Consider the following 70,162-nt stretch of genomic DNA (forward strand, 5'->3'; position numbering starts at 1 on the left):
TGAAGTGTTGTTGTCAGCCTCTTGTAGGCTTAATTCATCACATCCTGCTGCTGTATGCATGAAGCAGGAGCGATTGAAGCCACAACCTTCATCCTGGAGGAAGACACGGAGGCATGTGGAAATCAAGAAGCTTCTTGGGATACAGAGAGAATGGGAGCTGGGGGTGGGTGGTATCTCAACGGGGCTGTTCTGCCTCCAGAAGACTCTGCCTTGGCTCTAGAGTGCTGCCAGCCAGCACAGGCCATTTGAGGCCAAACCAGGGAGAGTGATGCTGCCTAGCCTGAAGCACAGTGCTCTTGGCAGCATGCCCTAAGCAAGGCTTCCACACGGTGGCGCTGTGGTACTCACGGTTTCCCCTTGGAGAAGCTGGCAGGACCAACGCTTCCTAAACCCTGCAGGGCTGGACTGCAGAGGACAGGGCTGCAGGACAGTCACAGTTCAGTGACTGGGACACTAGAAGATATCAGAGTATGAAGGAGACACCTTGAGAAAACAAAAGAAGCAAACAAAACTATGGGTGACTAACCACACCTATAAGGGTGCCCTGGAGGACAAATTTGTTTTAATTCTGATTTTTTTTTTTTTTTTTTTTTTTTTTTTTTTTTTTTTTTTTTTTTTTTTTTGGTTTTTTGAGACAGGGTTTCTCTGTGCAGCCCTGGCTGTCCTGGAACTCACTCTGTAGACCAGACTGGCCTCGAACTCAGAAATCCTCCTGCTTCTGCCTCCCAAGTGCTGGGATTAAAGGTGTGCACCACCACTGCCCGGCTTAATTCTGATTTTTGGGACAGGACTCACTATGTAGTTTTTGTTGGCATGGAACTCTCTATGTTGACAAGATGGGCCTGAAACTCCCAGAGATCCCTTTGCCTCTGCCTTTAGAGTGAAGGAATCAAAGGGCCTCTCCTGACCTAGTGTCCTTGAGGGTCACCTCTGATGTTTCTAGCTCTACTGCAGAATAATCTAAGTCAGCGTCATGCCAGCTGTGACTCGGGTACTGTTTCCAGCTGTTGCACAATGTCCCCTTTAGTACCATGCATGATGGAGGTGGCCTGGGCTCCAGGCTTATTCCAAGTCCTGGTTGCTTGCCTGTTGCTCGGGGTCAGGGCTGGTGGCTGGGACTCTGCAGGGGAAGGCAAAGCTGCAGCTGTGAGAAAAGAGGGCAGGCTTCTTCCTCTTTGCCAGACCTCGCCTAGTGTGCTCCTCCTTACTGGCTCAGGATGCAGCTGTGGGCAGAGAAGCTGGGCTGAAGAACTGGAGCCACTTCCAACCAGGCCTTTTCTCTTTCCCCACCTTAGGGAGTGACTCAAGCCAGTTCAGCAAGCTTCACGACATCAGTCCTCTTCTGTAGCAATGCTGCTGTCACAGAAAGGTTGGATCTTCAGAGTGAAGACCAATGAGTAGCGGTCTGTGGTCCTCACCTCAGGCCTACTGTCCAGGCACATGACCTATTTTAATGTTTCGTTTGAGACAAGGTTTTGCTATGTACTCCTGGGTGTTTTTGAACCTCCAGTAATCCTTCTGCCTCCCAAGTGAGACATACTGATTATGAATCCTACTGTTATGAACCACAATGCAAATGTTTTTGGAGATGGAGGTTTGCCAAAGGGTGGAAATCCACAGGCTGAGAGCCACTGCTGTAGGAAGAGTCAAGGAAGCCAGAGGGCCTGTTTCCATGAAGCTCCCTCATAGGCTGCTGTGGGGCTGGCTGGCAGCTGAGCAGGTGCCCCACCCCTGTTTCTGTGGGCCTTGCTCTCCATGGGGCTTCCTCAGAGGGTGGTGCTTGGTGCCTAGACAGTAGGAACTGTCAATCACTTAAAGCTGGGCAGGGTAACTGAGACGTCACTGTTTCTACCTCAGTCCTGTGGCCTACCATGATTCCACGTGAGAGCGAGGATACAACCTCCTGGTGGCCAGATTTTAGACCATGTTTAATCTACTGCAGTGCCTTAGATCAAGGGCTTCTGGGCACATTTGTTTCAAACTCTGTGCAGCTGGTGGTGGTCTCATGCATTTTGGCTGTCCCTTTGTTTCCAAACTGCAAGGCTAGATGATACCATGCACTGGTGCTCTGAGATATTTCAACATCGTCTTTTCCTGAGGGGTTTTTGCATCCAATTATTTCCTGGTGATTTGAACCATCTCGAAAGACTAGGTTAGCGATGATAGCGTCTCTGAGAGAAATGAAGAAGCAAGCAAGTGACAGGCTTTTGGAAGATGTTGTGATGGGGCTTCTGCAGAAGAGCCAGCAAACCAGCCTTGTTTATGCAGCCCAGAGGAAGGAGCGAGACAGGGTTGCCCGTTGTTCCTTTCTTCCTTGCTGAAGTACATCTGTTGCATGCTATTTTTTATTTCGGGTTGATGGATTGCTCGTATGATGCAAATGGGCTGAGCATCTCCTACTTGCCCATCAGCTTTGCTCTGGCGCAGGTTTACATTCCGTCTGGGATGCCAGATTGAATTAAATGCTTTTTTTAAAGCCTGTAGTCCGACAGAGATCTTTATCCAGTCAGCATTTCCCCCGTATTTTAAAAATAAGCATTCACAGTGCGAAGATGCCATTGGCGGCTTTTTTTTTTTTTTTTTTTTTTTTTTTTTTTTTTTTTTTTTTTTTTTTTTTTTGAGAGAAGAATCCAATTTGGCTTGGTGGCTGATGTTCTAATTGGCTGTGGAGCTGACGGTGCAGAGACCGAAGCCTGCCAAAGGCTGATGTTCCGAGTCTGTGGGTCTCCCCTTCCCATTCACCCACCACCTCTTTGTGGACAAGAGGGTTCATTTGGCAACTGCAGTGTAATCAGTACCACCCAGTTGTCCCTTCACACCGCCACTCCCATGGGAACTGTATGTCTTCTTAGGTTTGAGAATTCTTGAGCTGGCAAGATGGCTCTGTGGATAAAGGTGCCTGCTGCTAAATTTGATGCTCTGAGTTCAGTACCCGGGACTCAGCTGGTAGGAGGGGAGAACCGACTGACTCCCTCAAGCTGTCCTGATGCCCACATGTCTGCTGCGGTGTGCATGCCCATGCACACAAAATAAATAATAAATAAAATGTAAAAAAAAAAAACCAAACCCCAAACCCACAAAAACTCCATGGAAGTTGGTGAGAAAAAAGCCATAAATTCAATGAGAGAAACCAGACAAGAATGAAAACACAGCACCACAGGAAAGGAAAAGGAGGTGTCAGCCAATGTTCACTTGAAGGAAACCCGTGTTGGAGGATGGTAAAGATTCAGCTCCCATGACAGTCAGACTTCATCATCAATACAATCTTATTTAAACTCATCATTGAAATGTAAGTGTCTACGAAGGTGTTTCTAGAAAGGGTTAAGGAAGATGGAAGCCCTACCCAGAATGTGATAGCAGTAACCCATGGGCTGGGTTCCTAACTGAAGAAAAAAGGAGAAAGTGAGCCGAGAACCAGCCTTTGGTTCTAGCTTATTCCTATCTGGGGATGCAATGTGACCCCAGGCCTCCTACTCTAGAGGCCACACCTTCACCACCATGACTGACTGTACCTCTACACTGTGAGTCAAAACCAAATCCCTTTGAAGCTAGAAAGATGGCGGTTAAGAGAACTGGCTGCTCTTCCAGAGGCCCGAAGTTCAATTCTCAGTACTCATGGCTCATGATGTCCAGCTCCAGTTGCAGGGGATGCGATGCCCTCTTCTGGCTTTGAGGCCACACCAGGCTCAGTGGTGTACGGATGCCTGTGCAGGCCAAACACCCCCACACAACAATCCAACCCAAACAAAAGAACTTCTTAAACTTACATTGCTTTTGTCACAGCAACAAGACTGACTGACTGACAGTTGCCATTCTTGAGTGGATTGCCTCCATCTAGAGGACATTTTTCCAGGGCCCCACCATGGTCTTCCTGTGTGGCTGTTCCCAGCCTTGATCTTTCTCTGTAGAGTGAGGACAGTCTTCTCTACTGCGTGTGGCTGTGGTGGGAATGGAATCCGTGTGGAGCAGGTATTAGCCATCAGATACTGTACAACAGCTTCCCACCTTTAACAGCCTGTCCCCGGGTTTCTGTAATCAGGACCTTGTGGCTTGCCTGGGTGGTTTTAGCTCAGGGCCTCTCCTCAAACTCTGTTGGGGTGGAGCTGTGGCCTTGACCATGCATTATGTTTAAAAAAACGCCTCTTCACATTCTAGGGAACTGGAATCTCACACCTTGCGGTCACTCACTTGAGTGGCATCCCACTGTGTACTCAGCCTGCTTGGTTAACCTGCCTTTAAGAGAACAACGTTAACAACATAACTTGCCTTGGATTTCCCGTGTAACCAACCTTTACAACCCAAAGGAATGCACAGCTGTGAGTTTAAGTACTCTCACATGCCCCTGTGCTGCTAGTGTGTTAATCACCTGCTGGAAACAGATGTGAATATAGGAAGAAAGTAGTCTTATAAAAATATCCATAAGTGTTGACTGCAATGTACAGATATTGTTTGAAAAACAGTGCTGTTTGTAGAAGTGTTTGTTTTCTGGGTCAGTTGGAGCCAGTGATTTAATCCCTTGTAAAACTCTGTTATAGGTTTTTGAAATATGCCTCATTCCTTCCTGTATAGAACAGCTTTCTGCATCGTTCAATAAAAGAGAGAGCAGAGCCCTTTCTTAAAGACACGCGAGCTGGGCGGTGGTGGTGCATGCCTTTAATCCCAGCACTTGGGAGGCAGAGGCGGGCAGATTTCTAAATTTGAGGCCAGCCTGGTCTACAGAGTGAGTTCCAGGACAGCCAGGGCTACACAGAGAAACTCTCTCTCTCTCTCTCTCTCTCTCTCTCTCTCTCTCTCTCTCTCAAAAAAAAAAAAAGACACACATACAAGGCAGAGACAGACACAGAGCTGGATCTACAAGGCAGCCTTCAAGCAGGCTCAAATTCAGACTCATACCACAGAGAGAGGGTGGAAAACACAGGGAGCATGAAGCTGAGAGTTGCTCTCATTCTTGATTAAATGACACCAAGGGGGCAGTTAATCTATTTTCTTAATGTGACACCATTTATTATCAGTGACTTGGAGTTAACTACTAACGCAGATGTTACAGTTACATGGTTTGCTTAGGGTAGGATCCATGTTTAAGGTCACCTGTGGCTGTAGGAAGGTCTCAGTTTTGCACCACATGGTTTCTTGTATGTGTGGTTTTGCTGTGGGGCATTCACCAGAGGAGACTGCTATAAGCATGGGTATAAGCCAATGAGAAGTCTTTATTAGCTGGCCACGGACTACAATTGGTGTTCAAGATTCTAATGTAGCATTGAGTCTTTCTCAGGATGAGCTGTTGACCACAAAAACCATATTCTGGGTTGACATACTTGAGTTAACAAGAACAGTTAGCCAGAATCGGAACCACAGAAGCTAAAAAGCAAGGTCAGTACATTTAGAGACGTTCCCATAACTTTGATTTATGGATTTTGATGGATTAGGCTTTTGTCTTCATTTTGTCTGATGGTACTATCGACATGCTGAGTTTTACAGCCTGAATGGTGCTCCCATCATGGAGTCAGTTGTTTTTATTTTATTTTGTTTTATTTTTTAAAATATTTTATTTATTTATTTTATGTATGAGTACACTGTCACTGACTTCAGATACACCAGAAGAGGGCATCAGATCCCATTACAGATGGTTGTGAGCCACCATGTGGTTGCTGGCAATCGAACTCGGGACCTCTGGAAGAGCAGTCAGTGCTCTTAATCACTGAGCCATCTCTCCAGCCCCCTATCCTCCTCCTTTCAACTGGGATCATAGACCTGTAACATTATACCTGGCTTATGTGGGTTTTTTTTTTTTTTTTTTTTTTTTTTGAGATATCATCTGATATGTTCTAGGTTAGCTTCAAACTCAAGCTTCAACTGTATAGTTGAGCTTGGCCTCGACCTTCGGATCGTCCCGCTTCTGCCTCCTACGGTGCTGGGATTACATATGTGTGCCATCATGCTGGACCACCAAGATTCCAGGACTTTACATGTTTTAGGCAAGCATCCTACCACCCGAGCTACATCTCCAGGCCACACATTTACTTTTTGGCCAGCTAACCAGCTAACCAGCTAACCAGGTCGACTTCAGGGACTTTTATCAGACAGAAGGAATTTGGTGCTGTCCAAGGCACTAGAGACCAGCCCAGGGCAGGTGTCTCTCCCACAGGAGGAATTTTATCTGTGATTTCCTATCATTTGAGAGAAGATGCTTCCAAGGATGGCCCTGCTGTGCTGTCTCAGTGAGTTCAGACTCCACATGGGAGCGCGTCAACCACTGGCTTCCTTAGCCTGGACATCCTATTTTATTGTTTTGGTGTTTGTTTCTGGACAGGACCTCACGGTATAGCTTGTTGGTGTAGAACTCCTTATGTAGATCAGGTTGGCCTTGAACTCACAGAAACTCACCTGCTTCTCCTTATGCCTCCCAAGGGCTGGGATTACAGATGCCTTTTATAGGAGCTGGAGAAATGATGGCTCCGTGGTTAAGAGTACTCACTGCTCTTCAACTCCCAGCACCCACATGGCAGCTCACACCTGTCTGATGCCCTTTTCTGGAGTGTAGATGCACAAAGTACATAAATAAATAAGTCCTTAAGAAAAGATATCTTTTGTATCCCAGGGTCATCTTGAACTGATCCTCCTGCCTCTGCATCCCACCTCCCAGGGTTACAAGTGTACCTACTTACTCTGCCTCTGGGCACGCTTGTGCCTGATGCATTATGCATGGTGCCCCTTTCCCTCTAGCAACTCCTTCTAGGACACCCCCACTCTGGCCACCACACGGAGGACCAGTACAGCAGAGCACAGCCTCTCGCAAGGGCTCCCATGTCTACTCCTTCCCAGCAACCCCAAAATTCAAGAGCAGAGATTGTTTAAAAATAAATGTATTCTTATTTCAGTAGCATATAATCACATTTGAAAAATAAACACAGATTTGATCGAAAGAGGAATAAAGAACCTTGTCCCACAGCCCCAGCAGAGCCACTGTGGTTTCCCATCGTTACAGCTACAAGCAGCTGCTGCCCCTTCTCACCCGCTGCCACGTCGTATGCAGTGTCGTGTGTGAGCACGCTCATCGGCCCTTCCCTACACCCCTTAAGAGATGATCATGAGAAGTTACATAACTCCTCCTCATGTCTCTCTCACTTATTTCAGCCAGTTCCTTCACCATAATTATTCCTGCCCATTGATTGGTCAATTGATTGAGAGAGGATCTCATTATATATGTGTCACCCAGGCTAGCCTTGAATTCTCCACCCTATGCTTTGAGCATGCTAAGATTAAAGGCATATACCACCATGACCAGTTATTTTTGCCTTTTTAAAATTTCTTTTTTGAGATAGGATCTTTTTAAGTTGCCCATACTGGAACTCTTCATGTAGCCCAGGCTGGCTTTAAGGAACTCTCCATGTAGCCCAGGCTGACTTTAAACCTCAGTTCTCCTGCCGTGGCCACCCTAATGTAGGATATTGGTGTGTGCCACATCTAGCTTGGCTTATTTTTATTCTTTTCTTTAAAATAGTTATGGGGAAGCGGTCCCAGAGCAATTGGCTCAGTACTTTCTGCTCTTCCAGAGGATTTGAGGTCTGTTCCCCCCACCCCCCCACAATGGTGGCAACCTCCTGTAACTTCAGCTTTAAGGGGGTTCTGACACCTTCTTCTGGTCTCTGGGCACCTGCACTCATGTACACATACTCACACATAAGCACATATGAGTACACATAAGTAAAAATAAATCTTAAAAAAGGTTATGTGGTTCAAACTTGGTTTTTTTTTTTTTTTTTTTTTTTTGGTTTTTTGAGACAGGGTTTCTCTGTGTAGCCCTGGCTGTCCTGGAACTCACTCTGTAGACCAGGGTGGCCTCGAACTCAGAAATCTGCCTGCCTCTGCCTCCCAAGTGCTGGGATTAAAGGCGTGCGACACCACTGCCCAGCGTGGTTCAAACTTGTAATCCCAATACTTGCAAGGTTGAGGCAGGGGACTCACCATGAGTCCAGTGCAGGCTGGGCTATATAATGAGTACCAGGCCAGGACATGGAATCCCTATGGGGGGGGGGGGGGGAGTAGAAGACATCTCTAGTCAACTGAGCAAGAACAGAAGATGTGTTAAAAACAAATAAGGCTGCCTGATATTTTGATGGAATCAATGATTTGGCAGATGACAGGAAGCAGCAGATGTCTTATACAAGGGTGTCAGCCAGCTACTTGCTAAGGCACCAAACAAGTGGCTCAGCCATACTTGATGACTGGAGGGCGAGCAGGATTTGATTTTGTAGTGCTAAATCAAAGACTTGTTTGAAAATGCCAAAGCATTTTCTTCCAAAGAGAAGAGGGTGGAATGGCAGGGGTCCAAGTTTGGCTTGCCAGTCAATCTGTGTGAAACATGGCCACAGTGACATCCTGGATTTGGATGATGACTTAGAAGGTCTGGCCCTATGCAAACTACTCCAAGTAGGTACAGGGGTACACACAGTTCCTCCTGGCGACATGATGTTGTTGAATTGTCCTGTTAGAACCTGGTAGGCCAGAAAGGAAGTTGGCTGCAGGCAGGTCAGGTGGCTAAGAGGGTTTGGACCTAGCCAAGACTCTCCCATGGAGAAGAGGATGATCCCAGGAAGAGGCTTTGGGGTTGTCGTGTCCCTGGACATTTGAGTGGCCTCCATGAAGACTGATAGAGACCTGGTAAGAAACAGTACCTGCACTCTGGGGCTATGGGAGATCACGTGATCACCATGCTGCCCGTGTGGGCCATGCTTTCCTCAGGGCTTCTTTGCTAATCTGTCGGCTGAGCGTAGGCTTGGGAGGGAAGGCAAGGAAGAGGAGAGGAGCATCAGGGCAGCCCGGAGCTCGGCAAGCGTCAACATTTCCATGCCCAAGGCAGCAGGCACAGCATCACCTTAAACCTGCCCAGGCAGGTGTCAGGGAAGACATGGCTCAGGTTGTCAGGCAGCAAGGTGTGAGAGGGACACACAGGCTGCTGACTCCTGGGAGTGTGATCTTGGGGACAGGGCAGCACTGAGGTGCCTTGCTCCTGAGAAGCCAGTTGGACGGATGACCTTGCAGGAGTTTTCTGTCTCTGCCCTATACCAGCCCTCTGGGCCTGTGATGCCCAGCCTGGCTAGTTCTCCTGAGAGCCAGTGCCAGGGAAGGCAATACAATGTGGAAAGAAAGGGTGGCATAGGGGCAGGCCTCCTGGATGAGAACTGGTATCTGATGCTTCTGAATTGGAGTCCACATCTGTACTGGGAAGCAGAGACCCCAACTGTTTTACTCCATTGCTGAAGACTCCAAGCCTTCACTCCAATACGCCCACTATGGAAATGAGGGGCCTCCAGCTTTGAGATGTTCCCTAGGTAGAGCCAAGCCCATCTGCAGAGTGAACCAGAAGCAAAAGGAGACTAGTTGGCCCTAGAACCAGACACACAAGAGCAGCATGGTGCTTACTTAGTGATGGTCCAAGCTGGACACAAGCTGGATGTGGAAGGCATCTCATGTGGAAGGCATCTCGTACCTGACAGAAGGTACCCTCCTCTTGACCTTGCATCTAGCACCAGGGGCCAGCACAGGAAGGGACACCACCTTATCCCAGCCTTCTGCACTCTACAGGCTGCCCTGTTGTCTGGTATCTCTGTGATGGTCCTGAGCAGCCTGAAAGGTGGGAGGGAGGTTTCCTGGGCATAGGTTTCCTGGAGAGGTTCGAGCCACCATAGTCTGGGAGAGGATGCTCAGAGCTCCTCTCTGTTGCTGTCAAGGGATTGCGTCAGAGGCCCTGGAGCTGAGGAGTGGTCCCCAAGCCACCTGCTGCTGTTCTCCGTGACCGTGTAGTCCTGCAGGAGTCTGCTTTCTACACCATGCTGCCGAAGGCTCTTGGTGCTTGAGAGTCCCTGCATTCTCAGGTATCCCTGCTGGCAAAAGGGCGGCAGCCTCTGGCGTGTGAGAGTGAACAGGAAACAGGACTCTACAGAAGGACAAAAGAAGGTGTCAGGCCAGGCTGGGAGAGAGGACAGAGAGGAGCATGGCAGTGCTGGGGACCCTGGCATCCACATATTATATACTTTCTACTTAGTAGTCATCATGGTTTTCATATTGCATACACTACTGTGTACTACCCACACTTAGTAGCCATCACTACCAACAGGACCATCACAATGGTATGACGTACCTAAACTGGGTAACCCTTATGTGCTCATTAGCTTTTTGTCAGCTGGACACAGGGTAGGGTCATCCCATTTTATTTTGTTTTGTTTTGAAGACAGGGTCTCTCTACATAGTCTTGGTTACCCTGGAACCCACAGGGTAGACTAGGCTGGCCTCAAACTCAAGATCTGCCTTCCTCTGCCTCCCTACTGCTGACATTAAAGGCATGCTGGCTGAAGAGGGAACCTTAATTGCTGGGTTGCCATCTGATTCCTGGTAGGCAAGTCTGCAGGGACATTTTCTTGATTAGAGATTGGTGTGGGAGTGCCCAGCTCATTGTGGTTGGTGCATCCCTGGGCAGGTGGCCCTGGGTTGCATAAGAAAGCTGTCGGAGCAAGCTCTAGGGAGCACAGGCCAGCGAGGGTGTCCTCCATTACCCTTGCTTCAGTTCCTGCTGCCAGGTTCCTGCCTTCCATTCACAATGAACTGTGACCTGGAAGTGTAAGAGGGAGAAACAAACCTTTTCCCCCCACCCTGCTGGTCATGGTGTTTTATCACAGCAATGGAAAGCAAACTAAGATATCTTACCTTACCTTGTTTGGTAATGGAATCAAAGCTTATGAACAGACATGCAACAATTTAGGAAAGCCAAAGGGAAGCCATAAAGTATTTCCTTTAAGTGAAAATGTGCTAGTTCTACTCAGAATAAGGAAAACAAAACCAAAACAAAACAAAACAAAAAAACCCGCTTTGTATGCAGCTGCTCAATGCTGCGGTAAACTGAATCTTCCATTTGGCAACCCATGAGAGGAAAAAAGAAATCCATGTGGCAATGATAAATATCACATAAAACAATCAGATGTTAAATCTGTGGAGGAAAACAATACACACGGACACACATTCATATTCTGACACCAAACAGTGTTGTGCCCTGTCTGTCCTGAAACTCACTCTGTAGACCAGGCTGGCCTCGAACTCAGAAATCCGCCTGCCTCTGCTTCCCAAGTGCTGGGATTAAAGGTGTGCCACCACCACCGCCCGGCACATCCAGGGGTTTCAAAGGACAAAAATACTGGCTTGTTTCTGTCACTTTCTCTTCCAGATCATTTGAGTTCTTGCCCTAGGTCCCTCTTTGTATTTAGCCGTCAGTTCTGCCCTCCAATCCACCAATTCTCTCTTTACCTCTGTCTAGTCCATCCACTCCTTACACTGAGCTTCTCATTTCAAACATTTAATTTCCATTAGTTTTTTCTATATCGTTTTCAGAATTGTTGGATTTTGGTAGTTCTAGCTCTTCGTTGCTTTTCTCCTGCCTTCTTTTTCCCTTTCCTTTTCCTGTACTAGGCCTCAAACCCATGTTTGCTAACACTCTAACACTAGGGTAGACACCCCACCATCTGCCCTCTTGGTAACTTGGTTACCTGCATAAAAGCTACGCAGATCTGTGTCCAGACAGTTTTCCAGGAAGCGCCTCAATGGGAGGATGTGTCCCACTGGGGCTGTCCAGTCAGTCAGGAAGTCCTCCACGATGTGGTGGATGGCTGTAGGCCGAGGCAGGGGCCACTGTGCAGGACGGAACCGCATGTCTTGTTCTGTGGGAGGAGGGAGGCGTCAGGGCCAAGCCCTTGATGCTGGCACACCCCTTTACTCTCATGATTGCCTTCCTGTGGTGTTTCTGCCAGGCTGTGGTCAGCTTGGCCACCAGCCACTTTCATGTAGCTGGAGGAAGGGGAACTAGAGCTGCTGCCTGTGGTTTCTGAGTGCTCACATGGACCAGTGAGAACATAGGGTGCAGTTAGACTCATCCTGTTCTCTAAACGCCCAGCCCATAGGCCACTGGTCCAACACTGACCAGCCCTGGAAACCAGACTCTAGGAGGTGACCAATCCTAGTTGGCCAGTGTTTGGGCTGTCAACTACAGAACTACACTCCCCATTCCCCGCCTTCTGAAGCTGCCTCTGCCCTTGGGAATAATTCCCAGCTGGGCTACCTTTTTCTTTTTGTGGGACAGGGTCTCAAGAAGCCCTATTTCCCAGATGCTGAGATTATAGAGGGGTGTCTCATTACACTCAGCTCTGAGATAGGAGCTCACTATGTAGCCTAGGCTGGCCTAGAGCTCATGGCAAACCTGCCCAGACTCCTTAGCCCTGGGTTGACAAGCACCTGTTTGGAGGACCCTCTTCAACCTGAGGCCTTTCAAGCTCTGAATTGAAAGGCATGGTACCCAGGCTGTGCCCTTGGGCTGCTGGCAAACCATGTATATCCTCCTGTAGTCCTGTATGGACTGATTATCATCATCCCGTTTTGTAGACCTTGAAGCAAGGCTCGGAGAAGTTAAGTAAAATGGCCACAGTCAAACTGCTGTGAGTGCAGAACTGTGAATTTGGCCTGGCTTTTCTGTACTGTGTCCTTGTCTGGTTTATTATTACATTGTGTGGGCACACGTGTCACAGAGCCTGTGTGGAGGTCAGAGGACAAATCTGTGCAGTCAGTTCTCTTCTCCCACCTTTACGTGGGTCCCAGGGATTGAACCCAGGTCTCCAGGCTTCCACGGTAAGTGCCTCTACCCACTCAGTCATCTTACCTGCCCTCATTCATTTTTCTTAATACTCACCTGCAGCACCCTCCCCCCCCTTTTGAGGCACCACACCATGACAGCTCCCCTTTCACTACGTGGTGCCCAGAGACCATATGTGGCTTACTCGGGTCCCCTGGGTGCCCTCTGTCAGCTGCAGATGTTCTGAATGGCCTTGTGGTGACTGCTTTTTAGACAGAGGTGGTCTAAGAAGAGCCCTCTGAAGATGCTGAGCTCAGGGAGGGGGAGGATAGCTCACCGGTAGGGAGATGTCTGTAGTAGTAGATGACAGGGTGAAGGAAGTTAGACATCCAGGCATCTTCTATGTGTGCCACGGACCGGTCATAATAGAAGACGTCCTTCTCAGGCCCAGAGAAGTTTTTGCCATATTCCATGTTGATGACAAAGAGCCCATGCCGTGCCGTCCTCCCTGTGAGCATCTCCAGCTGAGCCAGCATCTGCATAGGGAACTCCTCCAGGTACTCAAATGCTGTAGCGTTCCTGTAGGTGGGACCAGGAGCACTCAGGATCAGGTACAGGTCCACCACAGGTGCAGTGCTGTGGACTGACCAGGCATCTCCCACCCTATAATACCACTGTGGCAACCGTGCCTTCTGTTCAACCTGAGAGCATGCCAGGGGCAAGGGTATTCCAGGATGAGGGCAAGTGGGGGAGAAGCTGATTTCTGTAGGTAGAGATGAGAGTAATGGGGTCAGGGAGGTCATCGGGCTTGAGTAAAGAAAGAATGGGGTGAATGTACACTTAAGAGGATGGAGAAGGGGAGCTGTTGGCCCCAGGGAAGTGGGGGGCAGGGACAACAGTCTGACTAGCCTTTTCAAAGGACAGCTGGCGACTACTGAGGGCAGAGTGAGTAAGCTGGGAGACCACTGGGCTATTGGGTGATGGGACTAAGATGCTGAGTAAGCCTGGGTCCTGGCAAGGGCACCTGATCTCGATAGCTCTGGCACGCATGGAAGGGGTGCTGAGGAGGAGGCAAGGTGATGTGCTAGGCTCCCGGCCTCCCAGTGTCCTGAACTTGGTGTTGAGCAGCCAGGGCTTTGGATCAAGGGGTGTCCTCTGACTTAGGAGTCTTCCTGTATCTCACCTGCCCTGTCTTCTGTAAAGTCCTCCCTTGCTCTCTCCTGACATGTCCTGCGCTATATCCTCAGGCTCTGTGTGTCCTGTGATTTGCCAGTAATCATTTTGATCTAAAAGGGCCAAGCAGATCCTTGCCTGAGGGGACTCTTATCTTCACCCTTCAATGCGGCAAGGGAATTATGCTCATTTTGTAGATAAGGCAAGAGATCGCAGAGCTTAAATAACTCCCCCAAAGCATACAGTAAGATGTCTACAGTCTGGGCTTTACATGTGAGCTGTCTCTGAGACCTTGTAGTATTTATCTCACTGACTTCCTCGTCAGGATAGATTAGCCTCTGCAGGCCTCCTTTGGACAGGAAACAACTGGGCAACTTAGCATGCAGAATAGTAGGGAAGCAAGGGGCAGGGTGTTTGGGTAAAGCAGGGTTGGGGGAGATGAAGTGGGAAGGACTACTCACTCCTTCAACAGAATGATGTCAGCCAGCACGCTGAACATCTGGTACAACCCAGAAGCCTCATTTACACGCCGAATGATGGAGCTGGTCAGCTGTGTGATGGGGTACTCTGTGGACGGCCAGGTGATGCCATGGTGCCGATGTTCCAGCAGCCGGTGGACAGCACGCACTGAAATGGCCAGAAGGAGGAAGGCCTGAGATTTTATCTTGGCTCAGTGGAGAGAGGCCCAGGCCTGGGAACAGTGGCACTGAGAGCTAAAAGTATAAGTCTATGTAGAGTATATACAGAGGAAGAGTATATACAGAGTATATATAGAGTACATACAGAGTATACATAGAGTATATACAAAGTATATGTAGAGTATACACAGTATACACAAAATATACAGAGTATACATAGAGTATAAACAGAGTATACAAAGTATATAGAGTATACATAGAGTATATACAGAGTATATGTAGAGTATACACAGTATATTCAAAGTATAGAGTATACATAGAGTATAAATAGTATACATAGAGTATATACAGAGTATACATAGGGTGTATACAGAGTATATGTAGGCTATATAAAAAAGTATATAAAGAATATACATGTCCAGATGGCAAATATTTCTTTTTTATAGTCACATACAATCAGGGACCCTGCTCCATTCTGTCTCTTGGGTATCAGCTTGAGTACAGGTTGGATGGATTTGGGTATGAATGGTCTACCCTTGCTTGAGGCTATCTGTACATGGAAGTTTCCTGCCAACAGTTATCCCTTACACTGATTGAATCCAACCCTGATACAGAACTTTCCATCCTCCTTGGAGGTCATCTCTAAGGCTTCATGGACATTCTGGCTACTTCTTTCTCAGCCCAAATTTACCTGTCCCTGTCTTGTTCTGAGATATCTTGTAGAAGGCAACTGTTGCCCAAGCTAGCAGTGAGGTGGTTTACTGTCCACCTGGGGCTGGTCTACCCCACCATGAAATGCGCCAACACAATTACTTGTTCTTTCAAAGTTAATAAAACACCCCAATGCAATGAGGCTGGGCCACAAACCAGCTGCTCATAAGAAAGGAGACAGCGACCAAGCTGAGTTTACAAGGTCATAGGAGCTGACCCTAGAGGGGCCTGGGAGGTCCCTGGAATGGAGAACAAGCCTGGCACCTCGAGAATGCAAGACATTTGCAGATGACAGGTGACAGCATACTGAGGCATGGGGGTGGAAGAGAAACCATGAATGAACAAACTCAGAAAGTGATGAGATTTCCTCAATGCTTTTGGTACCATAGAAGGAACCTGGGGTCTTGTACATGTTAGACAAGTGCTCTGTCACTAAGCTACACTCTAGCCCTTATCTTACTTTGAGACGGGTCTAAGTTGCCCAGGCTGGCCTTGGACTCATTATGTAGCTTTCCCTGCCAGCTGGAGAGGGTACTGAAGTGTAAACCCTGGGTCTGAGGTGACACAAGCCATTAGACTAAATGGAAACAGGAGGATGTGGACTCAAGGCCCTTAGGATTTGGTTGTGGTCCACAAAGCAGTAGCCAGGCTCTACAGCACTCACTCCATGGGCAAGAGGCTTCTCTAGAGACCACTAGTATCTACCACTGAGGAGATGTGAGCCTGCTAGGATCTCCCAGGAACACCTTTTTGCTTCCAAAGACACAGACTAGGGGACTGACTGCTGATCTCCAGGGTTGCTTAGATGAGTCCGCCTGCCAGGAGAGCCAAGGACGGATTCTCAAGCAGCAGCCAGCAGAGGCAGCTGCATCACAGTGCCCACTCTAACCTGGAAGCAGGGGCAAGATCTCCCCATACAGAAGGACATGAGGACCTATCAGTCTATGCTAAGTTTGCTACTCCCTCTTACTTATGCTACAAAGAAACTTATCGGGCTGGCGGGATGGCTTGGCAGGTAGGCAGGCTTCACCAGCCACCAAGCCTGAGTTCCATCCCCAGGTCCCATATTGTGGAAAAAGAAAACTGACTCCCAAAGGCTGTCTGTCCTCTGACCTTGAAACATATGCCAAGGCACATGTGTGACCCCAATAAGTGATAACAGATTTTGTGCTGTTTTGTGTTTTTCAACATTTTTACAATAAGCACCTGATTCTTTGCATCAAGATCTGTGCAGGGGCCCCTCCTCTGATCTCCATGTTGTCTGCCTTATTGTCTTCATGAAGAAAACATGGCACAAACCAGGTGTGGTAGTGTACATCTATAATCTCAGAACCAGGGAGGCTGAGGCAGGAGGATTGGGAGTTTGAGGGCAGCTTGGGCTATCACAGCCTGATCTGAACACAAACATTTTACTACTGTTACCTCTCGCCAGTTATTTTTCTCCCTGACCTCACTCAGCACTGGGGACCCTGGCCTGGGATTGAGGACACACAGAGCAACAACATTCAGGCCTCTGAGTGAAAGCTTCTCCTGGATTTCTGAGAACAAGGATAGACCCGACTCTCCATCCACTGAGGGCAAAGCAAGCCTGGCAAGCAAACTCCAGACCAAGCCGATGGCATCTGACCCCCCAAAAATGTGGGTGACAGCTAAACAGTCCACTCAGCTGCTTTGGTCCACTGCTTCCTCCATAGAGGGGAGAAAAGGGCAGGAGAGGCCGCCTTTTAAAAACCAGAAACCAAATCAAATGCAAGCAAATCTCTCTGGCCCTCAGCTGTTTCCTCAGGAAGAAACACAGGCTGTTCTGGCCAGAGGGCTCAGTGGGTCAAAGCGCTTGCTATGTATGCAAGCTGAAGAATGTGAGTTTGAACCCCAGAACTCATGGTGGAAGGAGGACCCGACTCCTGCAAGCTGTTGTCTGACCTCCACATGCACGCCATGGTACCTGCTCTGTGCACATGTGCGAGTGTGCATGGACATGGACACGGACACAACGGACACAACGGACACAACGGACACAACGGACACAACGGACGGACACACACACACACACACACACACACACACACACACACTATTATAATAAAAAAAGAGAAAAGAAAAGGCTTCCTTGCCACCACATGGTGCTGGTGGTTCTTCAGGGATGCATCTGCTCAGCCTCTAGAAGATACTCAACATGCAGCAACCTATTTCTTTCACTTTCTGTTTCTGTTTTTCCTTGACATCACAAAGAATCAGTTTCTGGTTGGGGATTATTCTCATGCAATTATCAAATCATCTTCATCATCAGCATCATCTTGATACCTGAACACAGGGCTTCAGGCACACTAAAAGCTCTGCCACTGTGCTGTGTCCTTAGTCCTCAAATTACTCAATTTTTTTTTTTTATTATACAGGCAAACATTATTATTATTATTATTTTGGTTTTTTGAGACAGAGTTTCTCTGTGCAGCCCTAGCTGTTCTGGAACTCACTCTGTAGACCAGGCTGGCCTCAAACTCAGAAATCCGCCTGTTTCCACCTCCCAAGTGCTGGGATTAAAGGGGTGCGCCACCACTGCCCGGCACAGGCAAACATTATTAAGACAGTGACATATTTACTACTGAAAGTCTTGCATGAAGAACTGACATAATCAATTAGAACTTTCACTGAGGCGTTCCCACACCCTGGGTGCATGAGCTGCTTCCTGGGTACACACACTGAAGGGTACTACCTTATTTAGCCCCGCGAGACTGGCACAGCTTAGATTACTCATCCCCTTGAACACACTTTTTAACTGCATGGGACTGAGCATGTCACAGCCACCCTTAGAGGTATCCACTATCATGCTTCCTTTAGGTGGATCTGCAGACCATGAAAACATCCCTTTGATGCCTTTGGAAGTCAGGAGCCCTGGGACAGTGGTCCTTTAGCCAGGCTTACCTGTGTATCGGAATCCATGGATGAAGCCGCCAGCGGATTTCCGGTAGTCCACTGAGTGGCTGGCAGTCCCTAGGATGAAGAGACCCCGGCTTCCTTTGGATTCATAACTGGCTTTGATCAGTGGGTACTTCTTGCCGAACTCAGTCCCTGAGGAGATTCTGAGGGACCTGCCAGTGAGAAGGGTTGTTAGAAACAAGAGCTTCTGGGGACAACGTCCCTGGCACCCTCCTCCTGCATTTCTGAGGTGCTCTCCTGAAGCCTACCATGTCCCCAGGGGAGCCTGAAGGTGTTGCTGAGGGGTCCCTACATCCACCTCACAACCAACTCACTGGTTGAAAATGGAGAAGTCAAACTTCCAGCCCAGACAGCGGATAACACGGTCGTAGGCCACCCGCATGGCAAAGTTGTCATTGTCATCCTGGGGGAGGAGAATGGAGTCGGCACTCTGGTTGCTGTTATCCTCCAGGAGGAACTTCAGGGTGATGTGGAACTTGCCCTTGCTGTCCTTCACGAGGGCCAGATCCTCCAGGTCTGATTCCAGGAGCCCGTCTAGTGATTTCAGCTGGTAGGTGTCCAGCAGGCCATTGTTGATGGCTCTGGGGCCCCACAAACAGGCAAGAGAAGAAAGAGGATCAGGAGGGCTGTCTGGTGCAGGTGAGGATGGGGAAGCTCCCCCACTTGAGGCTGTCTAACCCAAGGGAAGCTTCATCCCCATAGAGGTAACACCAGGAGGTTGTGTTCCATTTTTTTTTTTCCTCTTCTTTTTTTTTGGTAAAGATAAGGTCCTAATGAGGCCCATGCTCAAATCCACTAAAGTAGCCAAGGATGACTCTGGGCTCTCATCCTCAAGCCTCTACCGTCTGAGTGCTGAGAGGAGACTACAGGTGTGTGTCAGCTCACCTTGCTTACGTGGAGCAGGGGACTGAACCCAGGGCTTTAGTACGTGGGAGTCAAGCACTCACTGGGCCCCAGTGGTAGATCGTTAAGAGGTGGAGCCTAGTGGCAGATCACTGGGTAATGTCCTCAGAAGCGTTAGAGACTAAGGCAGTTCTGTTGGGACCCCCTGTAAGTTCCAGGTAGAGGTTTGCTATAGAAGGAAGCCCGACCTCCCCCTTGTTCTGTCTTCCCATCCTGTATGCAACCTTGCTGTCTGACATACGTGCCTGCTGCTGTGATAGCGTCTGCTATGGGGTGCTGATGAGAGAGGAACAGAATGCTAGACTTAGCCTCTGAAATCACGAACTCAGCCACTGGCATTTTCTTATAGTATCAAGAAACAGATTAGTGCGGGATGTATGGTACAGAATACGTAAGCAGAGATGTAGCATACCTGACGTCTCCGACATAGTGGGTGGCCCAGGAGAGCCGAACCCGGGAACGGCTCAGCATGTGGACAAAGTTAGTGACACCCAAGATGTTTTCTGCTGTCTCGAAGGCTGAATTCCCATGGCCCAGGATCAACACGCTCTGACCCACAAAGTCTTCAGGGTCCACAGACACAGACTCATACCCCTCCACATACTCAGAACCAGGGAAGTCAACCAGCTTGGGGACTGCCAAACCGGTGGCTACAAGAAGGACGCTGCAGGTGGGAACACAGAAAGAGTTGTATGGTCACTTGGCAGGGATCTCCTTGCCTCATCCCGACTCCAGGCTCCTCAAAGACACGCCCATTCAGATGTTTTACCCATTCACTCTTCCATTTACTGACCCATGCCAGTGTGCCTCTCTCCAAGCTAGCCACAGTCCTTCATGCTTTACCGGAAAGATACCATACCTGGGGATTAAGTTTGCTCGTTGATATTATGATAAACCAAAACCATCTCCTTTAATTTTTAACACAGCAGTGAGGTCAGTTTTCCCCAGGGGGATGCACTCTACCCTGGCATTCGGGTTCCTCTTGTGACTGGCAAGCCAGGCACTCACATCTACCCACACTGTGCTGGTGCGTTTATCTTATCTATTCCTCAATCTTCCCACTCCCGAGCTGGTATCCCCTGGCCTGTTTCACGGGGGAGAAGACATGGGGTCCTATGGGTCCGGGCATCAGAACTCTTCAAAGGAGAAGAGTCACAATCTGAGCACAGAAGGGCCAAAGTCCCATTGAGACGTGAGCTTGATATGCAGCTTGGGCTAGACTTGGATCTGACAATCCTCTTGCCTCAGTCTCCCTAACGCTGGGGTTACAGGCCATCATGCCTAGTTCTTTGTGCTGGTGGGGATAATAATGGGGTGGATTTTGCAGACGGCAGAATGGTTTGGCTACACGGGATGCATACAGCAAACACACCTTTGTTTTCCGACCCCTCTCCTCTCTGCTCCTCACTGCCTTCTACTCCAGTGAAGCTACCTAAAATCCAAGAGTCCCAGTCAAGACAAGACAACCACCGCCCCCCCCCTTTTTTTTTTTTTTTTTGAGCTACAGGAACAGACTAACACTAGTTATACACTTGTCTGGAGCCAGGAATGAAGCTGACAGCCAAGGAGGGAGTATGGCGTAGCAGATAGAGCACAGGCTTAGGTGTTAGCAACATTCTAGCCCAATTTAGTCCCACCATGTTAGTGGTAAGGCACGGCTTGTTGACCAAGGTCTTCAGAGCAGAGGGTCAGATCTATGCCTGCTAAATGAGTACTGGAGAACATCTTTCCTAGGTTTCGTGTGAGGACTGAACAAGTTTGAGGTGCTCACATAATGTCTCCTAAACCAAAACAAGGTACCACCCGTATCTGGAAGCCATGCTTGTTGGGCCCCTTGCTCTGGTTCTGTTCTGAAATCCCACTGGCTAGTGTCTAATGTTGCCTGGAAAGTTCACCCTGCTTGTCTCAGCGTGGGCTTTGGGGATACTTATTTTAGGAAACTATCAGCTGTGTCCAACCCGTGGTCTCTGGGCCACACGGGATCCAGGATAGCTATGATTATGGCGCAACAAAACTTACAAACGTACTTAAAATATGAGCTTTGTGTATATGTGTGTTTCATTACTTGATTGCACGGTTTTAGAACTTGAGTCCTGTGGATGAGAATGTAGTGTGGTAGTGTTAAAAGGCTGGATCTTCCTGCAAGGGCTGTTGGGTACAAGCTATGCTCACGTACGGTACCCAACACCAGAGGGTCATGGTGAAGGCAATAGAGCTTGGCAAATCCTAGAGGATAAATTGCTAGATTTTTCCAAACATACTCAGCCACATCTTGGTAAGGACGCACCTTTAAAAAATTCTGGCTGTACCAAACCTTGGCACTGAGCCCCACTGGGGGCAAGGAGTGTAACTGGTAGCCCCTTTCTCTCATTCTTTCCGATCTCGAGGCCAATCCAGCTGTATCCTGAGACTCCTTACCTGCACTGGTAAACCTGGTCCTTCTGGTCCGTCAGAATGAAGTAATGGCCGTTCCAGGCTTGTGGATCCTTGTCCAGAGTCACATGGGTGATGTTTGTGTTGTATAACACATGGAGCCCCAGGCGCTGTGCGAAGTCAGCCAGGTAAAGGACCATGTCGCTGGCGTCGGGGAAGTAAGCCTGCGAGTAGTGTCTGAAGAGCAGGTGTGGGTCGTCGCTGAGCAGAGAGTTCCAGTCGTGGCGGAGATTGAACTCAGCGTTGGCCTTGCCCGTGTGCCGCTTGTTGATGCTGATGAGCTTGCGGTGGCGCGGGTAGCGAGTGAAGAAGCTGCCAGGTGCGGACTCGCGTTCGAATACCTTGTAGTCCCTGCCGGCTCGATGCAGGAGGGCGGCCATCTGTAGGCCGGCAGGACCGGCGCCCAGCACGCAGTAGTCCCGGTGCGGACGGGAGCACACTGCCAGGTGCAAGGCTAGGGCCACCAGCAGCCCCGAGGGACCCATCCTGCGGCACAGGAGAGGAGAGGACTCGCACCTCGTGGCTGGCAGCTGGTGACAGCCGGCTATCCCGAGGAACGAGAAACCAGGCGCTTGAGCCTCCCAGGGATCTGGAGCAGGGCCAGGACTGAACCCCAGGACCTAGGGGCTCATCTATCCCCGTCTCCATCCCTTCCAGGTAGGATCAAGGGCCCACAGGAATTCGGAACCCCCCAGCTCATCTCCATGGTCCTCTTTCCCAGGGCGTCAGACTCCCTTATTGTCATGGTAACTTCCACCCCAAGGGAGAGACAGTTTCCCCTATTTCCACGCATTCTGGATGTGCCCTGCATTTTGGGAGGGGATCTTCCCAGGTGGACCCTTCAGAGGCTCTAGTCTGTCTACCCTATGGGGGGAAACCTGAAGGAGGTGTGGTCTCTAAGGCCCCGCCCCAGCCCCCCGGATCACGTGAGGATGCCCCGGCACACCTGCCGGCCTCGGTCTCCGCTATCCCGCACTGCTTCTGGCGCGTGCGCGGTGCCCAGGCTGAGCTTCCGACCCTCACGCTGCCGCCACCGGTGGCCCAGCGATGCTCCCACCGCAGGCTGCAGTGGAGGGAAGCTTGGGTTGACTGGCGCCACAGCGGCCACGCCTCTCCCCACTCCGGACCAATAGCAGGGGGCGGGTCACGTGTGCCACGCGCAGCACGCTGGGACTGGTGGGACAGCCGGGGCGGGAGTGGCACGCACGTGCTGTGAGCGCTGTTTCTGAGGGTAGAGGTGCCCCGGGGAATAGCAGGTCCATGATGGGACACCCGCCCTTCCTTTTGATTCGTACTAATCCTTGTGCTAGAGATGAGAGATTTTTGGAGAAAATCTTGGCATTTATATCCCTTTATTAACTGTAAAAGACTGAAACTAATTGGCCAGTCAGTTTTGTGGGACTGAGGAGTATGAGGCCAAGACAGATGAATGAATTGTCTTAGTTCAGTTGTCTGAAGGGTGGGCAAGGGAAGCGTTTCCTAGCACCTTGTAACTGACTGGTCAATAAAAAGTGACGTTTGCATAAACAAAGATAAGCTAAGTGGATTTTGAGAAAATAGTGGTTCACTCTTGTAAGCCCAGCAATTGTGAGATTGAGGCAAAAGGACTGTGAGATCCTGCTTCAAAATCCTCAAACCAGAGGCTCAAACTGCAGCCCTGTGTAGGAAGGATTTCCAAGAAGGCTGGCTCCTTGGAAAGACTTATTCACCTGGTTAGAATACTGTGTGCCTGTTGGAGGGAAGGACTGCGACCTTCACAAGGTGATGGAGGGTTCTTAGGAAAAACATCTGGGAAGGACTTTTCCAGCTTTGCGTGGCTGGAGCTGCTTTCCATTAAAAGGGAGCTGAGCTTCTGGAAGCCTATTTGGAACCCCACCCACATGCAGTTTCCCTCATTTGCCTTTAGAAATTTACACCTTTCTGATTGTCCTGGTGAAAAGAAGCACACCCAGAAATGCTGTTTTCTTTAGAGCCTGCTTCAAAAAAGAACCCAAGCCCATAGGAGGTTTAATCTGAAGCTATCCTGCCTAGACAAGGTATCTCACCAAAAATAAAGCAGAACATTTCACTGTGGAGATGGTTGGGTACCAAATGGAACTAGAAAGTTGGTCTGCCTCTGGTGCTGGAAAGGAAATGCTGGTCAGGACCCCCAAGCCTGGCTGAGGTGCTGCAGGGTTCCCAACCATTTACCTACAGCCCACAGTCACAGGAGCTTCTTGTAGGTGGATTGGACCAATCCTGCAAGAGGTCTGGGTTCTGGTCCACTCCTGAAGCCCAAGACATTCGTCACACTATATGTTCTTTGCACTACTCTACTTTGAGACGCTCAGAAACTACCGAGGTTTCTGCTCAGCTTTTTAACACCCAAGGATGAAGCCCAGCATCTTCTGCTGGCTTTTTTAAGTTCAACTGTTGCTGAAACTTGGCTCTTTAGGAAGGCAATCCCAACTGTTTCCTTATCTACACAGCTCTGCTCCCACTTACACTCCAGTGAAGGGGCAGGTGAGAATGCCCAGGGTAATTACCTGGGTGGGACAATTACTGAAGTGTTCAGAAGGCAACCAATTCACAAAGCCTTTAAACAAGTTCTTATGTGACACATTGCTTTGTGCAGACTGCCTAGAGACTTTCTCCATCCTAGGTCAACCTTGTAAGCCATTAGAATCTCAACCCAATAGACCCTCTGAAGACCTTCCTTCCTCAAGGGGCACCTCCCAATCACACCCTGCCCTTGGAGACAGCACTGAAGGCACACCTAGGTCATGCTAGAGAAAAAGCATGGTTCAAACTTCCTAAGGCTGGGGCACTTTAATACAGTTACTCAGGCTATGGTGACCCCAACTGAAATTATTTGATTGTTACTTTGTATCTGTGATCATCACTGTTGTGAATCACAATGTAAACATGTTTCCCATGGTCTTAGGCAACCTCTGTGAAAGTCATTTAACCCCCAAAGAGGTTACGACCCACAGGCTGAGAACCACTAGGTACCAGGACTTCTTGTGAGGGCTCTCCCTCCTAAGGCATCTCAAACTGCATGAAAGGACCTGTCATGGGGTCCTGAAGCTAACATCAAGGCCTTCACCCTCCATAGAGTGCAGTTCTCAGTGCTCCAGCAGTGACAGAACCAGTCAGCAGCAGCCACGAGGCCACACAAACTGCAGGCTCTGGTCTCCTTCTCCCAGGGGCTGCTGGGAGAAGGAAGGGCTGCAGATCACAATGGGCGCACAGGACGAAGGAAGAAACCAAAAGGATTTAAATTTTATTTCATCTGCTAGAGAACAGGAGCTGGACACACGCTGCTTAAGCACAGCTGGGTGCATCACACGCAGGCACCAGGCGAACTCAAGTTTCTTCCTCTGAAAGAAAAATAATGAAGAGAAATAAACCTCACCCCATGATGTGATGTATCCTTTCCTTCTGGACCTTGAAGAAACCTGAGTGCGGAAGGCCTCCTCTTTGCTGAGCCCTCCTAACCCCTGCAGGGCTCACTAGCTTTCTGTAGCCACCAGTGAGGCTTTCAGGTAGTCTAACTGACCATAAGGCCTTGGTTTCTCTCAAAGCCACCCATGCCTTCTCTTGATGCTCTCCTTGGCACCCTTTGCTCATCTGGAGTGCCACCCATCCCACATGAAGTTCCAGGGAGTTCTCCATGTGCTGCCAAGGTGAAGGTGACTACAGAGCTAGCCTGGCTGTCTCACCAGCCCTCAAACCACACCAGGTTTAGAGGCCTGCTCTGCCTACCTTCCTCTTCCTCCTCTTCTTCCTCCTCATCCTCTTCATCCTCCTCAGAGCTGAAGGTGCCATCTGGCAAGCTGTAGACTCGGATGACCTGCTTGTTGGGGTCCTTGAGGATGAGGTACTTGCCCTCCTCCAGCTTCATGCAGATATCAATGACGCAGCGCAGGATGCCCCAGGCATTCTCCACACTCAGGTTGATCTGGCTGGCAAACTCATTGGGCTTAAACTGCTGGGTGCCTAGGATGACATGGCGTGAGGAATCCTTTACGTGGTACCGGGACACATACCTGTTTGGGAGAAGAATGGGTGGTCATATTAGGCCATACAGAGAGACAGCAAAGCCTGGGGTCAGTACCAGGGTAATGCCTGGTCTGTTCTTTTCCTAAAGCAGTCTTTGATCCAGGCCCACCCCAGCACCCACACAGGAGTCTCACCCGAGCTTCAAGTACTCAGATCCGGCCAGCAAAGCACAGCAGGTCCATCGTGCCAACTTGTAGCTGTTGTTCTTCAGTTCAGTGGCGATGACAGCCCCACGCTGAGAGTCCAGCTTCTGACGCCAGTCAACGCCATTACAATGCTGCACAAGAAAGCTGGTTAGTGGTGATGGTAGCACCTCCCATGGGGGCCCAGGGCCTCCTATGGAAGACAGGGACCACCATACAGGGAAGAGTATGTCTGAGTCAGAGGTAGACTGGTAACCCAAGAACAAAGACACAGCCATCTTTGTACAGCAGCCCCTCAACCAATGGTGAAGAGTGACATGGTACAACTCAGTGGCACGCGTGCTGTGTGGTGAAAAGGGGCTTCACACTGTGACACGGTAAACACAGAGGATGGTCAGAATCTGAGGGGCAGGTAGGCCAGCCTGAGGTGGGGCCAAGGGCAGGAACCCAGCACCTGATGCTTCACGGGCATACCGACTTCCAGATGTGGGGACTAAGGCAGTTCAAGGTAATATGGTAGGGAGTCCCCACCATTCCAAGAACAGCAGCTAACAGATTCTGTTTCCCTTAAAATTTGCCAGAGTACTGTCACACTGAAGAGCCCTGACACCATCTTGGGAACAATTACATGTAGAGAGAACTGAACAGGGTGGACAGTGGTCAGACAGAAGATAGATACCAAATAACAGGCACAGGAAGAGAGACTCCCTTAGCAGACTCCCAGATGGAGTAAGAAGATAATGAATAAGCACCAGAGTGAGACGAGAGCTGCCTGGGTTCCTGGACTGCAGTGAGCAGGAGCTAAAAAAGGAACAGTGGCGGGGTGAAGGGGTGTCTGAAAACTGGCAAGGAACAGGGACTTCAGCTGGACCACTGTAAGGACCTGACTTCTGCAACACCCAGAATGAATTGTCAACAGACTTTCTTCTGGAACACACTCCATTCTACAGACATGATCATTGCTACAAACCCACAACATGCTGGACATCTGACCACTAAAGCCCAGTTGTAGGTGCTGTTTGAAGCCAGTAAGTTTCTTGTCATGAGTTTGTGAGGCACGAGAACACCGAAGTACTCTGGGACATAAGATGCATGGGGGACTTATCCTAAGGGTCCACCAGGGCAACCCCCCCTCATGAGTGGGGGAGGGGAGGGATGTGAAGAAACACAGTCACCAGAGTACAAGTCTAGAAGGCCACTGGCCCCAAGACAATGGCTCCCTAAGCTATACCTTGATAGCAAGCCAATTATCACAGGTTGCCTGGGCTGCAGAGCTGTCCTTACCAGTATTCTTTATCCTGGGCAGGGGCAACAGCTACCTCTGTGCCCTTTGCTTTAATACAGGGCACCACGCACAAAGCCAGGGAGAAAGGATGGCGCCTGACCTGACGGTCCTGCAGCACTGGAAATGGACAATGGAAAGAGGACTGTGTGTGCGTGTTTGTCCAGATCTTAGTCTTTGGAGGTCAGCAGTGACAGAGCTGGATCAAGATCATAAGGTGGCAGTGAGGCTGAGTAAAGAAAGAGTTCAGAGTGACTGTGCTGCCAAAGATGAGGTGAGCTCAAGATCAGATGTGCAGACCACAGCAGCCAACAGGAATCAGAATGAATAGACTGAAGCACTGAAGACAGTGAAGTAGCAACCTTACTTATACTCTTCTACTCTGTCAGCACTGACTGAAACTTGAGCTATCCCTGCACCCACAATGGTTGTGTGAGTACCCAACAGGAATGAGCCAGCTTACTCCAGCCCACCCCACTACACACTGTGGGAACACAGCTGAGATGGTGCCTCACCCTGGAGTCCCATTCATTGAGCGTCTTGATGTTGATGAAGGACACTTCCCCATTGGCCCCAGTCATGACGCCATCATGTTCACAGCGGACAATAAGGTCAATGTCCTCTCCAAGCTTCCACCTGCGGTAACTACAAGGACAGCAAGGCTCACTAACTACAAGACCCATCTTTGGATGGACCACCACGGAAAGCACAGGACGGGGCCCGTGCTCCACTCCTGGTCACACCCTAAGAGCCTAGCTGACTGGTTTCCAATCCTGGTCACACTGTTCTCCCCTTTCTTCCCCCAACCCCTGTTCCCTCCAGAGCTGACATACCGGTAAGCAACCGAGGCGATCTCATTCTTATCCATGTCGTCCTCCACAAATGGGTTTGGGTTGGGGAAATTGTATCTTTCTCTCCCCTGCACAAGTGACAAAGCTTTCAGGAGCTGGGGTTGATTTCAAGTCAGCAGACCCAGCATTGCTTTTGATGGCCCTGGCTAGGTGCTTCTGTCCTTGAGGGTGTAAGCTCACTGTGTATTAAGGACCAAGCCTAACACATTCCACAAAGCCACCATGCCACTCCCTGCTTCCCTTCTCGCTACAGGTAGATTGCTGAGCTAACAGAACAGTAAGCAATACCCTTCCTCCTTCTTCCCCCATCACGGTTAGAGGTGGAACTACCGTTCAATGCCACATCCTCAAGGCAAGGACAGCGTTTTATCCAAAGGCATTCCACAGCCCGTCTGTGACACGGGCATTACTAGTTCCTCCACAGAGAGGAAATATGCCTGAGCTCACAGACCTTTTCGTGGCTTGGATCCCTGCTACCAGGAGGGGGCGTGCTCGGGCAACCTCATACCATCATCTAGTGCAGAGCAGAGGTTCAGCAGCAGGGACCTAACCCAGCAAGGGGTGCCATCTGCACCTGTGTACTCACCATTCTCAGGCACTGCTGGGAGAAGTTGTGGTTGATGTAGGTGGCCTCCATGGCCAGGTTCCGGGGTGAGTTGAAAGAATTGCCTTCATCTTGAGGGGGCTCATTGGCTGTCTCACTCACAGTCAGGAGGTCTGGAAAAGCCCAAGCATGAATGTCACATACTCACATAGCCAAGAGCCACCACTGGCAGTGTGCACAGCAGCATGGGGAGATGTATGGACCTAGATTATAGGGACCCATCTTCAAAGAACTGCCTTCTGCTGACAGAGGACTCCCCCAGGGTATGGCATGCACAGGGAGGTGGGTGGCTCATGGAAAACCTTAGGTGTGACCCAAAAACACCAGTCACATAGTAAGAAAAGCCAGTCGTTCCTTCTCATTCTTTCTGGATTCCTCAAGAGAATGTGTCTCTCTTGGCATTTTAACAAATGAGGATTGAGACTCAAACAGAATCAGACTGCTTTGCTTTCAAGCTGCAATTCTGTGAGTGACTCACTGACAGTGTGTATATACACACACGTCATAAAATATATGCATTTTTCTGTATAGTTCATAACTGGGAAGCGGAAGAGGAGGAAGAAGAGAGGAAGTAAGAAGATAGTTTTATGCATATAACACACAGCCGCAGTGGTGGTGTGAGGGCTCAGAGCTCAAGTCCACAGAAGCACTGCAGTGGTCTCTTTGATTGACTCTAGAGGTCGGGAGGGCTCAACACACTGCTCATTCTTAAGTAATTACTCTGAACTGACAACAACCATGCCTACCAAAGTCAGAGTTGTCCCTCTTGTCAAAGAAGAGTTTAGATCCGACTCTCTGGACGACAATGTCCCAGGAGTACACAGAGCGGGTGCAGCTCATCAGGGTGGCCAGGATGGCATCAGTGGCAAACACATTGCCCTGTGTTTTTGCCAGCTGAAAGGAGGGAGAGAGACAAGAGAGTGAAGTGAGGACGCTGAGGTCACTTGGGAAGGAAGATACCCGCCGGTCACCTGAAAAGGCTTGCAGTAAATGGGCTGGGCAAGGCTGCTCAGTCACTGTAGCAGGCTATGGTGGAAGCATGGGCCACGCCCCACTCACTAGTTTCCAGCCGAGCCACCTCTCTACCTTTGTAGGTAAGAAAGCTAAGGCTCCAGGGTAGCAAAGTCAGTTTGACAGAGCTGGAGTTTGGGCATGCCCCTGCTCAACATATGTAAGTTTTAAGTGTACCCACTTGCATTAAATTCTAAGTATGATCCTCATCTACGGGCTGGCTCTGTGGGGTCTCACCAGCCAACTCACCACATGTTCAGGGAAAGTATGTGTCTGATAAACACGTATGCCTTCTCTTTGCCAGGTTCCTCAAACGATAGTGCAACAACTGCTTATGCAATAATACCCAGTGTCTTAGGTGCTGTGAGCAATCCAGAAGGGTCTGAAACATGGAAGATTGCTAGGGCTGACAGCTAAGTCACATCACTGGTACTGGAGCACCCATGGCTTTTGGTATCCATGCGGTGGTCCTGAATCAGACTCTGAATACTGAGGGACACCTGCACATCTCATGCCCTGTTCTTTCTGAGGCCTCGGCAACATTCACAAAAGAGGGCCAAGGGTGCACACCTTCCGGATGACAGGGTCGTCTGTGGTGGTGACGGTGTGAAAGATACGCTTGATGCTCCGCAGAGGCTTCTCACTCCTCGTGGTGATGCGGTCGAAGGCTTTGTCGTAATACTCTAGTGCCCCGCAGCACTCGCTGAGGGAAGAGGGGAAAATCAGAGATTTCTGCCCTACCTCTGCCATGGATCACAAGTTGTATCTATTGGGCATGCCTGGCATTGCAGGCTACATGTCTGAATCCCAGGATTAGGGAAGCAGATGCAGGAGGATGGCAAATTTAAATCTCAGCTACACAGAAAGGCATTAATGTCTCTGAAAAAGAGACAAATCTTTAGTGCTAGTTTAGTTTCCTGTCTTTGTAGCTCCCAATGTTTGTCTGTAGAACACAGGGAAAGACCATACATACATACATACATACATACATTGAACCTTCCCTGGGAAACTGAGCCCATTACACAGGTGCCCAGATGGCTGGACTTCTGGGCTGAAGCTCAGTGGCTTAGCTCTATGACCTGGCACGCTGGTATACAACAAGGCTGCACAAAATGGAGTCTCCTGAACATCGGTCATACCTCTCCTGCCCCAAGAGCTTAGGACTAACCTACTGTGCTTTATTTGGGATGCCAAGAATAGAAAGAAACTGAGACTTTTTGTAAACTTAATGCATTTTCTTAGTGGGTCTTGATTTTCAAAAACATACCTACTGCCGGGCAGTGGTGGCGCATGCCTTTAATCCCAGCACTTGGGAGGCAGGCGGATTTCTGAGTTCGAGGCCAGCCTGGTCTACAGAGTGAGTTCCAGGACAGCCAGGGCTACATAGAGAAGCCCTGTCTCAAAAACAAACAAACAAACAAACAAACAAACAACCCATACCTAGTAGTCCAGAGCACTGTAAGTGGCCTCAAATCTGCTTTGGAGTTGGAGTTGCTAGGACTTAAGGAGACATGCTCAAAAGTGTGGGTACCAGGGAAGAAGCTACTCACATGTCTTGAGGCTCTGACACTTCCAAGTAGCGCATCTTCATCAGCTGAGGGAAGTCCATCTCCTCCTTCACCTCCCAGTCACTGCGAACTTCAACAGAGGAGTCTCGGGGTTTCTGCAGAGGAAACACAGGAAGATCTTCATATCCTACGCAAACAGAAATGACAGAGTCCCACGGGGAGGACTTTGACTCAATCATTATGGTCCTGGCTGTCTTTTTTTTAAATTTATTTTTGTTTACTGTATTTATTTTATGTATGAGTGCTCTGCTGCATGTACCCCTGTGTGCCAGATGAGGACATCAGATCATGAACCACCACATGGTGCTGGGAATTGAACGCAGGACCTCTGGAAGAGCAGTCAGCGCTCTTAAAAGCTGCGCCATCTCTCTAGCCCGGTCCTGGCTGTTTTTAAGCAGGGTCTGTGACTTGTGGCAGCTCAGAGAAGGAAGAGGAAACTCAGCACGGGGCTTCTCAGGGTGTCAAGCACATGCCTGACACAACAAGCAGCTAACTCGAAGGCACCTTCAGTTCTAGCACCCCTACAGCACTCAGGAGGAAGCTGAGTTTCTGAGCGTGAAAGAAAGGCAGCCGCTTTGCTGCGGGCAATACTTCTAGCCCAACTCCACCTTTGCTCATGTCTGTTATGCTCACAGCTCCCACAAAGATAGCAGTGTTATTCCTAACAGTGCCAAAGTAGAAAGGAAATGTGGCAACCCATACAAGGAACCATCTTGGGCAAAAAGGTGTCAGTATAGTTGATTCCATGTCTGCAAGTTTTACACCTGAGGTCTGTACCCAGTCACATGTAAACTGAGAATACTGGGATGCTTGGTGTGCTGAAAACCCTGCCCACCAGGTACCTGACAGAGGATCACCTGAGCTTAAAAATGATACTTCCAGTGCCGGGCAGTGGTGGCGCACGCCTTTAATCCCAGCACTTGAGAGGTAGAGGCAGGCGGATTTCTGAGTTCGAGGCCAGCCTGGTCTACAAAGTGAGTTCCAGGACAGCCAGGGCTACACAGAGAAACCCTGTCTCGAAACCCCCCCCCCCCCAAAAAAAGATACTTCCAACCCATAAAAGCAATCCAGAGGCGGGCTAAAGTCCATGATGGGACGCATGTAAGATGCATGCAGAGAAAGTCAGTGCACACAAATATTGATCTCTGAAGGTGCTTGGAACGAATCCTTAAGAAACATGAAAAGTGAAAAGATTGTACTAACACAGGCCTCTATAGGGACAGATCTTAAAAGCGGCACACTAAATAAAGGGCACACATTATGATTCCATTCTACATAAAATGGCGTGCATCAGAGAAATCTGGAGACAGCAAAGAGCAGTGTTGGCTAGGACTGAGAATTACAGAACATACCTATGGCCACAAGGTTTCTTTATACGCATATGGTGGCTGACAGACCATGCAACTGTACAGTATGACTCCTATCTCTGAGGGTAAAAGAAAACAAACCCATTCAATTTCTAACAGAGTCCCAATATGGACACACTACCTGAGACTTCTGGTCCCATTTTTGCCTCACTCCAAATTGCTTCTGGAATTTTTTCTGCAAGCGAATTCGTTCTCTGAAAAGACAAAATGCTTTCAGTGTTGGCTTCTAGCTGAATCGCAGTATCTTTCCTGGCTGCTACCAGGATAAAAAATGGGGGCTTAGATGCAGAGACCATGCAGGCACACACTGGGGATGTGAGCAGAGACACAATACTGATACCAACCAGCATTCAGCCCAGTTACTCTCAAGGCAGCCCTGGCTAAGGTGTGGTGACTGATGTGCTCAGCCCCACGGGCCCACAGGATAAAGCATAAATGGTGCAGCCTGGAACCTGGCATCCAGAATCTAGAAGCCTTAGAGTCACTTCAACTTTATCTATGGTTTTACAGCATAAATGTCCGCCTCAGCCACCCCCTGCCCGTCTGCCATTACCCAGTCTTGGACAGTGATAGGTTAGGAGGTTTTGGCTTCTTTTGCAATAGTGACAGATAGCTAATCCCCGCCCTGGCTCTGTGATCTCTGAATACAGCCCATTTGGGAACATGCCTTTACCTTGGCAGGAAGGGATGCTCACCTCTCTTTCTGCTTGGCACTCTTGGGCAGTGTCTGTAGGTTGAACTGCACCATGTTCCTCCGATCTTTGTCTCTGCGGAGGTTCCGCTACAGAGTAGGAAGAGACCAGTTAACCCCTTGGAGACAAGGTTTATGATATCTTGAGAGTAAGTTCAGGATGTGAAGTTCTAATTTCACATCTCTTCACTTTTACTCTATAGCATCTACAGAATTTGGGCTAAGAGAAGCACTTGTGTTAGCTTGGACTCTCATTCCCACTTTAATGTGGGTTTACTAGTTTTATTGGAGTTGCTAAATTTGCAACTTTAAGTAGCAGGAGGCACCCTACCAAACCATCTAATTAACAAAGGCTGTATGTGGTAATTCAGCAAGGCAATGGGTCCCCAGCACAGCTATGTGATGTCTGAACTACTGTGAACAAAAATCTAAACTCTTTCATCGCATCCCTGGACCCATTACAAGCTATTCTGATACGAGTGGTTACTAAACTGCCACTTGGGATTGGCCAAAGGCCCACAAGCCTTTCCTTTCTCATCGGTATTCCCAAGATGGTTGCTGAGCAGCAGCAATTTCCACAGTAGAGCTCCAAGGTGCAGGCTGCCAGCTGTGGCCTACCTGTGCGAATCTCATCCGGTTCCGCTGGTAGGCAGTCTTCTGTGTGCGTGCTGTGTCCACCAGCTGGAAGCTCGTCTCATCCTCCTCATGGAAATATGCATACTGACTTCCCCCACCGAACTGAGAGGAATACTTGTCTGCAGGCAAAGGTGACAGTGTGCGCTAAGTGCTACCTACAGACCGCTCAGGGTGCATGACAGGCTCTGACCCTGGTCTCTGAAGTGTGGTTCTGATCTGAAGCACTGGCCAGAAGCTTGTGAGATAGGTAGACTCACCGTCCCTGCCCAGACCCAGATGGGAACCTGTATTTAAACACGATCTCAGGTGATTCACACTCATATTTAAGGTTTACGAGCTTGGGTCTAAAGAACTTACCAAGAGAGCCCAAGCACCCCACTAACTCACTTCACCTCTGTACCACCATCTCCAACCATCACCCAGAACCATGCACATGACCATCGCCCATGACAGACTTTCTTTCTGACCTTATCCACCTGAATTTGGTACTCTAAGCAGCTACTTCCAAACATCTAACTGGCACCGAGAGAAGTTCTCCCTTACCAGAACCTTAAAACCAAGGCCCAAAGCCTAGAATCCACGGATTGATAGCTCCAGAAAGTCCCAAGCAATAGAATGCAAACGGTAGCACTTAGGAGTCTCTGGCTGACCTGGGACTACTTCAAAAACCATGGTTTGTGCACACTGTGTTCCAGAATATACTCCCAGTAACTACCATTATTATTTCTTTTCCTTTCTAAAAACTTTCACGTGGGGGTTACTGAAAAAAAGTAATGAGCTTCCCAAGGCCTAGATGTGGGCTGCCCAGTGAGGAACACTTACTTGTGTATCTCTTGTCCTGGTATGTGGCCCCTGTCCAGTCTGCAACCTATTAGGGACAATGAAGACAAGGAAGAGAACAGGTCAGGCAAGTTGGCTTCTGCTGACCCAGAAACCCCAGACACTGATGGCGACAAAAGGCATCAGGATCACCTCTGACGCTCTGCATGTGGCTACCCCGCCTCTGACTCATTCTGGAGGTCAGGGCCTTCCTTAGCTGATATCCCCACAGAAGTATATCCATGAAGAGAATAGACAGGAAATGGGGAGCTGGGGAGTAGCTGCCCCAGCTGAAGGGACCCAATACCTTCCCCAGCCGATCCCCTTTGCTGAATGGCTGGTAAGGCATATCCCGAAACTGCTCAGGAACGGCACAGGGACCCCAGCCTGAGGGGTTGTCCTGGATGACAGGTGTCATGAACTTCGCCATCGTCTAACACCTGTAAAACACGAGCAGCGTGAGAAGCTTTAGAAGGAAGGCCACCTAGTCCCAAACACTGCAGCCTCCACTGAAGCTGCATTACAGAGGTGCACACCAAGCAGAGCCCTGGCTCTCGAGCACCATGGACAGGGTTCTCCTGTCAATTGCTCTAAGAACACTGCCAACAGCAGCTACATTTTCCTGTCTCACTAATTCTAGGACAGGTTCTTTTTTGGTGAACATCTTTGAAATGAAGGTGTGCTTTCCGCTTGATGGGGTGGCATGTCTTTTCTTTCTCAGTATAGCAAATGATAAATGTGTCTCCAATTATTAAAGATGGTGAAAGTGTGATGAACCCCCCAGAAACACCTTCACCAAAGCATCCAACAGCAAACATCTCTAAGCCCAGTCTCTGAAATAAGAACAGTCTACATCAGAGGGCTGTTGTCAAAGTTCTGATAGTTGTCACACCGCACAATTACCACTCAGCTACACAAAGGCACTGGCCTAGAGTGGTTTAAAGATCCCTCGGGCTGCTGAGATGGTGCCGCAGGTAAAGGTGGAACCAAAGTGGAAGGTGAGAACTGATCCCCAAATGTGGCCTTCTGACCCCCAGCTGGATGCCACGGCACACCACAAACTCCCACTCATGCGCAGACGCGGCAACAAAAACTCCTAAGAAATCAAAGACTAAAAACAAACAAACAAAGCTATCCCCTGAACCCTCGGCTAGACTCTGTCCTTTATACCTTCCATCAGCACAAGCCCTATACAGTGCGTTCAGCCAGGCAAAAGCACCGCTGGTGACCAAGGTTACCATAAACCTCACAGCAAAAGCAGCAGGATAAGAGCCAGTGAGACGGCTCAGTGGGTAAAGGCTGCAAAAGGGGCCAGGAAGTCCATATGCAGGAGTGCCAGGACACCGCTCTGCCAGCTTAAGCTCATTAGACTCTTCAGATAACCCCGTGGGGCAGAACCCAGTTCTGTCTCCCATTTTCTGGGTGAAATCATAAAGGTACACCAAAATAAAAGTCACAGTGCTGGATGATTAGAAATTTGAACACAGGCAGTGTAGCTTTGGCCCCGTAGTTCGTATACAGTACACTGCCAACATTACAGCTCATTTTAGAAAAGTAAAAACTAGCAGCTGTATAGTCCAGGGGCTTGCTGGACACTTCCCATCAAAAACTAAACCAAACAACAAAGGGAAAAAAAAAAAAAAACAAAAAAAAACAGGCACTGACCACTCACAAGAAACCCTCTGACACTGTCCAGAGAAAAAGTCATCACTCTTGTTCTTGAAGGCTGGAAAGCAACTGCAGAACACCAGTAGAGAGCTCAGTAACCCCCCTCCTCTGACACAGGGAGGCTGATGATATTTTAGGTGACAGGGACAAGGAATAAACCTGGGAGCTTCACCCTCCAAATGTGAACTTATGCTAAGTTGTAGGAAGAATACACTGTGGGGGTGGTGTGGTGGTGTGTGGCGACCTCCCAACAGCTGACGTGAAGAGGCCCCAGGATGTCAGGGTACTGTGCCGGACACTTTACCAACACTGACTGCTCCCTCACACCCCCTCTTTGAGACACAAAGTTAGCTTTCCTAACTTAAGGAGTCCCTCTGCCCATCACTTCAGAAACAGTTTCCAAGGTTGTCTACTTAAAGCCCGACCTTCTTCTGGTTATACTGTAGCTAGCTGGCAGCCTGACCATCCGCGGCTTTAAGCCATATCCAACAAGTTGTCCCCAAAGCAACTGTTAACTTGAGTTGTCACAAGTTCAAGATGGCTCAAGGCTTGACGTGCATCCTCTCCCTGGATGGGCAGGGTTTGGTCCTTCGGCTACTGCACATGTGAACCAGAAAGAAACTGGTAGGGAAAAACTAAAACGATGTGGCAGCTGTACTGGCCATAATATAGTGTGGATCACTGTCGACACTACAGGCGGGGCCATCAACTCCTGGGCTCCGTTTCAGACCAGAGCTCGAACTTACTCCCCTCAGTCACCCATTTCGGAGTACAGAATGTTCGAACCCCTAGAAGAGGCTACATCGCCCCCCAACCCACCCCACGGCGCTGAGCAAAGCGTCGAGAGAGGGATCCACACACAATGTCCCGTGTTTTGCACTGAGTGTCGTGCCTGGGACCACCGGAGGCCGGTTCCCGCCCCGCCCAGCGGAGGGGCACAGACGACAGGAGAGGACGTAAAGGAAGGCTCTTCCGGGAGCCCCCGAAGCCACGCCTAGCCCAGGCTGGCTCGCTAGGTCCGCAGAGCCCTACGAAACAAGCCGCTCACCTGCAACGGCCTCCGCGGGCCCGGATGGCGACAGATGGCCCGGGTAAGAAACTGCGATAGCCTCGATACTCGGAGGAACCAGGACCAGGAGGGAAAATGCGCGCGCAGGGGCCGGTGCCGTAAACCGCGACCAGTGCTGTCGTAAATGGCCCTACCACTTCCTTCTTAGTCAGCGGAAAAACGTCAAGCCGTAAAGTGAGACACAACCGGAAGTCCGTCACCGCTCTTGGCTAAAAATCTGCGCTCGCCTCTGAGGTGCCAGACACAAGGGAGGTGATTGCGTCAGCGGCCTCTGGGGACGCCCAGAGCGGTTCAGAACTGAAACGTGGTCACGCTCGGTGCGAGAGAAGCTGGGGCGGGGAGTTGGAGCTGTCTCCGCGGTGTCCCACAATGCTTCGCGTCCGGCCCGACTCCTCTGCCTCCCACAATGCCCCGCCGCTCTCGCTTGCTCCAGCCTGGTTGTCGGTCGGGTTGACTCTTACTTGGAGGGTGGCCCGGCGTTTTACTTGTGCTAGTTACCTGTGGCACCAAAGCAGGGTGGCAAATGACCTGCCTGGTTCGGGCCGCTAGAGCTTCGGGGTGCCCGCCAGGACCCAAATCTTTGTTCCACAGACCTCAAGCGTCTTTCGATGGAGATTTCTGGCCACTAATTTAAAAAAAAAAAAAAAAAAAAAGCAGATTTAGAGTGTCTTGCTTTAATTCGATATTCAAGTAAGGGCTATCCAAGCTGCACTCCAGGAATCTGCGTCTTAATTGATAATCACAATTCACAGGGTGCGGTTCAGTGCGACCTCTTGGCTTCTTCCACCCCCTGCAGCCGTACAATGCTAGGCAGTTGTGAAACCTGGAAAGAGACTCATGATGGACTTTTATTTTAAGCTGATCCCTTCTGCTTGGCTGTCTAGGTTTTTTTGATAGTTTCTCAGCATATCTCCTTTATTAGAAAATACACCTTAGACAGATGCGATGTCCAGGTTCAGCCAAGTCTAGTTTTATGGCCTTCATGTCTCTTTCCCCTCTTAATGTAAACTGGAAATGTTAGATTATAAGGGGTAAAATAAATGGTTGTCAAGGTACATTTCACTTTCTAGTCCTTACCGTCGATACCACTTGAAAGAACTTGATGAGGTGATCTGGCCTCTACATGTGCTGAAAATGGTAATGTTGACAGGATTACCCATTTCATTAAATTACCAATAAGCTTGCCTTCCAGTTTTCCCAATTTTTGTTCCCGGGATTTGGTGGATCCTGCTGGGTCCTTGTCATTCACTTCCTTTCATTTTCCCACCACATTCGTGAGCAGCCTGTCTGTATTGTAACTTCAACCATGTCTGAGTGCTGTCTCCAAGCCATTCATACTCCTAGTGGGTTTGTTCCTCAGAATGTTCAAAGCTCTTCCCACACTTCCTGTTAATGTGAAACAGGACTAGCTTTCTGTGGTGAGATATCCCTGGCTGTGTTTTCACCCCCTCGCTGCCATTCTGTGACCCAGCATCTCCCCGACTTTCTGTACAACCTTTACTCTGGCCACCATGACCTGTTCTCATTCCTCTCTCAGCAGGTCCTACACTTGCTGTTCTTTCTGCCCTGAGGGTTTACTGTCACTGCCTTGGTCCTGTCATGTGTATGTCTTTAAGGGTTGTCGTCTAGACAGGTCTGGCAGCATGTCGTGGGATCCCTTTACTCTGAAATTGAGGGGATCCTAACCTCAGACAGGAGCTGATGAAGTTGGAGATAGTGAGAAAAGGCACTTGATTTGAAAACCGAGCCATCCTGCTGACTTTAAAACAGGTGTTAAAAAGTTTAAGCAAGTTCTCACTGAGTTGCCCAGGCTGATTCTGAGCTCCCAGCACTTGAAAACCTGAGACAGAAGGATTGCTGCAAACCAAAGTCCAGCCTGGGCAGACCGGAAACTAGCCTGGGTTCCATAGCAAGACCCCAGATCAACAGCAAATCGAAATGCCCTAAAATATAAAGAGGCATGTATCTTTGCTGAACTGCTCCCATCATGCCTCTCTGTTGTCGGAGTTTAGTCATCTCTGCCCTGATCTGGCCTGCTGTTCTGCTCTCTCAGATGGAGAGCGATTTGAAGGGTCCTGTCTCATTCTCAGATCACCATGCAGCTTGCTCTCTCATGAGGGTCCCTGCCACACCCGCCCTCCAGCCTGCGATTCTGCAGTTCTGTATCACTCTTGTGTGGTGGTGAATGTGCCCAAGAAGTGTGTTGTGGACCTAAGGCTGTTAGAACCTGTTAGAACAGGAAATAAAAGAAAGACTCCCCTATATCTCTTAAGGCCCTGGGTTTGATTTCCAGCACTTTTTTTTTTTTTCCCGAGACAGGGTTTCTCTGTGTAGCCCTGACTGTCCTGGAACTCAGTCTGTAGACCAGGCTAGCCTCAAACTCAGAAATCTGCCTGTCTCTGCCTCCTTAAAGGCGTGCGCCACCACCGCCCAGCTTTCCAGCACTTTGTAAGACAGGTAAATAGTACATACCTGTAATCTCAGCACCCAGGGATGTAGAGATAGGAAGAGCAGAAGGTTAAGGTAATTTCAGCCTGAAGTTCAAGGCCAGCCTGGACTATATAAGACCCTGTCTCAAGCCAAAGTTTACATTCTTGTCAGAAAGTATGAAGTTGGGAACTGGGGCCTTTTTAGTAAAAGAGTTTTCACAATCTGTCTAGTTTGGAAAGGCACAAAATCTTGAGTAATTGAGCAAAGAACTCATTATGGCTTGTAATGGTTAAGATTAGCATAGGGGTTTATGTTTCAAAGCCTTGTGTATTATGATTACAGTATTCTATTTATTTATTTTGAGGCAGGGTCTCAATTCATATCTTTGGCCAGCCCAGATTTTGCTATGTAGACCAAAATGGCCTCCTGTTCATGGAGATTCACCTCTCTGTGCCTCCTGGGTGCTGGATCAAAGACCTGTGCCACACAAGTAGCATAGCTTACAGATTTTAATATAAACTTTACACATGGCCCAAAGGTATGAGAGGCAGATAGCCCCTGCACCTGCTCCATCAGGGTTTCTTCTAGCAAACGAGAGAGGTATACTCCATCCCTTTGGGGTGTTCTCTGTGATGTGAAAAGAAGGCTGGGGTGGAAGGGAAGGTGTCTCCTAAGAAGTGACATTTGGGGGTCAGAGAAATGGCTCGGCTTCTGTTTCTGAGTACCCAGGTTTGGTTCTCAGTACCCACATGGTGGCTAATAACCAGTTCTAGGGGTTCCAACGATCTTTTCTGGCTTTTTGGATACCACACACACACACACATGCTGCACAAACATATATATAAGCAAAGCATCTATAAATATTAAAAAATAATTTTAAAAAGTGACATTTGACCAAGAGCTAAAAACAGGCAAGCAAGGCAGGTGCCTACTCTTGATTCTGTCTCCAAGTGTCTCTCATCTTTTTGACATTTGTATTACCTGAGTACTTAATTCATGTTTCTGGCAGTAAATGGAGCCTTTTTTTTTTTTGTTTGTTTGTTTTGTTTTGTTTTTCGAGACAGGGCTTCTCTGTGTAGCCCTGGCTGTCCTGGAACTCACTCTGTAGACCAGGCTGGCCTCGAACTCAGAAATCCACCTGCCTCTGCCTCCCAAGTGCTGGGATTAAAGGCGTGCACCACCACCGCCCGGCAGTACATGGAGCCTTAGGCACAGAGTGTGCACTTAATAAGGATTTGTTGACTAAGTAAAGAAACGAAAGGACTGGAGTCAGTAGGCAAGGAGATATTCTCTCTGCATGGCTAAGAGCTTCCCCCTTGCATTTGGATCTCATGTTTAATGAGGGACAGAGCTGATTCTTGTTTCAGAGAACTCCCATGCTGATGGAAGTAGCCATAAGAGCCTACCAGGCCAGTCACATCTGGACGTGAGAGGCCCCAACCTGTGCTACACTGTTCTGTTCTGATAAAACATCTGTCTAGATAAGGGAAGTGCACGTTCTAGTGGAACCTACAGTGCCATAGGGAGGGATATAACATTTACCGAGTGCTGACTCTATGCCGGTCGTGGTGCTAAATGCTTTCCACAAATGACTTTTAAAATGACCACTCTATGAGTTTTCTCATAGACGGGGAAGGAGGCTCTGAGCATTTGGGTAGATAGCTCCCAGAGCAGGCAGCAGAAGCAGGATTAGACAGTGGTTTTATGTTCTCTAAACCTCCCAGGTGGTGTGGTGGAGGAGGCCTTCCCTGGGTGGCATGGTTTCTCCCACACACCGACTGTGAACAATTCCAGTGACTTTCTATGGGCTTGGTTCAGGGGCTGCAATTCAATGGGAAGGGGACTCTGGGTTCGTGTGGGAGTTTCCTATGGGTGTCATGCATGTGCAGTGAGTGGAAGAAGACATTCTGGACATGTTTAGGGGATGATTCAACTCCTGTAGTCCAGGCTGGCCTTGAACTTGTAATCCTCTTGCCTCAAGGCTCCAGAGTGCTGAGATGATGTGTGTGAGCTATCATGCCTGGCTCTTGCTTTGAAATTTGCATTTAAAATGTTAATTAGTACTTGTCTAACTGTGTTCTTTATAATGACCTCTCTACACGTGCACACGAGCATGCATGGATCATATTCATTCCTGATGCTCTTTCTTATCGCCCTCCTCCCTCCCTCTTGCTCCCCACCCCAGCATCACATACAGAGTTCAAGAAACCAGAGCTCAGTTTGGGAATAGAAGAATGCTGACAGGCTTCTGAGAATACATGGTGGTGAGTGGGTGATGCAGTTTCCAGCTCTGAAGTTGTCAGTACCTACAGGAGAGCCCTGACCACTCAAAGTCACCATATAGTGAAGGAGCCCAGGCTGCCCACGTGTATTCACCACATAGGTGGATCAGAGAGCATCAGTTTCTTGAGCTCTCTGCATTTGCGCTATGTCCTGTATTCTGTCATTCCTTGTTGTGAGGGAAATGGCTTGGCCTAATGAAGGATGACCGTATAATTTATACCCCAATTAGAACACATTGAGGAGAATATCTCATGATCATATCACTGTGAATGACTGCTTTAGAAAAAAGATGTCCAGGGTGGGGAGTGGTGGTGTAAAGTGCTGTTTTCTGAGTATCAGAGCAGCCATGACTACTTGCAAGAGACCCATGATATCCAGTCTGTTACCTGTGGAGGTGGAGGTGGGGACCCTCACCTGAGGTTCCAGCTGCCCTCTCCGATGCCTGGACAGTAGGTGATTCTGCCCCTAAGTGTATGTGGCCTCATGGACTCAGGTGATGCTAGGTCATATAAGGTTGCTAGAAGGAGTGGGGGTGGGCTCCATCTATGCAGCTGTATGGAAGTCGTCATCCATGTTGGGGTAAGCCACTTTGGGGTTGCCCATGGTCTGTGAGAAAGCCCAGCAAACTCATTGGTTCCTCAGGATGGACTTTGGTGGAATTAAACCTTGTTTGTTATTGGGGCCTTATAAGGAGGGGATACATACTTGTTTATGTCTTCCATGCAAAGAATTCCCACAATATGTGGTCACCCCAGGTTCTGCTATCTGTAGTGGGTAAGTGTGTGAACCTGGACTCTTCTCCACAGGCTTGTGTCTTGGAACTTTTTGGCACTATTTTGGGAGGCTGTGGAACCTTTCAGAGGTGGCATCTATCTGACTAGGGCATGTTGATCACAGAGGGTGAACCTTTGAAGGTCATATCCTTCTCTATCTCTAGCCAGCTCCCCCTGCCTCCAGGCCTGCCATCACGTGGCACTGTCCCCACTCCTGCCTTTATAGATGGGGCTGTTCCACTACAACTCTTCACTGTTACAGACTCAAATCCCCTGAAACCAAGACTCTAAATCCTCTTTTCCTGTTGGTGTTTTGGTCACAGAATAGAGCAATTTATACTGTGCAACAAACCATTCCAAAATTCGGTCACTAAAACAACAACCAGCCTGTCCTGGTCTTTCAGTTTCTGTGGGTTGGGGCCTGGGAGCGCTGGCTGATAGACTCTGGCCTGCGGCCTCCGGTTAGAGCTGCTGGGTTAGAGTTGATGGCGATGGAGTAGCTGGCAGATAATGATTGTTTCCCTCTCTCCATTTGGTTATGAGTCTGCCTGTGTGTTGAGTCCATGTGGGTCTGGGCTTCCTCAACATGGCGTCTGGGGGTGGTCAGACCACTTATGTGGGCACTGGTGGCTTCAAAGCCAGAAGCTACATGACCCACCCTCTGCCATGTAACTTCTGCTGTTACTCAGCTTCTCGAGGTCACAGGTGGGTCAGAAGCTTTTCCAGAGTCAAAGGAAAGGGATGGAGATTGGTGCCGTGAAGGCAGCGTTAACTGTCAGCTTGGCACAAGCTAGTCACCTGGAAGATGGGCTTCTGACATGCCCGTGGTGGATTATTTGGGTTATACTAATAGCTGTGGAAAGGCCCATCTTAATAAGAAGTAGGACCGTACCTCGGTTGAGTATACCAGACTGTGTAACATAGATAGAGAGCACTGGACATTATCACGGGCGCATTCCCTGGCCTCTTCTGATTATAGATACGCTGTGTCCAGCTCTTTCAAGCTGATGAGGCCTTGATTTCCCCCACATGATAGATTGTAACCCGAGACTGTGAGCTAAAGTAAGCCCTTTCTCCCTGGAGTGACTTTTGCCAGAGTATTTTATCGTAGGAAAAGAGACTAAGGTGTCATGATGGGTAGGTACAAGGCTCTGGAGGGCAGGTGGAGCAGGATGTGTTGTTTGGGGTTATATAATACGGCTTTTCCTAAGAACCATCAGTTTGGTTGTCTGCAAATGCATGACTGAGTGGTTTGGAACACAGTAGATTACCAGGAGCTCCTCTCAGGGAGGATCCTGGACTGGGACCAGGGCACATCCAGGGAGCCTTGGTCACTGAGATGTTATCCTCTTTAGAGAAAGCATGTGTTGTGGTTAGTACTGATGTCAGCTTGATAGGATCTAGAGACTCAGGGTGTTTTGGGTGTGTCTGTTGGGGACTTATTAGATTGGGGTAACTGAGATGGGAAGACACACCCTAAACATGTATGATACACAGACACACACAGACACACACAGACACACAGACACACAGACACACACAGACACACACAGACACACACACACACACAGACATACACACACACACAGACACAGACACAGACACAGACACACACACACACACACACGCTTAGGCTGGAGTCCTGGTGTCATTAAAAAGGAGAAGCGAGCGAGCGGAGTATCACCATTGGTCTCTCTCTGCTTTCTGGTTGTGGATGCAATGTACAAGCTTCCTTAAACTCCTGCCCACGAGGACTCCCCTACCCCAAGGTGGACTATGCCCAGGAACTGTGAACCTTAAGTGGCTTTTGTCAGGTATTTTATTACACCAGTGGGAAAAGCAACCCAGTGTGAATAGAGGTGTCCCTCAGTATCAGGAATATGAGAGGGGACAGTCATGGAGCCATCTGCCGTTGTCTAGGACATGAGCTTAGATGGTTCTAGCATCAGTGTTTCCTGGGCAAGGCCGTGCCTCTAAAGGGGGTGGGGCCACATGCTGGTCTGTAGACAAACACTTCTTGGGCTAAAGCTACTACTCAATTTGATCTCTCCTGTCAATCATCCCCATGAGCCTGAGGAACCTCCTAATTCTTTAGGTGTCATGGTGTTTGGACTAGTCAGGGTGACAAAGTATCTCAGCTGGCCTGTGGCTAGAGTTTTTTTCTTCATTACTGACAGATCTTGTATTTATGTGCCAGCCTTAGTCAATTGATTGAAAGGCTCGGCCTCCTAGGCAGACAGGCCCCAGGTTCTACAGCAGACTCACCAATGTGTCATGGGACTGCTGATGTGGGCAGCCCCACTTCTAGAGAGCCAACCTGCATCTCCTCTGCTCTTCTTAAAACCATAGGGTAAGTTTTTCAACCAATGAGAAAACAGGGGCTCTAAGAGGAGGGCCTTGCTCAAGGCCAGCTGGTCAAGGTAATTTAGAAACTGACCCCAGGCCACTAGGAATGAGGTGTTACTCATTTGCAGCATTAAAGTTCCCAGACTCTGAAGCTAGGGGTTCTTCACAAGGCTGGGTGAGCATTTGGTTATGCCCCGAGGTGAAGTGGATAGTGGTTAGAGTCTATGTCAAATCCCACACAGTGTGAATGTTTATATATTTTGCTGAAGAAAAGACCCAAGACTTATGGAGTTCTTCATGGCACTCACTGAGAGTTCATTGGCAATGAGGTCAGCTCACTGGAAAATGTTCTGCCATCCAAAGACTTGAGAACTCTAGGGCTGGCTATTATGGCTCTGTAGGTTAAGGTGCTTGCTGCCAAGTCTGATAACCTGAGTTTGATTCCCTGAGCTGGTGTCATCTCTGTTACGGTGTTCAATTCCACATGGTGGAAGGAGAGAACTGAGTCCTAACAAGTTGTCCTCTAACTTACACACACACACACACACACACACACACACACACACACACACACACACACACCCATACCCACCTTAAAAAATGAATTTAAATCTTTAAAGCAAATTGGGCCACAAGGACTTCAGTGGAGAGACTCTGTTTCCCCTTCTCCCCCAGCATACTCTTTCTGTCCCTCTGAGGCAAAGTTCAGAACTCTGTCCTACTCTGTCCTTATAGAAGACTCAGGGCTGAGGACACAGTGCCAGGCAGACAGCCCAGAGATCTGCAGCACTCACTCTTTCTGTGGGAGGATGCATGCAGGCAAGGGGACGCTTTCATTTTACCAGCCCACCTCAGCCTCAGGGTGGGTGGACTGCCCCAGCAAAACAGTCAAAGTTGCCAATGCAAAAGGATGCAAGCCTTGGAGCGAACTCCTTGTCCTCAGAAGAAAGGGAGGCTGCTGCTGGCCGTTCACGCCGGTGACGGGTATTGAAAGTTATTTTTTATTTCAGCTGGATGTACACTCACCCATCACAGGACCGTGCTCAGAATAGAGAGGCACCTGTTGGGCCATCCTCCCCACTTCCTGCCTTTTGGGCATCTCTCCAAGTGCTGAGCCATCCACTTCTCTGCTATGCCCAAGATATATCAGGATGCTGAGCCCTGACGACAGGGGACAAAATAGATCCCCATTTCCTTCAGAACTATTTAGCTGGGTTACAGAGTCGGACTGTCTCAGTGGGATGAGCAACAACCAGGCCTCCCACAGTTTTCTCTGTTGGAAGCAGGGTTCAGGGTCCTGAGGCCAAATGCAAACCATTGTTGGCTTTTCTGGCTGTTTTATGTTGGGTTAGGAGGGCTCCCTCTCTGGGCCATATTCCTGCTTTGAGCAGCACAAGGCTGGTCTCATCTCTGTTATGGTGTGTAACCTGGTTCCCACTGTCCTGACAGATGTGTGCAGAGCCTAGTCATGAAGGCCAAGTGACTACAAGGCCTTCCTTAGCATCTTCTCAGGAAAATGCCTGCAGATGTGTGTGAGGCTCAGACTGACTTTGGACTGGAGTTTCCAGCAACCATGTGACCTTGGGCAAACAACACGGTCCTCAGAACCTTGTCTGTAGAACGCAAGAAATCAAAATGCTTCTCTCACAGGGAGGGGTGAGAATCTTGTCAGAGGATGGTGACTTTGCTTAAGACAGTTCAGGTCAGTGGGTTGACTGGAGCCTAGGTAGAGCTTTGCCTAGGGCACAATCTTGAAAAGAGATTCTAAAAGCAATCACTGGCCATCTGTGGCTGGCAACTTAGTTCAAAGTTTGAGCAGCCCAGAGTCTAGGGAGGAGATGTGGCTCATGCTGAGGGTGTGATACTTAAAGAGGTGCTTCATGAAATACATGTTATAACTTATAAACTTATTTATTTTATGGTACAGGGGATTGAACCCAGGATCTTGTGCATAAGAGGCAAATCATCTTTTGCTAAGCCATGTTCCTAGCTATGAAATAGACTTTGAGTTTACATTTAAATTCTGTATTTCACACATAAATCAGGTCTTGGCATCTTCTCTCTCTGTCTCTCTCCTTTGTTTTGGAGATAGGGTTTCTCTACATAGCCCTGGCTGTCCTGGAACTCACTGTGTAGACCAGGTTGGCCTGGTCTCTCAGAGATTCATCTTCCTCTGCCTCCTGAGATTGGGGATTAAAGATGTGCACCACCACCTCCTGGTAGGGATTTTCTTAAAATCTGGCCAGACTACTCCATCCTTCTTGATATCTGAGGAGGATCTGTCCCCTCAGCCTGGGGCTTACAAATTTGCTGCAGTCCCCACCACCTCCTATCCAGTCGCAGGCTTCCTCATATTCCCGCATGCTCTCACCGTGGTCCTCTGGGGATTCGCAGATAGATTGCAGTGCTATGCCGTGGGTGCTAGGAGAGGGGCAGTAACTCGTCCAGAGCGGTCAGAAAAAGCACCTCAAGGGAGAGCAGCCACAGCTGCTGTGCCACAAAACCTGCAGATACGGCTGAATGCCCTCCTCTTTATGGCTCAAGGAGAGGGACCAAGGACACAAAGTCAGAGATGGCAGGGACATCTGCATAGAGAGCCGAGGCCAATGGCTTGCTTGTGGCCTCCCAGCCTTCTGCAGGCTGGAACTGGAGCAGCCAGGGCCCTGCCTCCCTGGCTCTGGGTTTCTTAGAGATTGGAAGGTCTAGAGGCCTGGACACGAGGCTTGTGCCTGTTACTCACTTGCAGTGTGACCTCTGATTAGCCATTTCCTCTCCTTGAACCGGTGTCTCCCTGTGCCAACAGGACTTGGGAGTCTGATGGTTTGACAGGACAAGGGCCAAACACTGACAAAGTGGCCTGTGGACACTACAGACATTCGAGGGTCACTATGACAGTTGGAAAAGAGCCACCTTCTCCAGCAGACTGGGTGCCATCTGTTTAACAGAGGCCTTGAAAGGGCCCCACCCCCACATCTGCCTGACTGGTCCCTCTTAGGGCACACAGAGCCTTTTTTAGACTTGGACCCCGGAAAGCTTATTTGATCTTCTGGGCTTGGCTGTGAGCTGAGCTGAGGATGCAGAGGCCAAAGGCTCCCTCTTCTAGAAGGCGTCAAGGTCAGAGGCTGTGAGAGAGCAAGGCTACGGCATGAAGCCACACTACACTCTCCAGTCTGTGTATTTAGATAGGATCTCACCATGCACCCCACACTAGCTTTGAACTTGAATCCACCCTCTTGCCCCAGCCTCCTGGGTATCGGGATTATCGGCATGCTCCATTTCTGTGTGCCACACTCCCATCAAGTCCCCCTTTGGTAGAGCTTGATGTAAGAGCAGGAGGCTGGATGCAGTGATGCCCATTTGCAATTCCAGCACTTTGGGAGTGGTGGGGGTAGAGGCAGGAGGATTAGAAGCTCATGATAATCGCGTTGTAAGTCCAGCCTGGGCTATACGAGACCCTGTCTCAAAAAGAAACCAAACAACAAAACCCAAGGTCCAAGTGTCATGGCACTCAAGGTCACTTGATATGTAAGTACCAGAGGCAAGTTCAAGTCTTAGGTGGAGAACGAACAGCACTTTCTTTAGGGTCTGGCTAGACCTGAGCATGCTGTTGGGCTGCCCCTTGGGTGCTGTTTCTCTCTTAAACTATGTAGAAAAACGTTCTCAATAGTGCTTCAAACTCCTATGACACATACTTATATCCTGACAAAAACCGTCTTCAGGGGTGAAGAGGTTTCTCCTCGTTCTGTGGTGCCACACTGATTTCCGTCCCCTTCCCCCCCGCCCCCCCCCCCCCCCCCCCCCCCCCCCCCCCCGTATTTGTTCTAATGGAACTTCAGTGGCTTCCCTTCCACCGGGTACCTCGGGGCTGCCCATCAGAAGGCCTTGGCCTTATATTCTACAATGTGGCCACACGATGGCGCTGCTGCTCAATTCAGGAAAATAGCCAGCTCCAGGGCTGCAATTGAGAGCATCAGATACCCTTTCAAAGTGATTCACTGGCTGCTTATGACTGCTGTGTTAACACATATAAATAATCTTAATATGAGCAACAGCATTAGCATTGAAACAGGGATTCCTGCGTTATCAGCTCGCCTGCTTAGCTGGTTCCGTGTGCCACTCAGTCCAAGCCTGTTAGATGAGCCTCTTTTCAGTGATTGCTCTTTGAGGGGGACACTGAGGCACAGAGAAGAACAGGGTAGCTCAGAGTGGAGGGCACACGGTGCTCAGCCAATGAATCAGCCTGGCAGAGTGCTTCTCCACTTCTCTGTGTATGCCTTAGGACACAGGACAAGGACTGTCCCCGCTCCTAGCCCAGTTCCTGGTCAAAGACTTCGGAGGACCTCCGTGGCAGGGGTGGGAAGATTCAGGCTCCCTGATGGGTGCTCAACCTCCCTGAGCTTCACTATGGTGTGTAAGTGCAGCCTCTGCTGCCTTGGAAGTTTCTTTGGCTGGAAGAAGCAGACTCTGGTATGCAGCTGGTGGAAAAGACTGCAAAGAGGAGGTCATTCTGTTCTCCACGTGGCATTTGCAGGGCAAATGGTGACTCACCAGAATCTGGTCCCCAAGGCTGCCAGTGGTAGAGAGGCCAGGAATGAATGAATCTGAATGATTCATTCATTCATTCATTCAGATTCGTTCATTCATTCATTCATTCATTCATGCAACCAGCATTCTTTTAGGAACTGCTCCATGGTAAGCAGTAGGAATATTAGTGGTATAAACACAGCCCAGTGCCCTGTAGCTTCCTGGATAAACTTTGGAGGTTGTCCAAAGTTCTAAAAGCTTGCACAGGTGGAGTTGGGACAGAGAAGGAGAAATAGGTAGATGGTAGATAGACAGACAGATAGATAGATAGATGATAGATAGATAGATGATAGATAGAAGATAGAAGATAGGTAGATGGAGAGATGATAGATGGATGGATAAGTAGATGCATGGATGGATTGATAGAGGCATACATACATAATACAGACAGACAGACAGATAGACAGATGGAAGGACAGACAGATCTGCTGGGGATGGAGCCTAGTAGACAGAACATATTAGGCAAGGGCTCTCTACCACTTAGTCAAACATCTGTTCCTTTTTTTGTCCTTTGGTTTAACTTTTCTGGGGGGTGTGTGTGCCCCTGTCCTTTCCCCTCCCCCATACTGTACTCAGCTAACTTGTCCTTTCTTGGGATTCTCTCTAGAAGTTTTACTGGGAGAAGAACAGGAAGGCAACGGAGACCAGTGCGTGAGGAGTCCTGGGCAGGCTTTTGGGAAGAGCCTGGAGAGTTTCCATCTTGGCTTCTTGGAGAGTGTTATTGCAAAATTCTGGTTGGAGCAAGATGGGACTTAGGAGTGAGGTGGGCTGGAGGGCAAGGGTGGGGCATGGATGTTTGGGGGTGGCTGACAGGGTAGAGATAAAGGAACAGGGACTGGTGGGCCCTGGAGGTACTGAATGGGGATGAGATAGAGAGGAGGCCTCTGAAGAGTTCCCAGGACTGCGGGTGTGTTGTGGGTCTCACATGGACACCTGGAGCAGTTCTAGCCCATTGGGCTACACTCTGGAGCTCTGCACTCAGGAGACAGGAGGACTGCCCTAGAGCATGATGGGAAGTCTGAGCAGGCCATTTCTCTCTCTAGGCTTCTCTGTAGGTCAGGGCTATGCAAGAACCCACGTCCCTCTTCTGTATCGTGCAGGGAGGAGGGGGTGAGGGCTGGGAACAGGGGGACAGGACAGGGGAACTTGGGAGACAGAATTGTGAGCTGAAATGGGCTGCAGTCAGGGACTGCTTCCCACAGACTTGCAGTCTCTCCAGGCAGGATGGCGCACACGCGCACACGCGCACACACACACACACACACATTCACACATGCACACATATACACACATGCACATATGCACAATCATATACTAAAGTGCGCACGCATATGCACACACATGCACACACACATGCACACATACACATATGCACACATGCACACACACAGGCACACATGCACACACACACACACACACACACACACACACACACACAGAGGCACACAAATATGCACACACAGTACCACATGTGATTTGTGCTTCCAGAACCACAGTGTAACAGATGTCTTATTACACTCGACTCTCACCTCTCTTTTTTGATTAAAAAAAAAAAAATGCTTTCCCAGTGTCCTCCTATTCTTCCTGACACATGGGCAGTGCAGCTCAGCCCTTGCCCAATGGTTCTCTGGTTTCCAGTAAGTCTTGGATTTTATCCATGAGGGATATAGCTTGGAGACCCATCTGGTGATGGTGGAGGAGGAGGAGGAAGAGGAAGAGGAACAGGAGGCCAGCTGCAGAGGAAGAATCCTGATCTATGCAGTCCTTGGGCTCTAGTGGTCTTGAACCAGTCCCTTTGCTTCCCTTGGGGAGGGAACCATAGAAGACCTGTTGAATCCCTTCTGGAAATATCTGAGGCTGATGGGATAATATGGGAGGGCTGGGGCTGTAGCCCAGGTGGTGGAGTACTTGTCTAATGCACAAAAAGCCACCCCTAGCAGCACGTAAAGCTGAGTGTGATGGCATCCTCCTGCAATCCCTGCACGAGCAGGACTGAAGGCTGGGCTGAAGGCTGGGCTGCTGGGTTCAGGCCATCTCTGACATGGGTGAATCTGAACATATTTTTCCACCTCACTGAGCCCCAGCTCCTCATCTATGAGAAGAGGGGAGCAGAGGCCCCCTTAATGGGGATTATAGCAGACAGCAGCTCAGAGGGTGAGGATTCTCTTATCTTCCTCATCACAGAGACGTGAGGCCTGGGCTCTTGGATGGTTAGGAACAGGGGAAGATGAGGAGATTGGTAAACGGAAGTCCAAGGACAAACAAAAGACATGGAATTAAGTCCAAATGGTGACTTAGCCCAGTAGCTCTGAATGCTGGGGTGTGTGTATGTGTGTGGGGGGAGGGTAGAGTTTGAGCTTCTCCTAGAAATGAGATGCTGGAGAGACAGCCTGGGTCTTTGCACTGTCCAGGAGTTCAGCTCCTTCATCCAGCAGACTTTTGGGGAGGAGGTCCTTGCTGGGACCCAGGATGGAACCACAAGGTAAATGGATCAGCAGCTCCAGCTCAAAGGAACACCATTTCCAGGCAATAAGCTGATCCCCAGGTCCCTCCCTTCTGTGTCCACTGGCTCTCAGTATTGATCCACTGGGGTTGGAGCTGGCTGGAGCAGCGGGAGGAGGATGCCGCAGTGCTATTAGGGCGAAGGCACGCTGTAATCTGTCAGTGTCTCCCTGGGCACAGCTGGCTGGGGAGCCATCCCGCTGTTAACTCCTCTTCTCTTTCAGCTTCCCACTGTGCACACAACTTGGAAGTCCCCTCCCACCTTTCTCCAGAGGAAACTTAAGTACCTGCTCCTGCTTCTCCCAGCCATGAGCCCTGGTTCCCAAATGCCCCAGTCAGTCTTGCCTCTGTACCTGCAGTCACCAAATTCCATATCTGGTGTGGCCACCAAATCTGTTCCTAGACATCTGTGTATCCATCTGTTGCTCTCACAGGCCAGCCTGTTTTCTCTGTTCATCCATCCATGCATCCATCCATGTATCCATCCATCCATCTTTCCATTCATCCATCCTCCCATCCATTCTCCCATCCTCCCATCCATCCATCCATCCATCCATCCATCCATCCATCCATCTGCCCATCTATTCATCCTTCTACCATCCATACATCCATCCATCTATCCATAATTCACCTATCCATCCATCTTCCTATCTATCTATCTATCTATCTATCTATCTATCTATCTATCTATCCATCTTGCAATTTAACATTGTTTCATTAGACTCAACTAATTCATTTTGCTTGTATCGAATTCTTAAGCTGAGCAGGGGCCAGTGGGCAGAGACCTCACCGTCCTTCATAGCCATCTCTGACTGTCACCTCCACTAATACATTAGCAGAAACCATTGGATTTGAAGGGCTGTCCTGTGGAAGAGTGTTGGCCTTCATGAACTGCATAGGAATTGGCTGAGGTGGGAGAGAGGCCAGCCTGTAGGACAAGATGTGGGCCCCAGGCAGGCAAGGGCTGTGAGCTGAGGTCAAGCAGGGATGTATGGACATGACCTGAGAAAGGAAGGCAAGCAAATGAACGAAGAGACCACTGCTGGAGAAGTGTGGTTTCCTGTGCCCGTGAAGGCTGTTGTCCTGTAAAGATGTAAGCTTCTTATTGTTACAGGGTCACTATTTTCTTGTGTGACCTGAATATACAGCCTAGCCTCTCTGGAACCCAATTTTAAAAACGGGACCATATTAAGAGTTATTGTGTGACATTGCTATTAGGACAAAGTGCTTAAATCTGTGCCTGGTACAGGGGACAGTGTGGCAGTTGTGTGCTATAGTGTCCATTCCTCCCTCCTCCCCTCCTTCCCTCTTTCATCCCTCCCTCTTCCTGCTCCCCTTTCTCTTTTTTTAAAAATAGGGTCCCATATAGCTCAGGCTGGTCTCCCACTCTCTACGTATCTGAAGATAAACTTGAACTTCTGGGTGTTGATATCACAGACATGAGTCACCATGCCCAGTTCATGTGGTTCTGGAGATCAAGTCCAGGGCCTTTTGCATGCTGGACAAGGTTTCTATGCATTGAGCAGGTTTCTATGCATTGAACTGTGTTCCCAGTACCCAGCACCAGACGGGGAACTTTCACTTTCTCTGTCTCCTCTGAGAATTCTGCCTTCTGATGCAGTATGAGGACTGTTGAACCATGGGAAAGGTGGGCTCAGAGAAGCCCTGCTGTGCTGACATCACACAGCTTTCTCTTCCCCCACTGTGTGTGTGTTGAATCCCAGACATTTTTTTATTTCCCACTCTTTCCTACAGTTTATTTTCCTTTTCCTTCTTCTTTTCTATTCTTTTTTTTTTTTTTTTTTAAAGATTTTATTTATTTAGTTTATGTATGTGAGTATACTGTAGGTGTCTTCAGACACACCAGAAGAGGGCATCAGATCCCATTACTGATGGTTGTGAGCTACCATGTGGATGCTGGGAATTGAACTCAGGACTGCTGGAAGAGCAGTCAGTGCTCTTAACCACTGAGCCTCCAGTCCCTTTCCTGCAGTTTCAAAAGCTGAGAATTTGCTGTTTCTCAAGGAGTGGATTCTCTGAGATGCAAAGCCCCTGAGACATCCACCCTCTGGCTATCTACACTCCTAGGCTCCGACATGGCCTTTCTTTATTTTGTTTTTATTTTTTTTTTATTTTTTTGTTACTGCAAATAGTTTCCTGACAACAAGTTAAAACTTTTAAAATAATGGTTCAATGTAAAAAAAAAATGGTGATTTTCTGTGTTTCTCTTTTTCTGGGAAAGCTCAACCAAACCTCTGTAATGCGACTTTAACCATGAGCACCACAGAAGTCATGATGCTTCCCTCCTTGCCTGGCTTGTCAGGAAGCTTGTACCCTTTGTCACGCTGCATCTTTTCTCCTTCTGTACGGCTTGTGTCGTCTGCCTTATGATTTATGTGTCTTTTGCTGTAAGCTGTTCTACTCACAGAGGAGTGATATAAGCAGAAGCTGAGTTGAAGATGTAATATTACAAATCACAGGAGCTACTTTCAATGAAACCACAGGCTGCAGGGACAGGGTGTGAGCATATCTGTCCCCACTCTCTCATGGCCTAGCTCTGCCTTTGGCTTGGTGAGATTACAGGGAAGCTCCATGGTAGTTTTCTCTGTGGTATATGTGTATGGTGTATGTACATACTTACTGTGTATGAATATGTGAGTGTGGTATATATGTATGGTGTATGTACAGCTGTGTGTGTAGGTGGGGTATATGCATAATCATGTGCATACATGAAGGCCAGAGGATGGCTTTGAGTGTCCTGTTCTATTGCCTTCTGCCTTAGTCCCCTGAGACAGGGTCTTTCACCAAGCCCAGGGTTAGGCTGACAGCCAGCAAGCCTCTTGCCTCAATACTCCTCCCAGTGATTGGGTTTATAGGTGCATGTGCAGCATTTTTGATTATACATATGTGTGTTTATGTGTCTGTGGGTTTATGCATATGAGACTGGTCCTTGTGGAGGCCACAAGAGTGCCTGATGTCCTAGAGCTGGAGTTACAGATCTTGTGAGCCACCTGATGTGGGTGCCAGGGATAGAACACAGTTAAGCCACTCCTCTTGCCCTACATTCAGCCTTATATGTGGGTGCACAGGAGTCAAACTCATGTCCTGATGTTTGCACATCGATTACTGCTCATGCCCTTCTCCCTCTATGTCACTCACATCCTACTCTGGCCTGGATTGTCTTCCTCATCCTTCAACTCTTAGTGGATGGCTAGCAGCTCGGAGTCCACTACTGGTTTCCCGTCCTTGCTGACTGCTCTGCCTGTGGAACTGTGGTGCTGAGCCTTTAAAGCCAGCACAGGCCAGGCAGTGTTAAACTCTTGATCTCTCACTTTGGCTTCCCGAGTGCTGAGATCACAAATGTGTCCCACCATGGAACCCTCCAAGCCTTCATCACCAGTTTTTGGGGCTACTGAGGCACATGAACTGGGGTTTTAGTGATTTTCTCAGCCTCTCTAGTGTGAAGATAGCCCTTTTCATTTGTTTGCTTTTTTTTTGGTTTTTCAAGACATGATTTCTTTGTGTAGCCCCGTCTGTCTTGCAACTCACACTGTAGACCTGGCTGGCTTAAAACTCACAGTGATCCTCCTGATTCTGCCTCCTGAGTGACAGGATTAAAGGTATGTACCATCACCACCTGGCCTGGGACAGCCATTGTTGAACCACTCAGACAATGACTGTGCCTCATAAGTCAGGGTAATAAATCTTTCAACGAATTTATTGTATCTCTTCTGTCTCTCTGGCTAACACAGGAGAGGGAGGCTGAAAAAGAGGAGTCAGTCTCTTTCTCTCCTCTCTCTCTCTCTCTCTCTCTCTCTCTCTCTCTCTCTCTCTCACACACACACACACACACACACACACACACACACACACACACGGTGGGGAGGGGAACAGAGTTTGGCTTCCTGGTCTGGGCTGCACACTAGAGACAGATTCCAGCCATCTGCCCTCACGCCATGCATCTCTGTCTTGACAGAGGCTAGGAGCACAGCACACACAGCCACATACCCTTGATGCATACATAGTGCATGTGTCCTGTGATCCTGGTCTCGGTGACATAGTTAGGTCTCCTTGTCTGCCCATACACATCAATACATAAGTGACCTTGGATGCAGAGATGAGAAGTCCAGGGATTTATGAGTGGGGTCTGGCACACACTCTGTCCCACGCCAGTCTTCCCTCCTCTCCTTGCTACAGCAAGTCTCTGTTCCTATGGGAGCAAGATCAGATCTTGCAGATTGAAGAAACATGTTTCTGTGTGTGGATCAAATTCCAGAAGTGTGTGTGTGTGTGTGTGTGTGTGTGTGTGTGTTTGTAGGGTGTGCATGCACAATTGTGGGCATGGATGCATACACATGCACATGTGCTTTGGGGCATGTGTTAAGATATGCACAACTGAGCTCATATGCACACATGCCCCTATGGATTTAGGCAGTGATATTCAGTTAAATGTTTAACAATTGGCTCTTCCTTTAAAAAAAAATCCCTACATTGAAGGTGTAGCACCTTCTGAGATGGGAGGTGGGATGCATATGGTTGGACTGCAGGAGCTGTGGAAGTCTGCTGGATATCTGGGAATTGGATTTGCATCTGTGACTGCCAGTAGTAGGCAGTCCTGTCTGTGGCTGGCAGAGAGAAGTCTACACGCTGGCCAGGAGGTGCAGAACCTCTGTGCTAGTCGCACAGGAGGGAGGTAGCTGGGCACCAGCCAGCTTTTTTTTTTTTTTTTTTTTAAGTGCCACTTGGAAGCTGGTCCAAACTGATGCTCCTTGTTAAGCTGGCCTTGACACTCTTTGAGACAGCACAGTCTGCCTTACTGTGCAGATTCTCTGAGAAACAGTGAGGAGTGTTTCACTGGAGGAGGAAGGAGGTATACCTCAGACCTGTATCCCATGGGATGGGAGGCAGGGTTGAGGGAGAGGAAGCTGGAGCTGGAGGCTGCTCAAAGCCACTTTGTGGGACATATGACCTTTTCTCTCTGGCCTCAACAACAATGGAACAGGACTTCCCAGAAATCTCTAGAGTTCTTGACTGGACCTACTGAAGCCAGAGTCCTGAGGTGGGGTTTGCAGTGTTGGGGTATCCATTCAAAAGCTATAGGGATGCTGGGATGTAGCTTGCATCAGTGCAGCTCCTGCCTAGCACACATGAACCCCCTGTTCCAGCCCTCGATACACAGAAATGTGGATCATGGTACACTGGGGAAGTAGGCAGGAAGATCAGATGTTCAAGGGAATCCTGGGTTGGTTACATAGAGTATTCAAGGCCATTCTGGGCTACAGGAGAATCTGCTTTATAAGACAGACAGACAGACAGACAAAAACATAGTGAGGCTAAGCTGCCACTAGGTAGTCGGGAGCCCTGCTGGGGCCTTGGCTGGCTTTTAGGGACACTACTCTAGCCCTGTCCAGAGCAGAAGACAGATTTCTGGCTAAGGAGATAAGCTTGCTTGAGTCCCTACTCTGTTCTAGGCTCCCCTTTGGAGGATGAGCTTCCGTCTGCTCTCCCACAAGTGAGCTGTTCTAGAAGCGGCTGTTCTGTGGAGCCTGAGACTGTGTCCCTCAGTGGAAGATATTCTGCTCCTGTGGAGTGAAGATGGGGACTGAGGGAGAGGCAGGCTAGGGATGGAGAAACTGGGGTCAGGACTACTACCCATGCTGTACTGTGAGGCAAAATCTCCAAATGAACTTTAAGTTTCTCTTGCCATGAAGATGTGTGGTCAGGACAGGATCGAACATGTTGCTAGGTCCTCAGTCTGATTTGTAGCTGTTGGCATTTTGCTTATGATCCCTGAACCTCCTTTGCTGAGCTTGCCTTGGGCCCTATGCTCATGGAAGGTGAACCCCAAAGAGCCTGGGATTTGTGGGATCTTGACAATGTTTTGCCTGGGGGCTGAATTGAGCACATCATTCTGAACGGTGGGCAGTCCTATCTTTCTGGGCCTCAGGGTGTGGGGTCTTGCACCTCTTGGGTGGGTGTGGCCCTCATTTCATCCTTTTCCTCCCCAGTCCTGGGAGCTACGTACTGGCTCAGCTCCCTCCTCTAGCACACACTGTAGCTTGCCTCACAGAGACCTCCTGGCAGTCCCCAGGCATAGTCAGCCACCCCTATTCATGTCGTCACTGGGACCACGTAGCATTTGAGAATCCATAGTCCCCAGAGCTGGGTGATGGACTGTGATTTGTCTACAGTGACTTCTGTCCCCTGCCTCTGCCTTGTCTTGTCTTTCCAAATGATAATGTTGAAATAACCAGCTAGGGCTTGAAAGATGTCTCAGTGGGTAAAACATTAGCTGCACAAGCATGAAGACGAGTTTGAATCTCCAGGTACATATAAGAGTTGGGCTTATGGTATGTGTGCCACCTTCCAATAATACCAATAAAGCAAACAAGTAAATGCCACCCACTTTCACATCTCTTGCGGCAGTAGTGATGATGGCTGTCAATATGGTATCTGGAGCTCTGGCTGGCAAGTTAACAGCTCCACTATAAATCAACTTGGCCTTGTTTTTATCCACGGCACATCCACCTGACCTATATCTAGGTCAAGGGCAACAGATTCAGAAAGGTGACAGGCAGGAGGGTTATCAAACTATTTATCAGGTTAGGAGATGGCTTAGTTGATAGAGTGCCTGCCTGGCACCCATGGATGGTGTCCTGGGTCTGGTCCCTAGCACTGGGTAAAAGGGATATGCTTAAAGAACACCCTCCAAATTCCAACTGTGTAACAGATGAAAGGTTTTGGTTTTCTCCTCCTCCTCCTCCTCCTCCTCCTCCTCCTCCTCCTCCTCCTCCTCCTCCTCCTCCTCCTCTTCTTCTTCTTCTTCTTCTTCTTCTTCTTCTATATTAAAGACAGGGTTTCTCTGTGTAGCCCTGGGTGTTTTGAAACTCACTCTATTGATCAGGATGGCCTCGAACTCAGAGATCTGTCTGCTTCTGCCTCCCAAGTGCTGGGGTTAAAGGTGTGAGCCACCAACACCTGGCTTTGATCTATATTTTCTAAGTCTTGATTTGATATAAAACCCCTGCTTTTTTTCTAATCCTGTTTGTCATCACAGATTTTAAAGCTAAAAGTGAAACAAATTCAACAGATCTAATTTACTTTTAGAGGTGTTAAAGGCCCTCCTTCCATGAGCTGACCAGCCCGGGCAGGATGCTGGCCTTGATTTCCACCAGCCATTAGATGGGGCCTCTCTCCAAGGTCAAGTTCAACCCCCTATCCCCTGTAGTGTTCCTGCTTGGTTATTTTTTTTCCACTTTGTCAAGCTGAGGAGCTCTTACAAGACTCTCCCCATTCCTGCCAACCCCTGGTTCTCTCTGTAGAAAGCCTTCAGAGTATACCCCAGCGTCAAGTCCGTTTCATGCTGCACACAAGGTGGTGGTTGTATGTAGATTACGGGGTGGGTGGGGCTTATTAAAAGGGGAGAGCTCAAGAATGGTGTAAGCGCTGCTTTCAAAGATGGGGGGCAGTCATGTTGGGAAGGACCAATGTTGCTGGAGCATGGGGGAACGGATGGGCAGTGATCACAGGGACTTGTCAGAGAGCTGTGTGGCACTGGCTTCTGCCACCTTTGGAGGGGGTGAGCCCCATATCACTGGAGGCCATGAGGGATGCTGAAGAGAAAGGATTCATGATTTTGGATGTTGGGACACCTTACTGCCTGTGTTCTATCACCCATCAACTCTGAGAACTTGCTTAAATGGGGTGCCCGAGCTGGGACAGCGATTCAAGGAAGTGAGGACCAAGCTATATATATATATAAAAAAATCTTTATTTCATGTACCAGGATTTTGTTTTCTCATTGTTTCATTTTGTTTTTAGGTTTCTTCTTTTTAAAATTTTTTTTTCTGTTAACAGTCTGGAAAAAAAATAACCCACCAAGAAAATAAAATGGAAGTTGGTTTTTTTTTTGTTTGTTTGTTTTGTTTTTTTGTTTTTTGTTGTTTTTGAATTGATCAGAGCTGGGTATGAGCTGACAGTCACCACAGGAAGCACTGCCCCATCCCTCCAGGGCCCCTAGCCCTTTCTTGGTCAGCCATGCTGATATTTCACGCTGATATTACCTCTCACCCATGAGTCTTGTTTGGGTGGCCTGACCCCAGGTCTCACTTCCTGGGAAGAAGTCCAATTTGTGCCCAAATACTTGACCAGAGCTTAGAGTGCTATGCACAGAGGGGTGCTTGTTTGTAGGACCCTTTCCTGTGTCTCTGGGCCTTTATCTAGTATGGTTTGGAATCTGCTGGGCCTTGGGCAGGGCTGAGGAGGGACAAGGTGCTGTTTTTGCCCAGTTTGGAAGATGCTCTGATCTCCCTGCATGTTAACTGGCCCTCATATCTGAGCCATGGGGTCCGAGGCCTCCCCTGAACTTCTAGGCTGGCCTAGCAGGTGGTCTGTCTTGCAGCTGACCTGGGAGAAGAATTTTCCTCTTCCAGACACAAGGCAAGAAGCTATAGAAGCCTTCCTCAGCATGCCCTCCAATTCCCAGAGAGTTGCAGCAGAGAACCTTCAGAGCAGGCTAGCGTTGGGGTAGCAAAGACAAGCAGGAGGTTGGTTAGAGCTGGAGGAGCAGACTCGCCCTTGGAGTTGGGGGAGGGGTGAGGTTGCTAGGAAAGGGTTAGCTGGGTTCTCATTGTCTGATCTGGCCCTTGCCACTCTGGGGAAGGAAAAGGAGAAACCTGAGCGCTTCCTTAATTCACTCTGGGGTGCAGGCCTAACTGGGTTGATCCTTGCCCTGGAGAGTGTTCTGCAAACATTCTTTCCATACAGGGAGATCTTTCACCCCAGAAGGCCTGCTTTTTCACTGACCTCAAAGATAGCAGAAGACTCTGTCTCTTGAAGAAGCCTCCCCCACTCACTATGACTGGGGTTATACCCATTCAAACAGGGAAGGCAAATGAGGAGATTCAGAACTTCGAGTCTCCCTCTGTCTCCATGGCAGGATAGGTTGCTCACATATGTGAATTTTTGCTTTGACACTGGATGTGAGGGTGGGGTCTGGGGAACACAGTGAGGAGGCACGTGGTGTTTGTGTGTGTGTGTGTGTGTGTGTGTGTGTGTGTGTGTGTGTAAGAAAGGAGAGAGAGAGAGAGAGAGAGAGAGAGAGAGAGAGAGAGAGAGAGATTGATTGATTTAGGAATGTTCTCAATGTCATCAGGACTGCTTTGATTACTTCTGGCAATTTTTTCACTGAGCTGGGCTGGTGGCAGATCTTAAAAGTCACAGACACAAAAGGTAAGAATGAACCTTCAGAATCTCAAGCCAGTCTGTCCACAAGCTGACACAGTGGGAAGCTGAGGCCCAGAGAGGCCACAGAGCTAGGACATCTAGAATATAGAAAGGAGCCCTTCCATACAAGAATATGATGCATCACACATGTGCAAGGTACAGTGGGGAGCACAGAGGCCAATGATGGAGTTGGGCTGGTTTCCATGGCTTTGGAGGGCACAGGTCAGCTGCCTCTGAGCCACACTCCTGACTGGGTGTTGGATGGGAAGGGTTTTCAATGGGCGTGACCTTGGGTGGCTGCTGCAGCACTGAGCCTAGGGGACAGTGGCTCTGGCCAGTGACTATAGGTAGAAGTGTGTGTGGGTCTTCTCTCTCCATCAGCAGCACCTCCCTGCAGGCAAGAAGAGACTCTCCAATCCCCAGGAAGATGATGGGGCCTTTCTCCTTTTCCCTCTGGCTCTGTGCCCAGCTCACATCTCTCCCAATGGATTTTGTTTGTTTGTTTTTAATGGATTTCTATATTTGTTTTTGTTTTGTTTTGTCTTTACAAGTTCCCTGCTAAATTTTAAGTCCCCCACCCCACCCCGATTTTTGTTTTCACAGTTTAAAGCTGGAAAAGAATTAAAAGAAAAAAATACTACTTGATTTTCTTGCAAGTAAATTCACTTATTATATATTTACATTTATTTATAGTCTGTGGTTTTTTTATTTTTTAAAAAAAAATCACCACTTGTTTTTCCTTTTTCTTTTGTAAAAAGAAACCTTTTTGCAATGTCATTGTTGGACTCCCTGGCCCCCCAGAGGGGCATCAGTGAGTCCACAGACCCCCAAAGGGTCAAAGAGCCCCCTTCCCAGGGGGCTGGGGGCCTGTGAGTGTGGGGGTCCACCATCGCCCCAGGGTCATCTAGTGGCCCTGAGGTGAGGGGTGAGGAGGGACGGCTGCTCTGTATCCCCTGGGGGTGGGTGTCTCCTGCCTTCAAGGACAGGAACTCAGGGTTACTGCCCCTCTCCTCGAAGGCTCCCCCTGAGGATTCCAGGGGTCTGGCTTCTCTGTGAGCCACCAGCAGCCATTCCTTCTCCTTCCCTTTCCTCAAGGCCTAGGAAGTCATCACAGTGGGTTAAGGACCATTAAGGACCATTAAGGACCGGGAACCTGGGGCCGGGGAGCCCCAAGTGCACCACCTCCAGGCACCTAACGGACAGGGGTGGACCAAGGGCTTGGGTCACCTGGAGGCCTGCAACTGCCCCATTGGTGCTGGGTAGAGTTGGCCGCAGAGCCATTGAACTCCAGCATCCTAGGGCCCGGCTAGGGATCCAGGGGCTTGGCAGTGACCATTGCTCCCCTGGCCCTGGGGCCCCTGAGTCTCTACCCCTTACTCTCCCCGGGAGGCAGGGCCTGCTGGGGTTAAAGGGAAAAGAATGCGTTTTTTTAAAATTTATTTTTATTTTTTTTCATTTTTAAACTCTCCCTGCAGTTAAAACAAAAAAAAAAAAAAAAACAAAAACAAAGACAACATAAAACCCTAATAAATTCTCTCTTACTTTCCTCGTTTTTTTTTGTTATTTTTTGTTATTTTTTTTTGTTTTTTGTTATTTTTTTTTTGTTTTTTTTGCTTTACATTATCTTGGTTCCCTTTTATTTTTTCATTTAAATTGGTTTTTATTAAATGTTAAAATAATGGTACATGGGAAATCATGCATTTTCTTTTAGATTTATTTTCTATTTTAATTTTATCCCTCTTGCTTTGTTTAAAGTTTGTCTTCCCTCGGTTATATTTTCCCCTCCCCCCCGCATAGCCTGTGGTTTTGATTTTGTTCTTCTTGTAGTTTTTTTTTTATTTACTTGCTATATTTTTCTCTTTTTTTGTTTTTTGTTTTGTTCGTTGTTTGTTCGTTTGCTTGTTTGTTTGTTTGTTTGTTGTTGTTATTTTTGCGTATGGAAGGTCTCCCCGTGGCTGCTGTGGTCCCTCCCCCCGCCCGCGGGCCAAGCCTCCCGGGGGGGTCCCCCATCCCACGGTCTTCATACGGGCGTGGTCCGGCGGTTGGCTGTGTTGGCGTGGAGAGAGTCCTTGCTGTCCTTCTGGATACAGTTGTGAACCTGGAGAAAGCTGTTATCCCTGTCCGAGTTGTAGGTGGCGGTGGGCGTGGTGGCAGCCTTCAGGGGGTCCCTACTGAGAGTGTACATGGAGATCTCCGTGGACGGCAGGGTATTGAAGCCCTTCACGCCCACGGGCGAGGCGTCCCTGGAGTGAGAGGGCTCGGTGGAGCGCGAGCTGGAGCGGCTGCGGCGCTGGTAGCGGTAGCGGTAGCTGGGGATGCGGGTGATGGCGGAGGCCTGGAGGTAGTCGGTGGCGCGGGCCGTGGCCCGCAGCTGTTTGTGGCGGTCGATAAACATGTGCACGGCCAGCACCCCGACCATCTCGGCGATGATGAAGGACAGGGCCCCGAAGTAGAAGGACCAGCCGTAGGAGTAGCTGTTCTTTTTGGAGTCACTCTTGGAGGGGTCTCCAGCATTGGCTGATATATACACGATGATCCCGATGATATTACTCAGACCTGGAGGGGAAGAGGGAGTCAGAGAGAAGAGCCTGAGATGCTAGGGGGTGGAGAGGCCTGGGATGGGGCTTGATCTTGGGTTTCCTTGAATAGATGGACCTGAGGCGTAGGGTTGGGGGAGCAGTCTGGAAACCTCCTCTTACCATCTCAAGCCTTAAACTTTGTTTGTTTGTTTGTTTGTTTGTTTGTTTATTCGGGTAAAAGTGAGCCATGGACATGGCTGGTGCCATTAGGTGGTGGCCAGGCTTATTAAATGGCTCATGATACAGTTCCTGTCACTCTCTGCGCATCTGCAGCCCTTGTGACAGGTCATGTAACAGCACAGATACCTGGCTGTGGGCCTGCTTGCCAGCTTTCCTAGCCGGGGGAATGAGAGGTGGGTAGGCTTTCTTGTCTTCCAGGGTGCAGCTGGGTATCATGTGGGGCAGACGGGGGAAGAGTGGGTCACTTAGAGTCTCTCTGCCTCTTCCTCATTTTGCTTGTTCTAGAAGGGCAGAGGGCAAGTGGGTTGGGTGGGCTTGGTGCACTGAAAATTACAGGGGTACCAGCCCTTCCTCAGGGGTAGGAGGAAGATGGGGTATTGGCATGGGAGCAGGGGTCGGTGCACTGGACCCTCAGTTCGACCTCTTCCTTGGACACAGCCTGTAGCTAGACCAGGAGACGCCGATCCCGTCCTCTTGCTGCCCATCCCTGCCTTACCTGCAGACACGAAGAAGATGCCCGCGCTCAGGATGATGTTGTGGCGTGTCTTGTAAAACTCGCTTGCCGCGATGCAGAGGCCACCCATGAAGAGCAGGATCACACTCAGGATCGGGAAGATACTCGAGGCCCTCACGGCCCCTGCGGAACATAGAGCATAGGGGCCTCAGTGAGTGGCAGAAGGGCTGCATGATAAAAGATGATACAGGGAGGCCATGTGGGTGTGGGGGGACAGTACACAAGGGCCAGGGCCTCAGCGCTGGTGTCCCCGTGGTTGGCAATGTGAGAAAGGGGAGGAAGGAGGGTCTCTACTCAGCTCATAGTCCCTTAAAGATGCTCCATGACTTTTAGGACCAGACTCCAGCACCCTGTCACACACTCAGGCTTCATCCCCTCCAGCCATCCTGCCTTTGGCCTCTGTTTTTTTTTTTTTTTTTTTTTTTTTTTTTTTTTTGCCCCAACACAACCAGCCTCCTGGATGCCTCCTGGATTGTTCCATTTCACACTGTTGACTTTTGCCACACTTAGCTTTCTCACAGGGACGTCTTTCCTGTTTTCTTTCCTCCACAAACTCCTACCCATCTGTCAAAGCCCAGCTCCAAGTCCCCTCCTCTGTGACACCTTCCCTGACCTCTTTATATAAAATCTATCAGCCCCCCTCTGTTGCTTGGGGACACATGAGCATATTTGGAGGCAGGTGGAGTCACAGGGCTTGCACTGGAATCTGGCCGTAGCATTTATTAGCTACTTAAATTGGGAACTGTCATCTTGTGTGTCCACGCCTCAGTAAGACAAGGATGGTCTGTCTCCAAGGAGCATTGTGACAGTGAACAGAGTCAGTTCAGGCAATGGATTTATAAAACACATTCATGGGGCAGTAAGCGACAGTTGCCACACTCAGCGCATGTTTATATGTGTATTTTCATTCTAAGTCATAGAACCCAAAGGGCTATATCTTCTCTTTATAGCTTCCTTCTTTAGTCACTCTTTTCAAAGACGCAGGGGACCTCCAGTGTGAACAAAACAGCCCAGAAAGGCCAGGAGACAGACTCACTGCAAAGAGAGAGTGAAAAGGAGACACCCAACCCAGGGCCTCGGAATGAGAGAGCAAAGAAGGCCTGGCTGTCAAGATGCGTAGAAAGAGCAGCTTAAGGGAAAGTGCCCACAGAGGGGAGGGTGGCAGCTCTGTGGCCGTGAGAGGGTGTGTCTGTCTGTGGGAATCAGAGTCTAATGATGCCAGTCTACAGAGGCTCTGAGGGTCCCTGCAAAGTCATACGCCTTTCCCTAGCCAAAGCCAATTTATAGAAAGTGACATTATGACCCAGTTGACTCCAGTCGTGGAGCAGTGGCCAGGCAGCAGCAGAGCTGGAAGTGGAGATGGGGGTTGTACCTGCCTAGATGCTGTGCTTGCTCCCCCTGCCAGTGCTGTAGGCTTCCACATTCTGAGGAAGCACCCTACCACCACTCACTCCCTCTGCTCTCTTTCTACCTTTCAAGACAGGGTCTAAGGTGTCTAGGTTGTCCTGGAACTCACTCTGTCAGTGAAATTCTGATGTGGCTACCTCAGCTTTCTGAGTACTGGAATGAGAGTTCTGTGCCACCCGGCCCTAGTCTCCCTCAGTGGCTTCTAGGGAAGTAGAGGCTTGTAAACCACAAGACCTTTGAATTAAGCCCAGTGATTGGTTATGGTATAGTTTGGGGTAAAGATGTCACCTATGTTCCTGACCTTGTCCCTTTGGGTAGCTGAAGGCTGAGAATCTGAGAGGGAAAGCTCCTTTCCCTTCTTCCTAGACAGGGTCTTACTATGTAGCCTAGGCTAGCCTTAAACCAGAGATTCTCTCACCTCAGTCTTTCAAATGCAAGGCTTGCTATACTGACTAGGGGACAGCTCCTCCTCCCTTCTCTTCCCTCCCCTTCCTCCTTGTCTCCCTCCCCCTCTCTTTCTTTTTACCTTTCTTTCTTGAGATAGTTTTCTATGTACCCAGGCTATCCTGGAATTCAGTATGTAGACCAGGCTGCCCTCAAATTCACAGGGCTCCACCTGCTTCTGCAATGCTGATATTAAAGGCATGTGCCATTAGACCTGGTGGGGACAGAACTGGGGTTTCAAACAGAATTGTAGGGAGTTCCCTGTAACTGCATCCCTTACCTATGACAGGGTCTAACTGCTCACTACTGTTATTTAGTGAGTAGACAGTTTTAGGGAGGTATAGGGGATCTGAGGTATGCAGAGCTTCGTGTCCAGGCAGGTCGCAAATAGAAGCTGGGCCAGAGGCTTACTCTGAAGTCTCAGCACTCTGGGGACAGGGCTGCTTCACTCTCCAGGCCTTATGGGAGATGTGCTGTCTTGTAAGCTATTTCTTAGAAAATGCACTTTGGGCAGGTGGGTTTCTGGGTTTGAGGCCAGCCTGGTGTACAGAATGAGTTCCAGGGCTATACAGAGAAACCCTGTCTACAAAAACAAAAACAAGAAAAAAAAAAAAAAAAAAAAAAGAAAATGCACATTGTACATTGTCCTTAACTGGACCCTGACCCAAGCACTCATGTGTATACACACAGAGACACAGACACAAACGTGTGAGCGCACACACACACACACACACACACACACACACACACACTTCTTAACTTCCTTAATTCCCATTGGTACAAGAACATTGGGATGGTGAGCGCTTACCGACACCCTGGCCAGGGTCCTGAGCTGGGACCTAACACATTCTTACACCTTTGCTATGATGTAGAGAAAACCGAGTTCAGAGAGATGGAGCAAATTGTTTAAGGCTACCCAGCCAGTAAGCAAGTTTTCTAATCCAGATCATCACCAGGGCTGTTTCAAGGAGCTTAGGAAGGTGCTGGAAGGTGGCCAGGACTGGACTCTGGTTTTGTCTGTGCTGTGGACTTGCTATGTGGACTGTTACATAGAAGATTCTGTTCTTTCCTAATGGATATGGAAGGATGGCTCTGTCCCCTTTCTCCAAGGAAATGACTCTTCCTGCCCACAGCATCCTGTGTTCATCGGAGGAGACGCCTGATGCGAAGGGCCTGAAGGACAGCCCGGGCTAGATACCCAGCTCTGCTTCTTCTGCTGTGAGAATTCTCGCTATGTGTCTTGCAGGGCCACACTCTTAAAAAGCCCATGCTGCCTCTGGAAGCCAAGGCCTTGGTGGGTGCATTCTGCTTGCTGGTTGTAGCTGAGCTCTTCTGGTAGACAGTACATGTTGCACCGAGACGGGGATGTTTGTCTGAGACAGAGGGGTCTTTGTTGGAGTGCTACCCCCTGTACCAGTTCCAGGATATATGATAACAAGTTTTGCCCTATCTTTATCAAACTGTGTTCTGAAGAAGGAGATATATATCATCAAATGGTAACAGAGTCCCTGCCTAAAAGAAATGCAGGAACAAAAATGGAGAAGAGACTGAGGGAAAGGAGGTCCAGTGACAGGCTCAAATTGGGATCCAGCTAAAGGAGAGGCTCCAAGGCCTGACACTATTACTGATGCTATGGTGTGCTTACAGACAGGAGCCTAGCATGGTGGTCTTCTGAGAGGCCCAACAAGCAGCTGAAAGAGCCAGATGCAGATACTTACAGACAACCAATAGACAGAAGCTGGGGACCCCTGTGGTTGAATTAGGGAAAGGCTAGAAGAAGCTGAGCAGGAGGGTGACCCCATAGGGAGTCCAGCAGTCTCAATTAATCTGGACCCCCAAGATCTCTCAGACATTGAACCTCCAACCAGACAGCATATGTTAGCTGATATGAGCCCCTCCACCCCCAAAAATATACAGCAGACACTGCCTGGTCTGGTTTCAATGAGAGAAGAAGCACCTAACCCTTGGCCCCAGGGAGGAGGGAGTTCTGGTGGGGTGGGGGTGGGGGATGGGGACATCCTCTGGGAGACAGGAGAGGAGGAATGGGATGAGGAACAGTCAGAGGGTGGACCAGGAGTTGGATAACAACTGGACTATAAAAAGAGATTAAAGAATAATAACAATAACAATAATAACAAATTGGTAACAGAGCCAGAAAGATACCAATGGAGCACCATGGTGTGTGTGTTTGGGTGTGTCTCACGTCCTGAGGATGGAGTTTGAGACAGACACAGTGTTAGGCCTTCTCTGTCTCCTCAGCCAATGGAGAACATTTTACTTCTATTATACAGAGGCTGAAACTGAGGCTTAGAGAAGCTTGGCTGTCTGACCAAGTGTTGTGATCTCAGGCCTGTCCATCTAACTAACCATGGCATCCCCCCCGCCTAGGCTCTGTGCATTCTCTGAGCTGGATCAGGGTGGGCTTCCCTGAGAGAGTGATATGGGGTTGAGTTTGGGTCAGTCCATAGGGAGAGTGGAGGTAGCTGCTCAGAGTGTTTGTGGGACAGAAACAGTACCAAGTGATGTGTTGGACAAGGAAGGGGCTTGTTCAGTGACAGGGCCAGGCTCACAGGCACTCATGGAGGGACTTGGGGATCCATGAGTGAGGAAGCTGAGAAGGCCAAGGCATGGTCCAGAGCCAGGTGGAGCCTCCTGGGTCTCTAGGGGCCTGGTGAGTCAAGGTCTTCAGAGTAAGGGAGTTAACTGGGCATTTAGAACTGAGGGCTATAGAGGGTCTGATGTATATCACAAGAAGCAAAGTCAAGAGTGGCTGCAGGCCAGGAGGAAAGCTGCAGGCCCTTGTTCTTTATCTTTTCCTTCCCCTTTGGACAGGATCTTTGTAGCTCAGACTGGCTAGAACTAGTTGTGTAGCCCAAGCTGGCCTCAAACTCTTATCCACCCCCCTCAGCCTTCTGAGCGCTGGGATTTACAGAAATGCCAGAGTCAACTTCGATTCATATTTTCTGTGTTGGTGGCTGAAGTGACAAATGTTCTGACTGATGGAGAAGGACCATGCTTAGGAAGTGGCCTCTTGTCTCAGCCGGGGGTGGGACAGGGCTGAGGTGGGGTACGTGGCTGAATGAGAATTAGGGAAACTGAGTCAATCTTTTCTGATAGTCCTCTTTGCCAGGCCCTCTTGGGAAATCATGGTTATGATATTGGGCCTCAGGGAACCTCTCTTAAGCCATCATACTGACACATTGCTCTTGGGGGTTGGCACAGCCGGTGGATAGTGGCATTCAGAGGCCATGCAGTTCTTTTTTTTCCATCTGGCAGAGTGGGTGGGTGACACTCAGTAAACAGGGATGTAGGAAATCTGGCCTGCTGCTGGCTCTTCTGGTTTTTTGTTTGTTTGTTTGTTTTTTGTTTTTGTTTCTTTTCCCTTCTTCTTTGCCCTTGGGTCTACACTCTGCTGGCACTGCAGTAGAAGACACCTGAGGATCCTATGTTGTGATCATCCTGCATCCCTGGGATCCTTCCTCCGGGTCAGACCACCATCTTCTCCTGGCTTGTATACCGATAGTCACAGTGTTAGCACACTGAGGGTAACTCCTCAGTTTCTGCACAGTGTTGAGATCTATGAGTGTTAGCCTACTGGGACTTGATCCATTTTAATGGGTTCATGCGGCACACACGCTAGATTGGGAAGAACTTTCTAGGCTCTTATATCCTGCTTGTACCTGTTTCTTGTTTCAATTGGCTGGTGTGGTCAATGACCATGAAAGTAGATGGGTAAT

General features: G+C 49.1%; 3 protein-coding genes across 5 annotated transcripts in view; all 3 read right to left on the minus strand.

Annotated features, from left to right (window-relative positions):
- Positions 1 to 7,778: 7,778 nt before the first annotated feature.
- Foxred2 (FAD dependent oxidoreductase domain containing 2) lies at positions 7,779 to 22,481 on the minus strand. The gene is made up of 9 exons (XM_076911580.1): positions 22,355 to 22,481; positions 21,394 to 21,894; positions 19,388 to 19,639; positions 18,387 to 18,653; positions 18,058 to 18,224; positions 14,248 to 14,413; positions 12,951 to 13,192; positions 11,538 to 11,708; positions 7,779 to 9,937 (listed from the first exon to the last, which is right to left on the minus strand). The coding sequence occupies exons 2-9, from the start codon at positions 21,891 to 21,893 to the stop codon at positions 9,705 to 9,707; spliced, it is 1,998 nt and encodes a 665-aa protein (XP_076767695.1). The 5' UTR covers position 21,894; positions 22,355 to 22,481; the 3' UTR covers positions 7,779 to 9,704.
- A 2,168-nt stretch (positions 22,482 to 24,649) lies between these two features.
- On the minus strand, positions 24,650 to 37,278 carry Eif3d (eukaryotic translation initiation factor 3 subunit D). Its single transcript, XM_034517040.2, has 15 exons — positions 37,138 to 37,278; positions 34,729 to 34,861; positions 34,425 to 34,470; positions 33,585 to 33,721; positions 32,971 to 33,056; positions 32,397 to 32,469; positions 30,891 to 31,003; positions 29,911 to 30,043; positions 29,076 to 29,223; positions 28,312 to 28,442; positions 27,708 to 27,793; positions 27,390 to 27,519; positions 25,584 to 25,726; positions 25,153 to 25,436; positions 24,650 to 24,767 (listed from the first exon to the last, which is right to left on the minus strand). The coding sequence occupies exons 2-15, from the start codon at positions 34,849 to 34,851 to the stop codon at positions 24,754 to 24,756; spliced, it is 1,647 nt and encodes a 548-aa protein (XP_034372931.1). The 5' UTR covers positions 34,852 to 34,861; positions 37,138 to 37,278; the 3' UTR covers positions 24,650 to 24,753.
- A 22,551-nt stretch (positions 37,279 to 59,829) lies between these two features.
- The window catches only part of Cacng2 (calcium voltage-gated channel auxiliary subunit gamma 2), a 126,307-nt gene continuing 115,974 nt past the window's right edge, over positions 59,830 to 70,162 (minus strand). For all 3 annotated transcript variants that reach the window (XM_076911581.1, XM_034517485.2, XM_034517486.2), the window contains exons 4-5: positions 64,557 to 64,697; positions 59,830 to 63,857 (exon numbers count right to left, since the gene is read on the minus strand). In XM_076911581.1, coding sequence (XP_076767696.1) covers positions 63,322 to 63,857; positions 64,557 to 64,697 — 677 coding nt within the window. In that variant the 3' untranslated portion in view covers positions 59,830 to 63,321. The remainder of the gene's footprint in view (positions 63,858 to 64,556; positions 64,698 to 70,162) is intronic.

Source organism: Arvicanthis niloticus, chromosome 13 (assembly GCF_011762505.2).
Source record: "Arvicanthis niloticus isolate mArvNil1 chromosome 13, mArvNil1.pat.X, whole genome shotgun sequence".
NCBI lineage: Eukaryota > Metazoa > Chordata > Mammalia > Rodentia > Muridae > Arvicanthis > Arvicanthis niloticus.

Excerpts from the sequence above, each read along its gene's own strand:
- Eif3d (XM_034517040.2), bottom strand. The coding sequence starts at position 34,851 with ATGGCGAAGTTCATGACACCTGTCATCCAGGACAACCCCTCAGGCTGG. Across the intron at positions 33,722-34,424 it reads CCAGGACAAGAGATACACAA|ACAAGTATTCCTCTCAGTTC; the intron begins GTAAGTGTTCCT and ends CTTTGCCTGCAG. Across the intron at positions 27,520-27,707 it reads ATCGCCTCGGTTGCTTACCG|TTACCGCAGGTGGAAGCTTG; the intron begins GTATGTCAGCTC and ends CTGTCCTTGTAG.
- Foxred2 (XM_076911580.1), bottom strand. The coding sequence starts at position 21,893 with ATGGGTCCCTCGGGGCTGCTGGTGGCCCTAGCCTTGCACCTGGCAGTG. Across the intron at positions 13,193-14,247 it reads GACATCATTCTGTTGAAGGA|GAACGCTACAGCATTTGAGT; the intron begins GTGAGTAGTCCT and ends TCCCACCTACAG. Across the intron at positions 9,938-11,537 it reads TCTGCGTAGCTTTTATGCAG|AGTCCTGTTTCCTGTTCACT; the intron begins GTAACCAAGTTA and ends GTCCTTCTGTAG.